The 72089-nt window shown below is 41.0% G+C and overlaps 2 protein-coding genes across 9 annotated transcripts; one reads left to right on the top strand and one right to left on the bottom strand.

The window, feature by feature from the left end:
- Positions 1-10673: 10673 nt before the first annotated feature.
- NPY1R (neuropeptide Y receptor Y1) lies at positions 10674-19476 on the bottom strand. Of its 7 annotated transcripts, none has more exons than XM_077846545.1 (3): positions 19361-19476; positions 12525-13365; positions 10674-12419 (listed from the first exon to the last, which is right to left on the bottom strand). In XM_077846545.1, exons 2-3 carry the CDS (start codon positions 13218-13220, stop codon positions 11967-11969), a joined length of 1149 nt encoding a protein of 382 aa, XP_077702671.1. In that variant the 5' UTR covers positions 13221-13365; positions 19361-19476; the 3' UTR covers positions 10674-11966. The 7 variants fall into 7 exon arrangements, with proteins under 7 accessions (XP_077702671.1, XP_077702677.1, XP_077702673.1 ...); XM_077846551.1 differs by lacking the exon at positions 19361-19476 and adding an exon at positions 18044-18066; XM_077846547.1 differs by lacking the exon at positions 19361-19476 and adding an exon at positions 17739-17985.
- A 10432-nt stretch (positions 19477-29908) lies between these two features.
- NPY5R (neuropeptide Y receptor Y5) lies at positions 29909-38383 on the top strand. Of its 2 annotated transcripts, none has more exons than XM_077844412.1 (2): positions 29909-30019; positions 36709-38383. In XM_077844412.1, the coding sequence occupies exon 2, from the start codon at positions 36718-36720 to the stop codon at positions 38056-38058; it is 1341 nt and encodes a 446-aa protein (XP_077700538.1). In that variant the 5' UTR covers positions 29909-30019; positions 36709-36717; the 3' UTR covers positions 38059-38383. The 2 variants fall into 2 exon arrangements, with proteins under 2 accessions (XP_077700538.1, XP_077700537.1); XM_077844411.1 differs by lacking the exon at positions 29909-30019 and adding an exon at positions 32625-32902.
- Positions 38384-72089: the final 33706 nt, after the last annotated feature.

Consider the following 72089-nt stretch of genomic DNA (forward strand, 5'->3'; position numbering starts at 1 on the left):
TTTACTGTTGGGGGAGAATATGTGATTTTATGTTATGCAATGGCTTGAGGGTGGCCTCTGGAATTAGGCTCCTGGGATTGACTTTTTTTTTTTTTTAAGATTTTACTTATTTATTCATGAGAGACACAGAGAGAGGCAGAGACTCAGGCAGAGGCAGAAGCAGGCTCCATGCAGGGAGCCCAATGCGGGACTCGAACCCGGGACCCCAGGATCACCCTCTGAGCCCAAGGCAGAAGCTCAACCACTGAGCCACCCAAGTGTCCCCCTGGGATTGACTTCTGACTCTTTTATGAGCCCTGGTTTGCTGTGTGCAAAATACTCCCATTTCCCTAAACCACAGTGTTTTCGCCTGTAGAATGGGGAGCTTGATACTAGTTATTTTATAAAATTTTGTGAGAATTAGCGGAGATAATATATGTAAGGCACTTGACAGATGTTAAGTGATAAATGGAACACCTCTATTTGTAATTTAGTTCCATTTCCCTGGATAGTGAAGGGTGAAGGATTCTATGAGTGTCAAATTAGATAAGGATTGGTTTCCATTTACATTGTTGTGATAGCTCTATTTTCTCTGTGCTTGTTCATAATGTTCTCATTTAGCGTGTAAATATGTTTTAGTCCTGACATAGTGTGCTCCTGGTTTTATGACCAAATCTGTTGCTACGCTGCCTATGGTTTTGTTTTTCATATTTTAATAAGAATCCATTGGTTTATCCTTTTCATCAGATTCTTGTGAGAATCAGCCAGAGCTAAATAGCAACGCTTCGCTAAATACCCAAGACAATAAAGAAGGAAAGGAGCAGGGCCTTGGCAGGAAGCTAGGTCACCCATAGAAATATGAATAATAGACTCTGGACACAGGAAGTGGTGGGAGTGTCATTCATACTAAAATAAACATGCTGATTAATTAAAATTTCACTCACCATGCTTTGCTTGCAGGCACTTCATTGTTACTCTCACCAGCAGCAAAGCTGTATTGTCATTCTATGATGTCCAGAGATTATGGTCTGAAATGTTGTATTGTAACTGCAAAAAGCAGCTCCAGAATCACCAGCCACTCCCTACCACACAACAATTAAAAAAAAAAAACCCCAAACCCCACATTTTGTGGGTTCTAACAGCCGTACGTAAACCAAACTCCTATGATCCGCCTGATTCGATTCCTAACCCCATATTCTCATCACACTCCGATTTGATGGTATTTATGCCAGGCTTTCTGCTCAAGCAAGCTTGTTAGAGCTTTTTCAAAATTGGGAAATATAACACACATGCAAAAAAATTGCATAAAGATTAATTGGCGAGCATAATGAATAATCATAAAGAGAACGCCCAGGATGAGAAATAAAACCTGCCGCCTCCTGAGTTCCCTACTTCACCGGGTCTCCTCCAGGTGCTGCTCCTCTCCTGTCCTGCTTGAGGTACCATTGCCCTGATTTTACAATAACACTTTCTCTATGGTCCCCCCAGATGTGTGTGCATCCCTAAAAATTTAGTTTTTTGGGGGGTGGGGTTTTGGGGAACTTCATATGAGGGGTATCATACAAAATTTTTGTCTAGTTTCATGTATTTAATATTGTCTGTGGGAAGATTTGGAATCGGGCCAGACTTTACTTAGTTTTGTGACTGTAAGATATTCCAGTATATGAAGATACCATGATCATCCGTTCTACTCTCTTTGGCTATTTGGCTTCTTTCCACTTTGGGATAATTAAGAGCAAGGATGCTATAGACATTCTTTTACACATATAGTATTCTGGTTTGCATGAGCAAGAGATTTTAGGAGTTCTCTCCTAGGGTTAAAATTGTAGGATGATGACGTAGGCATTTCTTCAACTTGACTGGCGAATTCCAAATTGTTTTCCAAATTGTTGCACCTGTTTACACCTCACCAGCAGTGTATGCAACTCACACTATTCTCATTTTGGCCGATTTTATGGATGTGTAATGGTATTTCATTGTGGTTTTAATTCACCTTTTCCTCATTACCAGTGACTCTGAACACCTCTTATATGTCAAGCAACAATTTGAATTTCCTTTCTTGTGAAGTTCAAATATTTTGCCCATTTTTTAATTGTGTTTTATCTCTATTTCTTAATAGTATTTTAAAAATAAAGTCTGGCTTCCAGTACTTTGGAGGTCCCCCACCCCCAGTTTTAGGATATAATTGAGAAATAAAATTGTAAGATCTTGAAAGTGTACAACGTGATGATTTGATACATGTATGCATTGTAAAAGACTCCCCCATTGAATTAACACATCCATCACCTCACATATGAAATCTTTTAAAAAAAATTTTCTTCATTTGAAAGAGAAAGAGGGGGGGGGCTGAGCAGGGGGAGGAGCAGAGGGACAGGGAGAAGCAGACTCCTCGCTGAGGGCAGAGCCAGAGGAGGGGCTGGATTCCAAGACCCAGAGATCATGACTTGAGCCAAAGTCAGTTCCTTCACTGACTGAACCACCCAGATGACCCTACCTCTCTTTTTTGGGGGGGAGTGTGTCAAAACATGTAATTTTTTCAGCAAATTTTAATTTTATGATACAGTATTATCAATTATAGTCACCGTGTTATACAGTAGATTCTGTGACTTAATTCAATTTATAACTGGAATTATGTGCCCTCGTCTTGAATTTCTCCCACCCCTCAGCTCCTGGCAATCACTTTTCTACTCTCTGTTTTTATGAATTCTACTCTCTCTTTTTTAGATTCCACATGTGAGTCATACTACTTAGTTTATAATGCCCTCCAGGTTTATCCACTTAGTTGCAAATGATAGGATTTCCCTTTTTGAAGGCTGAATAACATTCCTCTGTGTGTGTGTGTGTGTGTGTGATATTAAAAAAATTCATTTATCCATCTATAATGCTGAAGTTGTTTCCATACTTTGGCTGTTGTGAATAATGATGCAATGAGCGTGGCAGTGAAGATATCTCTTCAAGAGATACTACTTATTTCATTTCCTTTAGATGTGTATCCAGACGTGGGATTGCTGGAATAGATGGTAATTCTATTTTTAATTTTTGGGGGAATCCCATACAATTTTCCACAGTGACTGCACCAATTTACATTCCCACCAACAAGGGTTCCCTTTTCTCCACATCCTCACCAGCACTTATTATCTCTTGTGTTTTTTTTTTGTTTTGTTTTTTTTTTTTTTTTAGCAACCATTCTAACGGATGTGAGGTGATATCTCATTGAGGTTTTGACTTACGTTTCCCTGATGATTAGTGACACTGAGCACCTTTTCATGTATTGTTGGCCATTGGAATGCCTTCTTTGGAAAAATATTTAAGTCCTTTTCCCGGTTTTAAATTGGGTTATTTGGGTTTTCCTACTTTTTTATGGTATTGAGTTATATGAATTCCTTATGTATTTTGAACACTAGTCCCTCATCAGATATGTAGTGTGCAAATATTTCCTCCCATTCCATACGTTGCCTTTTCATTTTGTTGTATGCCAAAGCTACTCAGGAGCTTTTTAGTTTGATGCAGTCCCATTTCTTTATCTTTGCTTTTATTACCTTTGTTTTTGGTGTCAAATCCAAAAAAGTCATTGCCATGACCAATGTCAAAGAGCATACCTGTTATATTTTCTATTAGGAGTTTTACAATTTCAGGTCTTATATTCAAAACTTACAAACATTTCTCTTTCTGTTCTGTGACTTGTATTTTCACTCTATTATAATTATGTCTTTTAACGTACAAGAGTTCTTCCTTATTTTAATGTAGTCAAGTTTACTCATTTGTTTCTTGGATATGCCTTTTTTTTTTTTTTTTTTGGTCTCATTAAGAAGGAAATCCTTCCCTAACCCAAAGGTTATGAAGATAGTTCCCTATAGTATCTTTTAAAAGCTTTAGAACAAAAACTTTGTCTTTGACATATAAATCTATAATCTACCTGGAGCGTTGCTCTTTGTATGGTCTGAGGTAGGGGTATGATTTTTTGTGTGTGGGGAGGGATGCCATTTTTCAATCAGGTAACTAAACTGAGAGATCATGACTCATTCATTGCTATTTAAAATAACCTATGAATAACAACAACAATAGCAACAACAATAATGATAATGATAAAGAATTGGTCTACACTCATTTAATAAAAATGTGAATCTCTGTTCCCAGACTCTTTTGTACCATTGTTTATGTGTTTACCTACTTCTATACCAATATTATCTTAATTGTTATAACTTTGTATGTGCTTAAAATGTTTAAAGTAATAATAATATAAAAACATATTGAGGGTATTGCAGGGTAGTAAAAACTAGGTATCGCTTAGTCAAGTGTCATAATTACGAATGGTCAATTATTCATGGTCTGCATGGTTAGAATCCATGTAAGACACTTAAATTAGTTAAGTCAAGAAGTCATTTTTAAAATATGATGAATGATTCTGATGATCTGAGTCAGTTAGTTTAGGAAGGAAGATGATTTATAATAAAGAAGCAAAAGGGGAAGCAATGGACCTTACCCAGGAGTGCATGTCAGAATAAGTTATGGAAGCCTTCAAAGTTTACCTATGTTTGCTTAGTCCCCAGAAGTCTGAGATATAGGTTAGGCATGTATAGTTTGATGAAAAAAATATGTGTTTCCAATCATTGTTCATATTGATAATTACTCCAAAAAGTCAAAAGGTGATTTTGAGTGATGGATTGACCACTTACTAGCTGTATGACCTTGAATATGTTACCTAAACTTTTGGTTTCCTCAACTGCAGAATGAGGACACCTACCTAAAAGGGGTTTTTAAAGACTTGTACGCATCAATAAATTTTATTTCTCTTTCTCTTTTAATCTTGGTTTCCTGATCTGTAAAGTGGAGCTAATAATTGCCTAGAACAAGAGTTGTTGAAAGTATCTGAAAGAATCCAATTATGTAGAACTGGTTTATGACCTGTAAAACATTATTTAAATAGAAATATTTTCAGCTGAAGAGCCATGTCAAGGAAGGGCTAGGCAACAAGAAGTGATGAATTTATGTAATATAAGGTATGAATGCAAACTTTAAGAGATTTAGTGGCCTTTTATGCTCTTTCTAGGATACCATCTTGTGTGTGTGGTGATTTGTCAGGTAACATAAGTAGCAATACAGGGAAGTAGGCAATGATATTTGTATCAAGCCTTTGTATCAAGTCAATCATACCACTGGGGCTCCATGGTGCAACTCACATGTAGGTTATATCACTTGCTCTCTATTTCATTTATTTGGTTATTATTTAGTAGCCAAAGTGACTTGAACAGCAAACTGGAATGCGATAGACTTGCCAAATAAAAGTTAGGGGCAAGTCAGTATAGTTAGAAATAAAAACTAGCTGCATACCCACAGAGGTCCCCAAGAGAGCCTCTTCATCCTAATAAAATGGATAAACACAAATTTCTGCTTAAAGCAAATGAAAGTGCATTTGGGTGTCACCTATTGCTTTCAGATTTCTAATATACTGTAGATATCCACAATAAAACCATATCTTCTTCAAGAAACCTAAATATATTTAACAAACTTCTGAGTCTCCCGCACTGTCCTAAGGTGCTGCTTATGTGCCAACAGCTGTATTTAAGGAAGAAACATCCTATAACAATTGGACTTGGAACCAACAAGTTAAAAAGAATAATTCTTGAATATGTTCGTTTTCATGAACATTAGCTGAGATTTCATTAACAGTTATCTTTGATTAATGTTAGCTCCTTTCTCAGCTAAACTATTTGTTCTTACTAAATGTTTAAAAATAACTTTTGCTTTGAATGTATAATGTATAACGTAGGCAAAGAAAAAAAGCAAAAAATTCTAATAATTTTGTTGTATCCTGTATGACTTGGCCAGATTAAGATTCTCCATAATTCTTCCTGTCATGTGGTAGCAGGCCTTACTGCAACTAATGCTCTTGCTCACTTTCAAGGCTTGGTATAGATGTCTTCAAGAAGCTTCGTTCAGTCTGAAGAAGGTAAGTACTTCCCAGAAAAGTGTGAACATGCATTTGGGATTACATTCACTACCTGCTATGAGTTAAAATGATACATTTCTGTGCATATCATCCATGAATTTAATGTCTGTCAAGAGTAAGGTCAGTCTTGTTTGGTTGCCAGCATCTTCCAGAGAACTGGGCACTACTTAGGTTACTCATTAAATACTAGTTGAATGGAACTGAACTGATGCTACCGTTTGCTGAGAGCCACAGTTTCTAGTATATTAGCTTACTTTGTTTTCACCTTGTTTTTCTTCTTTTGGTGACTTCTTTGAAGAGAGTCTAATAATGCTGAAGCATTTAGATTATTATCTTGGCTACTTAATCATAAATTATAATTTCACTCAAGATGTGATTTTCATATTCTTCAAACACTATTTATTTATATGCAGATACAATCTTTCCCTCAAAAAGTACATAAGGGGGGCTGGTGACGCAGGCGGTGAAGCTCTTGGTTTCAGCTCAGGTCATGATCCCAGGATCGCAGGACTAAGCCTGCTCTCATTCTTGCACTCTCTCTCTCTAAAAAATTTTTTAAAAACACAAAGTACTTACATAGGAAAATAAGATGTCCTTGAAAAAAGAGTCTAGTTGTATGGATGTGCTCAAGCTGAAAGCTATATATACAACTTTTAAAACTTCCATTTGCCTGCTTGTGGGAAGTATAATAATCCAGTGTTTAACTAGACTTTTGTTGGAGTCACCCAGATGTGGGATTAAATTCGGCTTTTGCAAATGACTAACTGTGATTTGGGGGAATGCTATGTAATCTTTGTGAACTGCGACTTCCTTATCTAAAATAACAGCAGTGTCTAACTTATGGCTTGTTGCAGAGTTCTAAGCGCTCACTTGGAAACTTTAAGTACAGCCTCTATGAAATAATTTGTACTACTAGCCATTGATGACAAAGGATTTCTTTCCCCATAGCCCTTTTCCTTCATTGGGAATGAGGTTGTTTGATCGCTTTTGTTACTGTTGTTTGTTGTCATTTTGCATTAGTGCTTTCTCATTATATGTTTCCCAATTTCAAACCTTTTATTGGAAAGATAGACCACCGTCTTCCTTTCAACACTTACTGATTACTGATTTTCCCTATTTCCTTGGACCTCAGCACAATCTCCTGGCCTCTGTGGTCCTGTGCTCTTTATAGGCCATATTGCATCTGAAGTCCACTCTGTATAGAGTCCATTAGTTGGGGCAATTTGCTTTCCTCTCCCCAACTTCGTTCACACCCAAATATATTTCTAAATATCTTATTCTGTTCCCAGTCTTAAAATGTCTTTTATATGACCTTTAAAAAATTTTCCCATTTGGAAAATCAGGTGCCTTCCCCCAGTTGCTCCTCCATACCCCCGACTTCCCCAGTCTACCCCAATCTTACATTCTGTTCCAGTCAAACTTGTTTCCCTTTGGTCACATGTTTTAGCTTCTGCACCTTGCCCCAGTCTGTCCCTATGTGTGGCACAGGCCTCTTACTTTGCCATACCATGTCTTTCCTTATTTTTCAGGATAACCCCTCTGAGAGGACTTGTTACAAGTAGAACATTTTACCTGGAAACACTCCCTAAACAGGTATCCCCTTTCTATTAATTCATTCTTAGATTTACTTAAATAGAATCACATGATTTTGGAGCTTTTATCTATCTTAGATATAAAATAGAGATTAGATATAGATATACCATATATATAAGATGTAGATATATCTGCATATAATACAGATATTATTTAGCCTAATTTCCTTATTTCACAAATAAGAGTGCTGAGGCCAAGAGATATTGGTGCATTACAAGCGTTTTATTTATGTCTATGAAGATTACCTAGGGAACACCTGGGTGGCTCAGTGGTTGAGAGTTTGCTGTCGGCTCAGGGTGTGATTCTGGGGTCCTGGGATAGAGTCCCATTGGGTTCCCCACAGGGAGCCTACTTCTCCCTCTGCCTGTGTCTCTGCCTCTCTCTGTGTGTCTCTCACGAATAAATAAATAAAATCTTAAAAAAATATGTACTGGTGACCTGAGACCTTTGTTAAGTCCCAGCGATTTTTTTAATAAAAAAAAAAAAAAATGAAAAAGATTACCTAGAAGGAATGCATGAATAGTAGTGTTAAAAGGAAATAAGCAATAAAACGAGACTGATGGAATGAGAGAAAATGTTTGATATGGGTGCTTACTCATTTCACTAATTTGTTTTAGAAGCCTTAAAATACTAAGGCTAAAGATAAAAAAGAAAAAAGTAAGGGTCAAAACACTAGCAAAATTAAATTAAAAAAATAAGAAAAACAAGTCACACTTTTTTTTTTTTTTTTGGTCATTTGGGAAAAGCACAATATTTTGCTTGATTACTCTTCCTCACTTTTCAACTAGTAATATAGATTGCATGAAAAATAAACAAAACAAGTAAACTTTAAATGTTTGCTTGTGTAGAGGTGAATAAGAACAATCCATGGATTTTGCAATCACAGAAATCTAGGTTTGATTCCTGTGGGCATCAATTTACTCATTTGTAATATCACGAGCTAATGTAGAAATAAGAACATCTGGTATCAGACCTTGAGTCAGACACATATTTTAATGCAACATTCCCACGAGGCAATTTAATAAAAAAATCTTTCTCTCTCTCTCCCTTAAGTATGTAAGAGGTAAATGCAAAGCCTGACATCAATACAAGTCTGTAGATCAGTAACTTTGTCTCTGGGACTTATTTTGTGCATATCCAGTGAATCCGTATGAGCATTAATACGACAGCTTTCACTGGAAGAAGCCAGAACACTGCATAGATATAATGAGAATGACAAAGTATGAAATATTGTGAGAATTACCCAGATGCAACACAGAGACATGAAGTGAGCAAATGCTGTTGGAAAAATGGCACCAACAGACTTGCTCAACGGAAGGTTGCCACAAAACTTCAATTTGCAAAAAAACAAAACAAAACAAAAACCACCATGTTTGCGAAGCACAAGAAATTAAAGTGCATCAAACCGGGTATGCTTCCTTATGACATTCTGGAAAAGGTAACATTTTGTGGAATAGAAAAGGGGTGAGAATATGCAGCTAACAGTAAAGGAACAAAACTAATATGAGTAATCAGATTCAATTTTTAAGTAGAATTCTCTAATTCACAAGGGAATTAGAGACACATATAATCCTAATGGCCATTTTCTCTCAACTTTTCCTCACTTCATTCCTTTCTACAGCCAAAATCAGAAAGAAGGTGAATAGTAATATTATGCCCTAATAATTTAACTTGTAAAGAGAGAAAAACAAATTATTTCTAAAGCTCTATCATAGGTTCAGCTCATTGCTTGGTTTAATAGCCCCGGACAGACCTTGGTTGGATTCTTGCTCCACCTGTGATGCAGCGTGAGGCTCAAATTTTACAACTTTGAGCTTCACGTTCCTCTTAGGGGAAGTGGTCTCCTTAGTCATGCATCTTCACAGCTACTTAAATATTTGACATACTACTTGGCACATGCTAAGTGTTTAAAACTTCTAGCTACTATCATTTTACTCTAAATTCATATAAGCTACACTGTAATTATGCTCTAGTATTAAGACAGTTGATGGATTCATTTGTTCTTGGGTTTAAGAAAACCCAGTGGTTCTGTAGTTGCTATTGTCGTGCATGTTTATTTCTTCTTGAGTCACTCTGGATCTGTTGTTGATTCAGATTTTACTAGTAGTTCATCAACATTTATGGATAAAAAAAGGATTTTATATTCAGTTCATTATTTATGTAAAGATGAGGAATCAGCAGCCTACATAGCTGAACGAGAATCTTAGAAATGGCTATCTCAACGAATGTGCTGACAAAGAAGCACCTACGTGTTAAGGCTGTTCTCAAGTAGCAATTTGTTTCCATAGCACCTAAGTGGAGAAAGACAAGATTTCCCATTAGTCCCCTGAAGCAGAAAAGTGTTTAAAATTCCAGATTTTGGTAAGGAAAGATGATGAGATTTTCCAATGTACGTTAAAAGTTGGTCTTAGAATTTTTTTCTTTGTTCAGTTAACTTAAAGTCATTGTTAGGTGGAATCTGGATGCATACAAACACTCACAATGTAAAAAGTTTAATATTTGTTTGAGTTACAGGACTATACATGCAAGTCTCTGAAATCTAAAATATCATTTTTGCCTAGCTTAGAAAGGAAAATAACATAATAAGAGGGCAAACATCTCCTTGGTAAATATGAACTTAGAAGGAGGAGCCCCTCAAAATTTCAAGTTGTAAAGTCTGTATGATCATAAATGAGAAGGAAGGAAATTTATTGTTTATTCATTTGTTTGTTTAAGGAATATTTAAAAAAAAACTTCAAAGTATCTGGCACTGTGTTAAATTCACTGGGGATGGAGTCATGTAAAGTAGCCATTGCCTTCAAGAAGCTTCAAGAAGCGGAGGAGGAAGACCACAGGGTAGAAAATGTTTCATTAATAAGCAGAAATAGGATGCTGTGGGAACATCATGGGAGGGAGACTATGAGCCAAAAGAAAAAGAAAGAGGGATCCCTGGGTGGCGCAGTGGTTTGGCGCCTGCCTTTGGCCCAGGGCGCAATCCTGGAGACCCGGGATCGAATCCCACGTCGGGCTCCCGGTGCATGGAGCCTGCTTCTCCCTCTGCCTGTGTCTCTGCCTCTCTCTCTCTCTCTCTGTGACTATCATAAATAAATAAAAAGAAAAAGAAAAAAGAGAAACTGAAGAAAGACTAGAAGGACATAGAAGAGACTACTCAGAAAAAGCAAAAACCATTTTAATAAAGAAAATGTCTGCCCTTCTAAAATCAAACACATTTAATACTTCTATAATACACCAAAGTTATATGTTGTTTTTTAACATATCTTTGCTCCAAATGATTCTGAGGCTCAATCACAATTACAGAATGCAGGAAAGTAAGTATATTAACATGACACAACCACTGCATACTCTATTAAGTACATTATTCGTAAGACTCCACAAGGCACACGGTTTATACAAGTTAATATGGGCTATATGAAGTGTTCTCAGTTTTCAGGTATTTATTCCTGCTAGCCAGGGTGAACATTCTTTTAGCAGTATACTTTGGTGTCCTTCTCTGAGGAACGGACATTGAAAAAGTTAAGAATGAGTTACTATGTAGGCACTGATGTATGGAAAATACACTTTGTGTATTTGTATACTGTAAGCTGGAAACGCTTGTTGAGTCACATATATATTTACGCTAGAAAGCTCGACAAACACTGAATAGTCTGTGAAGAATGGAAAACCTCTTGCCGATTCAGACGAATATAATTCAACTATTTGCTGCGATACTAATTTGCTTGTTAAATTAATTACTCTGAAATCCTTTGGTTGTCAGGTACCAAAATAGTTTTGAAATTAGAGAACTGCTTTCCCACTTAATTCTTGTGGGTGGCCCAATTCCCCATGATATTCACAGCTGAGAAGTATTTTTTATGCATTTTTATCTTAAGTGATAATCAGGAGCAAATTAAGTCTGGTTTTAAATTTAAAAGAAAAAAATGCAAACCACTCCTCAATGACTTTGGACTGTGGGTATGCAAGACATGGGCTGAGCTGCACATCTTGCATGCTGCTTTTGCATGCTGTCACCTTTGTAACAGCCTGAAATGATGTGTGTCATCACATCAGGATTGCCCAATCTAGTGACCATCTAATGCAATCAAATCAGGATGCCCGATCTAATGAGTATCAGACGTAATGCCTCTAAAGTCAGTCAACAGTAATATTTTAAAGAAATGTCATTCCAACGAGTAGAATATAAAAGTGTAGTATATGCAGATGTTTACAAAAAAGCACTTCAAGGACCTCTGGTCGAAACTCCTGCCAGAAGATTCCAAAGCCCGTACATTTTTGTCCCAGCGTAATTACGACAGCTACAATAAAAGCAGCAGAAAGCATGACAAGCGAATCTTGGTCTCTTAAATGATTACAACCTCATTCCTTGGGGGAGCAGGTAATGAAAGTATGTTGTAAGTTGTGCTTGTTTTTAGACAGCTGTCCTCTGGGACCATATGCTACAGAAGTTTCAGATTTTTTCATTGTCATCATTGTTGATTTTCTTAAATGCGACTGGGCTTGCTTGTTTCAAAGAAGTCTTAGAAACATCTGTGTGCATGGTAGACATGGCTATCGTCTCATAGTCATCATCCCGAGACCGGAAATCACAAAAGTTAAAGAAGAACTGCAAGTCTCTCTGGAAATTTTTGTTCAGAAATCCGTAAAATATGGGGTTGACACAAGTGGATATCATGGCCGTAAGGTGGCACAGCAGGAATAACAGGTTATGGTTGCACGTGGCAATGATCTGATGATTCCAGTCAAACACAGTGTTGAAGATGGTGAGAGGCAACCAGCACACGGCGAACGCTACCACGATGGACAACAGCATGATGTTGATTCTTTTGGTTTCACTGGACCTGTACTTATTGTCTCTCATCTTGTCCATCATGTTGTTTCTCCTTTTCAAGCGTATATATATCTACAGAGAGGGGGGAAAAAAAGTTCAAACAGAACCACTAATTTAATACGGGATTCTGTGGAAAGAAGGTTAAAATGGAAACGGTAGGGGGAAACGTTTTCTTACCTTGAAGTAGCAAATAAATATAAAACAGAGTGGGCCAAAATACTGCAGCATCAAGAGGAGAGTTGTATAGGACAACCTATGGGAGTCCGATGGAAATTTATCAAAGCACACGTATTTGTCCTTGAACGCGTCAAGTGTTACATTCTGGAACGGCTCATCGGTCAATACTTGATAGATGAGGAAAGGTAGAGACGAAACCACAGCAAGGACCCAAATGACCGCAATACCTACGTAAGCATGTCTGTTATTTGGTCTCCACCCTCGTGGGTTGATGATCAGCTGATGGCGCTCCACAGCAATGAGAACCAGAGAGAAAATGGACACGGTGATTGAAACACATTGCACAAAAGGATTCAATTTGCACATCGCCTCACCAAAAACCCAGTGGTCCATTAAGGTGTAGACAAATGTGAAGGGAAGACACATGATGGCAACAAGCAAGTCTGAGAAGGAAAGGTTCACAATCAGGATATTGGTAACATTTCTCATCTCCTTTTGTTTCAAGATGATCATGATCAAGGCCAGGTTTCCAGTGACCCCAAGAATTATTACAGCTCCGTAAGCAAGAGCTAATGTAAATATCATGGCCAAGGGCAGGTGACAATCATCACTTTCAAAAGCCAAAAACTGGGAATTCTCTGAAAAATTACAGAAGATTGAATGGTTTTCAACCTGGGAAAATGATGTTGAATTCATTTTGATTGGTTTGGTTGTTACGGATTACTCTAGACAAAGGGGAAATACGATTCTTCAAAGCAGATCAAATGTTCAGCTTATTCTCCGTATTGCAATCCACTTATCAAAATTATTCCGAATTCTTCATTCCCTTGAACTGAACAATCTGAAAAGAGAAAATGACCAGTGGCATTACTAATTTTACCGAGGGCAGTCCAAATGAATTCTGACGCATAGTACTGTTTTAAGTGAAGACACCGAAATAAAGAAACAAAATGTAATCTGCATAAACATCTTTTTAGAAGAGCAGAGACAGTGTAAACATTTTGAAAAAAAAAACAAAAAAACAAAAAACCTCTCCTAATATTTTTAATTCGACTTGCAATTACTACATTTTGATTCAGCAAAATGTAGTAGCCTGTAAATCAGTCAGGTGTGCATAAATCTCATGTCCCAAGTCTTATATAAACCAAAATTAAGGAAACTAACTAAATGAAAAAAAAATCAAATAAACACATCAACAGATTCCTAAACATTGGAAAAAGATGAGTGGGTCACAAAAATTTTAGTGCACAGATTAACACATAAGATAGGAAACAAAGAAAAACAACAGAAGTTTCCCGAATTCTTCCTCTTACTATAGACATGAAATAATTCACTAAGTCGTACTAACAGCTCCACCATACACCCAACTGCTCTTTAAGGCAGGCGTTATTTAGCATGAGGTCACGCAAAAGGCGATGATCAGTAGAGTCAAACATCAAACCTCTGTCGTATGAAGGACTGTGGGAAGCACAGAAGACGTTTAATCCAGAAAAGACTAGGAAGGGTAGGGACCGTCTTCTCATGTCTGAATGGAGAGCATGTGCTGTAAGGACCTGGGCTTAGGATACGAAATCTAACTGTACAAGTTAGAAATACGACCAAGGCAAGTACACTACAGTGCATGCTCAAAACAAAACAAAACCAATTTCCAATTATGAGGAACACAAGTTTAATCAAATGAAATCAAGTGCCTGCAAAAAACTACGGAGGGCTCCAGACATCAAAGTTTGCAGCTACTACATAAAAAGACTTTTGGGGAGCTCTTGCATTGTGTAGGAGATTTAACAGGCTCTAACTCTGAGGTTCTTTCTAGTTTTAAGATTCTAGAATTTATTAATATGTCAGAAGCTTTCAAAGGCTTTCTAAGGCTTTATGCATATAAATAACCTGCCTCCCCACTCGACTTTAATACTGATTCAGTGCAGGGACCTACATTTTAGTGGTAATTTTGATCTTTCACAGCATTTTGCGTTACAAAGACTCTTTTCTTACCAGCAAGAGAAAGTGCAGACAGTGGGTTTTTTAGAGATTAAAAGCTCCTTTTTAAAAAATCTGATTTCCTTGAGATTGCTAAATAAACATATGAGATTTGGGATTTCTTATGTTAATTAACAGGCCACTGTGCCTGTGTTAAGAAAGGGAATTGCACTTACGTCTTTTTTTATGTGAGAATAAAGAAAATCATGCAGATTTACTTCCATTTCAAAGGAGAAAAGAAATTTAATGAACATTTGCCTTTTAAGCGACACCCTCCAATGAACCTTTCCTTGAGTGCTTTTGCTTTCTAGAATATGAGATGTTTCTTATTATAAAACCACAACTTGGCTTTATAAAGCTGAAGAATAAAAACAAAGGTTTCTAGCATTTAGTAAGAATGGAAGAGTTAACACTAAGGATGATTTCAAGTGTAAATGTTTTTAGAAGTATGGCTCTCTCCACCTCTGTGCAACCACCAGTAACACATAATGGCTCCTGAACTCATGCAGCCGTCACCCTTTTTTCTCTCAAGGATGCCAAAGGCAGAGAGAATAATCTCTGGCTCTTAGGGTCTGAGAACAAACCTTGAAGAAGTCAGCGATAATCGAACATTTCTTTGCAAATTCCTCACTGAAGAATTCAAGAAAATCTTTGCACCATACTTCCCACTCGCGTTGCTGTCAAGATATTCAACATGACTTACTGGTTAATTGTGAGTTTCTCTTCATTTTTTAAAGTAAAACTAGCATAATAGGCAAATGCATCCTCTCTGTCCTCTGACTTCTCACGGCTCCCTGTCACTACACACCACCAGATGAGGAAGTATTCTGGAATAAGACACAGGAGTGCAATCCTCAGCCTGACCCTTGAAGACCTCTACATTTTCCTGCCCTTTGCCTTTCGCTCCCTGCTCCAACAGCCCCATTGTGAGTGCTCTGTTCCCCAGCCCACCAAGCGCCTCCCAGCCTGTTGTAGCCTCTTGCACTCATCTTTGTCCCTGCCCTTGCCCTTGCTGGGTGTTTCTGTCTCACCACCAATCCAAATCCTACCCATTCTACCATTTGGTGCCCTTAAATCCTTACCTGGCTCCTCCCAATTAAACATAAGCTCTTTAAGATAAGTAGTGCATATACCTCATAGCACCTTGCAAATACTAGATTTAGAACCAAAATGTGTTGACTGACATAGCAGGCGCATGGCTGGAATAGCAGGTTCTTGTGTGAATTAATTCTGAACTCTGTCATAGTCCTTTTACGCGCAAGATGGATGCTAACTACAATAATCATTTTATGAGGTCGGGTAGATAGGGGAAAATGTTCCATTTTTATGTTTAAAAAAAGGAATTGTTTCTGTTTTTTTTTTTTAATTTCTTATTCATTTATGATAGTCACAGAGAGAGAGAGAGAGAGAGGCAGAGACATAGGCAGAGGGAGAAGCAGGCTCCATGCACCGGGAGCCTGATGTGGGATTCGATCCCGGGTCTCCAGGATCGCACCCTGGGCCAAAGGCAGGCGCCAAACCGCTGTGCCACCCAGGGATCCCAAAGGAATTGTTTCTGAAAGAAAGTTCATTCATCTGAGAAATACTTACTGAACACTTATTTTGTGTCGGGCATAGTTTTATTGGGGACAACAGTGACCTTCTCATTGATTTACTGGTCTTGTGGACCAAAAGCCAAGAAAATATAAACTGATAAAAGGGATCATATGCCAGATGATAAGTATCAGACAGAAAAAATAAGGCAAAGAGGGGTTCTGGGGTTGTTGGGAGCTGCCCTTTATTACTGGGTGGTAGGAAAGGCCCCTGCTTGCTGGAAGAGGTGGCGTATGAGCTGAGACCTGAAAGTGGTGAGTGAGGAAGCCGTGTAGATACGTCAGGGACCGCATCCCAAGTGGAAAGAACAAAGGTGAATCCCTGAGGCTTGAGTGTACCTGGCGTACTAAACAGCAACGATAAGTGGAATAAATAAGAGACAGCCTAGTAGAAAATTAATTACAAAGGGTAAGCAGAAGAGGAACAGATTATGTAAAGCCTTACTCCCTGGGACAGTTTGACTTTTTTCTAGGAAAGACGAGGAACCACCGGAGAGTCTTTGGTAGAGGCATGAAGTTGTATGGGTTGTTTTATTTATTTCAGAGACAGAGAGAGGAAGAAGCAGCCCGCATGCCGAGCAGACAGCCCAATGTGGGACTCGATCCTAGGACCCTGGGATTATGACCTGAGCCAAAGGCAGACTGACCTGCCCGTGCGCCTCCATATGGCTTGTTTTAAATTGTTACTCTAGCTGCTGTTTTCAACAGACTTAAGGTAGGAAAGAGAAGAAGTAGGGAGATTCATTAAAAGGCAAATACAATAATCCAGATTAGAGATAATGGAGACACAGACTGAGGTGTTTATAGTGGAAAGGAAGAAAAATAGAAAATTTACATCCATTGACTTATCTTGACAAAATTCATCTACAACGTGTGGGCTACAAAGGCAGCTCCTTGCAGATGGTTTTACTGAAAACCGAAATGAAACTCTGATACCTCTGAAAAAATATCTGATGGACAGGAATGTCTCTCTAAGCAGACATTGATTTAGCAGCTACACTGAAAATGTAAACTACTTTTTTTTTTCTTTAAATGCTTGCAAAGCTTCCTTTTCTAAGTGCATGTTTGGTAGTCATTCCAGTTGGGTAAAACAGTTCTGCATTGGAGAAAAAAAATGCGCATTTTCAGCCCACCTGAGGATTACTTGGAAAAAGAATCACTGTCCGAAAACATCACCGAGAAAGAATTCGCATATATCTTTGCAAAAAAAAAAGGTGATTTGACACCCACTATCCCAATATTTAAAACCAGATATGCAACCGCAGACATTGCAAAAATTAAAGGCCGTTAAATCTCAGTGAATCTCCATATAGCTGCCCTGGGCCATGAGAGACCGGTGGAGACGCTGCATACATCACCCGCGAGCGAGCCCGCCGGCCGCCTTCCGAGGGGATCTGTCTGTCCAGCGGGGTCGCCCGCCTTCCGCCGCCTGCTGCTCTGGGCGCGGGGGCTTCCAGCGGGGACGCGCTCCGCTCAGTCCGCGGCCGGTGCACCTGCTCGCGGGCCGGGCCGAGCGCCGCCACCTGCAGGCGGTCACCGCACGGCCCCCGCGCCTCCCCGAGCCCTCCCGGGCTTTCCGCTCCGTCCTGCTCGCCCCAAAGAACCCAGTGGGGCGGCTCCGTGAAAATCCCCTCTGCCCGCTTACCTGCCCGCCTGCTCGCTGCTGGGCGCCGGCGGAACCGCCCGACTCTCCCCCTCCCCGCCCCCCCCCCCTTCGCGCCCATCTGTCAAGGAACACCTGCGCCCGCGGGGACCGGGCTGCCCAAGAATCCTCCGAGCCCCGGGACGGCGAGCGGGGCCCAAGCTCCAGTCAGTCCCCCGGACCCGCCTGAGGCCCTAGAACCTTCTCCCCCCGGGGCGCCCTGGGGCCGCGGGGCACCGCCGCCCGCCCGAGCCCCGCCCGCCGGCTCCCATCGCCGCCCGGCTGCGAGCGCAGGACCCGGGACCCACCGAGGCTCGGGGCCCAGGGCGGGGGGAGCCTGCGCTCGGCCCAGGCGCCAGGCGCGGGGACCACGGGGCGGGGGGAGCCTGCGCTCGGCTCCGCGCCCCCCCCCCCCGGGGCAAGCCCGCCCCTCGCCTCCGTCGGCTCCCCGCGGGGCAGGTGCGGCGCGGGCGGCGGGCGCGGAGGATCCAGGGGGCCCGGGGGACGCCCCCCTGCACCGTCCGGACGACCGGTGCCTCCGCGCAACCCCGCGCACCCTCCGCGCACCCACAGCGCATTCTCCGGGCAGCCCTCCGCGCACCCTCCACGCACTCCGAGCGCACCCTCCGCGCACCCTCAGCGCATTCTCCCGGCAACCCCAGAGCAGCCCCAGCGCACCTTCGCGCACCTCCCTGAGCACCCTCCGCGCACTCTCCCGCGTGCCCCCAGCGCACCCTCCGGGCACCCCCCAACGCAGCCCCCGAGCACCCTCCAAGCACCCCCCAGCGCACCCTCCGCTCATCCTCCGAGCACCCCCCAGCGCAGTCCCCGAGCACCCTCCAAGCACCCCCCAGCGCACCCTCCGGGTACCCCCAGCGCACACCCCGCGCACCCTCCGAGCACCCCCCAGCGCACCCCAGCGCACCCTCTGAGCGCCCCCCAGCGCCCCCCAGCGCACCCTCCGGGCACCCCCAGCGCACACCCCGCGCACACCCCGCGCACCCTCCGAACACCCCCCAGCGCACCCCAGCGCACCCTCCGAGCGCCCCCCAGCGCACCCTCCGGGCACCCCCAGCGCACACCCCGCGCACCCTCCGAGCACCCCCCAGCGCACCCTCCGAGCGCACCCTCCGAGCGCCCCCCGAGCGCACCCTCCGGGCATCCCCAGCGCACACCCCAGCGCACCCTCCGGGCACCCTCCGCGCACACCCCGCGCACCCTCCGAGCACCCCCCAGCGCACCCCAGCGCACCCTCCGAGCGCCCCCCAGCGCACCCTCCGGGCACCCCCAGCGCACACCCCAGCGCACCCTCCGGGCACCCTCCGCGCACCCCCCTTGCACCCCGCTCCAGAGAAGCGCCGGGAGAAGCGCGGGCAGGGCCGGCCGGAGAGCCGACGAGGGGACGGGTCGCCTGCGGGCCGGGAGGACGCCGAGACCGCGGGGGCAGGTCGCCCGGAGCGCCCCGGAGCGCCCGCAGCACCCCGCCAGCCGCCTGCACCCCGAGCCCCGCTGCGGGGCGGACCCGGGCCACCGCGGGGCGCGCGCACGTTTCGGGGTCCCCGTCCCCGCTCTCGCCGGCCCTGGGCGCTTCCTCCCGCGTCCCCCCGAGGGTGCCCGGAACTCACCTCCGGGGGCTCCCGCCGGGCCCGCGCCCCGAGCCGCAGGACGGCGACCCCGCGAGCGCGCAGGCACCGCGGCTCCCGCTCCCGCTCCCGCTCCCGCCCCGCCCCGCAGAGCAGCCCGCGGGCAGGAGACGCCCCCGCGGCCCGACTCCGCCCCGCGCGGCCACGTGACGGCGCCCCGGCCCCGGCCCCCGCCCCCGGCCCCGGCCCCCGCCCCCGCCCCGGCCCCCGCCCCGGCCCCGCGCCCGCCGCCCCCGCGCCCCGCGGCCCAGCGCCCCCTCGCGGCCCACGCCCGCCCCGCGACCTTCCCGGTCCGTCCCTCGTTTTAAAAGCGATCGGGGGACGGCCTTACCCAAAACAGAAAAAAAAAGAAAAAAAGGAAAAAAAAAAAAAAAAGTAGCAGGTCCGGGGCCCCGAGCCCGGGGGCACCTGCCAGACCCGCGGCCTCCCCACTCGGGAACCCAGGTCGCGCCCCTGCCCCAGGCGGGGAGGCGGCGGGGAAGCCGCAAGCGCCCCCTCGGCACCGGGCCCGGGAGGAGCCGCAGGACCCCACGGAGAGCGCGGCGCCCGGCTCACGCCGTCCACGGTGCGCTTTCTCTGTTAGGCAAAATAGACACTGTTTAAAGTTCAGTATCAGTCATAGCCGGCTTATACCTGGTGATGTGAACATCTGGGGTTGTGCCCCCCCACCCAGGAAATCTTTCTAAAATATTTGTTATTAGACATATTTGTTTATACAATTGGAAAAGGGGTAGGATCCAGAATTAAAATATCCCTTGTCATGAGTGAACTCCCGGAATGGGGGCACACGCTGCTCAGAACCCCACTACTGGTGAAACAGAGTAAAATGGCATCTGTATTTTTTTTTTTAATTCTTCTCTTTCCTTCTTCTTTCTTTCTTTTTTTTTTTTTTTAACTGAAACTGAAAATATGATTTAGGGATTTCGAATCTTTTATGATTTAGGGATTTCGAATATTTTATTATTTTATTTTATTTTATTATTTTTGCGATTTTATTTTTTATTTGTTCACAAGAGGCACAGAGACAGGCAGAGGGAGAAGCAGGCTCCGTGCAGGGAGCCCGGTGGCAGGACTGGATCCCGGGACCCCGGGGTCACCACCTGAGCCAGAGGCAGTTGCTCCACCGCTGAGCAGCCCAGGTGCCCCAGCAATTTCAATTCTTGTAAAGAGTAATGACTCTTGAGGTTTCTGGTCGCCTTCTGTTTACTCCATTCCCTCAAGTCACATTCTGAAAAGTAAGCTTTTTCTTATTTTTTTTTCTTTTAAATATTTTATTTATTTATTCGGGAGAGACCCAGAGAGAGAGAGAGGCAGAGGGAGAAGCAGGCTCCACGCAGGGAGCCGGACGTGGGCCTCAATCCCAGGTCTCCAGGATCACACCCTGGGCCGAAGGCGGCCCCAAACCCCTAAACCACCGGGGCTGCCCTACCCACAAGGTTCTGACCTCAAATAGGCTATTTTCCATCTGCAGTGAGAATCACAAATGAAATAATCTGATTTTCTATGAAGAATACATTTTTAGGTAAGCTTTTTTCCTATGTCAGCAAATATTTTGGAGTCGAAAATAGAATCTGGACTCATTAGGCATTTTCCTTTCTGTCTTTCCCAAGAATGCTGAATTAAGGCTTGCCTATAATAATGCCTAACTACTGTGGCCAGTGTATTTCATCATTTTATTAACTGAATTGTTAGGAAGTTTCCACCATAAGGCAAGTTTATAAAGCTATATTCTTGAAATACTAACATCAAATACCAATCTTTGAAAGATCATTGGTCTTAAAGACTTTTCTGTCAAGTTTTGGGTCCTGAGACACCTGGGTGGCTCAGCGGTTGAGCGTCTGCCTTCGGCTCAGGTCCTGCCCCCCAGGGTCCCGGGATCGAGTCCCACATCGGACTCCCTGCTAGGAGCCTGCTTCTCCCTCTGCCTCTCTCTGTATCTCTCATGAATAAATAAATGAAATCTTTAAAAAAAAAATTATCGTACAAAAAGAAGTTTTGATATGCTCAACAACCGCAGCAAATTGTATAATTCTCTAGGCATATATCATCTATTAAGGACTCTCTCAAACTGTAAAATAAAATAAATTTTTATAAAGTGTGAAATTAAAAAAAATGCAGCATAGTACAATAACCAAATACAACATAAATTCCTCTAATAATGTAATTTTATGGAAGGCTTGACATAGAGTAATCTGAGTTTCTCAGAAAACATACGCTGAAGAGTAATTTGAATTCCTCAAAAGATGTACTAAAGAGAATATACGTGTGAAATAAAGAAAACTTCTTTTTCTAGTCTTAAGAGAGCAGCCAGTTGCATACTTTCTTTCTGGGGTTTCAAACTAGATAAATCTCACCTTTGCCAGGGACGGAGAGAGAACTTTTTCACTGGGTGTATTTTCTCCTGAAATTTCGGAGCCCTCTGACCTAGAAACCATGACCAGCAGAATTAAATCAATGATCTGTTCTCCCGTTCTCTTGGGCAAGTCTTTTGTTCTGTCATTTAAACAGAATAGGCCCTATTCATTAAATCCCTATAAACCTTAGTTTTATCATCTAAAAAAATGGGCTGAACCTTCAAATTGCATGATTCGATGACTATAGAGATGAAAGTGTGTCACTAAACTTGCTCACGGAGTTTATCCATTGTAACTACTGGTCACTTGATGCATTTCTGCTGCTAAAGTTAATGATTCTAAAATGCTAATAGGCCTTGATATAGGAGAGTTGTCATAAATTATGACTCAGAAAACCTTGACAGGTGTTAACCTGTCATGTGAAAACTAGCTAGTGGATGATACCGTAGGAGAAAACCGCATCGGGGTTGAAGTTCCTAGGAGCCACCTTGGTGAATCAGTTCCTATTCTATGCATTAATTAGGTGTCAGTTTTTCCTTCTTTCTGTAACTTATTATTGCATTTATTTGAACCCATGATGTCACAGAATATAGACTGCAATATTATTTCAGGGACCCCTGAGGAAGAAAGAAAGTGCTTCCAGTAAAGCAATGACGCACAATCCATTGTAACTGAATCTCAAAGTTAGAGTACCAAAATAGCTCCTTAAAATCCCCACTTTAGAACCAATGAAATACAGGAAGCAAAGAGTTTTGACTAAATCGGTTAGTACAATCAAATGGTCAACACAGTCACGTAATCCAGGTGTCCTTTTGAGAATTAACTCGCAGGAATAGCTTACAATTAATTTAGTTAAAAATGTCAGGATACAAGAATGTAGATAAACAATCTAATTAGCTTTTGTGTAGAGAAGCTAAGTCACATATATGGATTTGTTCTTGGTTTGACATGGGAATATGGGAATGCACTTCAGGGAAGTTCTCATTCCGTCACATAGACTACAAATCTAGAGCGTTTGTTTTAAAACTGTCAGAATCAGACTCTAGAGGACTAGGGCCCTAAAATTATTTAGTAAATACCCAAACATTTTCCTGCAGACCTCACCTGGTCAGACACCCTATAGACATTCAACAAAAATGTAACGTTATTTTACAAAGTGTCACATTATGTATTTGTTACCTGGGATAATGAGCAGAGCTTTGCCATTGTTCCTATTACTGCTTTTGATTATAACTAGTACCATTCCCTTCACATCTCCTTTCAAAGTTGTGGAGTAGGAACAGCTGGTGAGCAGGGCAAGTCTGAATGCCTCCTCCGACCTCCCATCATCCAATCATCCATGACAAAGATCTCTCACAGTTCTTGCCCCGCTTCCACCTTCACACCACCCTACTCCCAGATCTCAGGCTTAATAGGAGATCCTTTCACGACACAGCCAACATCAGGAGGCCACACTTGGCTCCAAAATGTAAAAGCCAGTTCACATCCCTGAGACAGCTCAGTTTTTCCCAAAGGAGAAGAAGAAGAAGAAGAAGAAGGAGAAGGAGAAGAAGGAGAAGGAGAAGAAGGAGAAGGAGAAGGAGAAGGAGAAGGAGAAGGAGAAGGAGAAGGAGAAGGAGAAGGAGAAGGAGAAGGAGAAGGAAAAGGAGGAGAAGGAGAAGGAGAAGAAGGAGAAGGAGAAGAAGAAGAAGAAGAAGAAGAAGAAGAAGAAGAAGAAGAAGAAGGAAGAAGAAGAAGAAAAAGAAGAAGAAGAAGAAGAAGAAGAAGAAGAAGAAGAAGAAGAAGAAGAAGAAGAAGAAGAAGAAGAAGAAGAAGAAGAAAATAGACTCCTTGGGTCCACGTGAACAGCAGCAGCAGCAGCTGGCACAAAGGTGGAATCAGGGACTCCAGGCCGCTGTCTGCTCAGGTAAGCAGCCTTGCTTTGTTCCTTTGTTTAAAGTCTAGCCATTGCTTTTCTTTCTCTGGATACATATAAATCCAGAAAGAGGGTAAGTATCCAAGGATGGGCCAGTAATCGGACTCTTCTGAACCCAGGACACTGCTTGGCTACCCCCTCTACTAACGCAGCATAAAGGTAAGGATAACTGCGCGGATCGTTGAAACTACAAATTCAAAACCTTAGCTGAAGTTCTTGAGCTTGAGTGGACTTCCGATCTCTCTCCTTTTAGAAGATATTTCCAGTTGTCCTCCTTCTCCCCTAGTCTCCTACCTCATATCCTCAATTTCCATAGGCTCCTCCTTGCTTCTGAAGTCAGCAGCAACCTCCCTCCCACAGGCCTCACTTCACCAGCAACTCCTCTGCCCCAGCTTTTGGGCCCCAGGCCTTGAGTCAGCCTAGCCCACTGGGGTTTCCCGGCCGACATCCCAAATGTCGTGTGACAGAGACAAGCCACCCCCGTTGTGCTCACCCCCTCAATCCAGGAGCAGAAAATCCATGTGTGAGTTGTCGTTTTATTCCACTAAATTTGTGGGGGCTGTTACACAATAACACAACTGCAACACCTGTTTAGTCAACTGTGCCGCTTTCTTGGTGCAACACTAAAATGAAAACACAAATAAAATTGCTCACTCCTTCATGGTAACCCCCTCGCCCATGCCCCAGCTTCTGTGCTGCCTTCTCCTTCCTGGGAACTCCTCCAGGAATTGCCTCCTCAGCATGGGCCGCCGGAAACCACCTCGGCCCATCCCACCAGTGACCAAAGCCCGTGGAAAGGCTTCAGACATTATTACACTTATTCTTTAGGGTGCAGGTGCCTCTCTTGACCACCCTACGCTCTTGGAATCTTCTTTCTCCTGATTGCATGAACGCCACACTTCAGGCTTTTCTCCTTGCTCACTGGACGGTCCCCTGTTCCCTCTCCCAGGTCTCCCCCTACTTCTCACACGTGTTCCTCCCCAGGATCCTGCTAGGTAGGGGGCCCGAGATGGCACCTGCCTATTAGCCCACGGGGGCCCCCATACTGTTTGCTTCTTCACGGCAGCTTAGGACTAGTAGCCCAAAGCCAGACAGCACCAAACCCAAATTCTCACCCATCTAATTGCTTCAAACGTTATCCAAAGAAATCTGTTTGTAACCAGTGAGAGCCCATCCGAGAAACTGCACCCATCGTCTACGAACCATGGATAGAACAAAATCTGTATCCATAAACGACATCAGGCCGCTGCTGCCCTTCGGAGCTCTGGGGACCACCTCCCCACCTTGCTACTGAGTGACGTCACCTGGGCAAGTGAGCCCCTCTCCATTTTCCTCTTCTTCCCAAGAGGCCTCCGTCCTATCGCCCTTCGGGATGGTTCTTTGGAAGACGACTCGCTCGGAGGACCTTCCCCTCCCCCCGTCCAAGACCACCCCCTGGAAAGCTTGTGTGTCACCACCTTTTGTGGTCCTGTCTTTTCCCTGATTGACTTGAAATACCCAAATTTACCAGAGATCTCATTCTTGATCTTTTCCTTTTTTTTTTTTTTAAACCCTTAATGCATAATCCTGCCATCTGTCATCAAATACATGCTTGTGTGCTGCCAACCCCACATCTCCACCTAAAGGACAGGTCTCTCTCGGCTTCCTGGACAAATGTGCTTCTCAGCTGGTGAACGGGAATCTCAGTCTGGTCATCATACCCATCCCTCAAACCGGAATCTAAGAGCTGTCCTGTGTTTCTGTCTCACACTCTCAAATTCAGTCGCTCACACATTCCCGTTGACTCTACCCCCTAAACATCCCTTACATGCGATCGAGCTCTACTTATTTCTCTGCTGAATGGGTTTCTGCCTCAGTGGGTTTCACGATGGTCCAGTTATATCCCCCCCAGCTTAAATAGTCTGGGTGCTCTCCAGACACTTCAAGTGCAGTGTCCTCTAACCGATATTTTCCGTATCATCCTCCACCACTTCCCACACACTCAGTCATACCAAACTCTTTGCACCTCTCTGATACACCCTCTCTCACCTTCATGCCGTGTCCCCTCTTCTTATTTACTCAGGCCCATCATTTGGGGATTTAACTCTCACCAGTTCCTCAAGCTTCAGTTCAAGTAGCCTCTCAACTAGGAAGCCCTCTTTCATACCTCTCCATCCCCCCCATAGGCTGAATGTACCTTACTCATATTTCTGCAGCCCTTTAAATTTATTTCTAACCCAGGATTGAGTACACTAGATGCAATTAATTGTGTATTTGCACAGAACCACACTGTGATCTCTGGAAGACAGTGACGACGTTTTTTCACCTCTTTAAACTTGCAGCCTGGATTCGATGTGGCAACAAGACGTTGAGCAAAGTTCTGTGGAAGGATTGAAGAACAAGGAATAAAGGAGGATTACATAAACTATGAACATCACAAATCAGGCCCACGTGTTCATCCGAAACATTTGAAACTGTCTTGGGCACCTTAGTTATGGTGGATAACTGCTGCTTCTATGCATGCACGGAATCCGTGGAAACATGTATCTTACATATATGTAAATGCTACACGTATTTTATGCATATGTGTGTTTATTACGTACTTCTCTTGATGAGTCTTCTTATTTTTTTATTTTCTTTATGTGTTAATTCTGCTTTCCTATTAAATATAAGCTTCAAAAATTCATCCTCCTGCCTTTAAAAATGCATATAATGTCCAGCAGAAAAATGCCTTAGAAGTTTTTCTACCTGCTGAATAATATACTTTTAAAAGCTGAATTACCTGTATGATAAGAGTAGGAATATGGTTACAGATACAGTTTCAAGAAACGTTCACTTCATCACTTAACCACATCAACTTTGGATTCTGGGCTTATGCTTTGAACAGTTCTCTAAACATTCTTTTTAAAGACTATTCAAAACAAACCAACATATCAAAAACAAATAAACCATTTCTCTTCCATTTCCACTTAAATATAGCAAAGCTATATTTAGACTTATAAGTAGATGTAAAATACTGACCATTAAAACTTAGCTAAGAAATGAAAATTTCGCTTTAAAAAGTAATGTTGGGCAGATACTTATCAACATCACCATTTTTTGGGTTGATTTACAAAAGGGAATAATATATGAACTATATATGGATTTACATGATAGAAACTGTATGTCCAAAAATAAATAAATAAATAAATAAATAAATAAATAAATAAATAAATAATAAGAAACTGTATGTCCCCAAAGGAGTCTACATTGTCTTCTTTTACATATTTTGTGCTGATATTTTTGAAATAATATAATGAAACAAAGAATCATTTGTTGATATGTAAAACATCCACAACTTTTTAGAGAATGAATCAAGTATCATTATGTAGTTATTATAGCTGCAGCAAAAAGAATGTGCCAGTAAAAATGGAAAGCTATCCATAGTATTTCTTTTTTCTTTTTTTTTCTAATATGGAGAGAAACAATTTCTATGATCATTTAAATTTTCTGAAGATCCAAACAGGTTCTCTTTTTACATATGTATCTATAACACATGCTTGTTAATGGCATAAAGTCCTAGAGAGTCAGACCTCGGGCAGCCCGGGGGCTCAGCGGTTTAGAGCTGCCTTCAGCCCAGGGCCTGATCCTGGAGTCCCAGGATCGAATCCCACCTCGGGCTCCCTGCATGGAGCCTGCTTCTCCCTCTGTGTGTGTCTCTGCCTCTCTCTCTCTTTCTCTGTGTCTCATGAATAAATAAATAAAATCTTAAAAAAAAAAAGAGAGAGAGAGAGAGAGAGTCAGACCTCAAAGGGAGTTCCATATCTACTAGTCACAACATTTCAGTTTACAAAGAAAGTGAAAACTAAAAAGGCCAAGTGTTTTGTCTAAAGCGATGCCACTAATTTGAAATAAAGCCTGAATGAAATCCAGGTGTTCTGACAAGAGTCCAATATACAAGGACATTTGTGATACAGGATTGCATACCTATACATATGCGTACCACACGTATGTGTGTGTGTATTTCTGGCACGGAGAATTTATTTAAAACAAAAGATTTGTACGTTCTGTCTGGAAATCAGTCACTGCTTTATACTTAATGATTTAATCATTAGGGAATCAAAAGGAAAGATAAAGTGTTGCCTAGTAGCAAAGTGCTTGTCAGAAGAAGACAATTATACCCCCTTAGGACCTCAAAATTCTCCTTGTATTCTCTGGAACAATGGCTCTCTACACTCAAAACTTTGGGTTAACTTTTTTTAATTGCTCCTGTTCCTTAAAAAACTGCATGTATTTCCCAATTGTGTTTAAGTCCTAAATACTGATTATATGACAAACTATTACAATTGCAAAGAAATCAAGGCAGCAATAAGCATCATAAAAATATTCTGATGGCCTCTTCCATATGTTTTAAGAATTAAGGATTTAAATTAGCCATGCTAAAAACTATGGATGAAGACATGTCTACTCTTAATGAGTGTAACAAAAATCCTCACAGAAAAAAATGCATCAAATAAAATAGTGCCATTTTTTTCTATTTTATTTGTCACCGCTATTCCTATATATCAAGATGACATATCATTTGAGGTTATTTCAATGCACATTAGTAAGTGTCCTTCACAAACAGTAGCTGTTATTAAAATGCAGCAATAACTGACAGAAACAACAGACACGTTCCTCAGAGAAATACTACCTCAGGCATTGTTTGGAGCGTGCTTTATTATTCAATAATTTGTCTTAGGAGTCCTGAGTAGTTTTAACTTTCACCTTTACAGAAAGGCTTTCTTTCATAACTGATGAAGGACCGTGAGAAATGGAAAATAGCCAGTTTAATTTTGTAGCACACATAAAATCCAACTTAATTTCCCAAATGAGTATTTTATAAATAGTGAGTAGGAAAAAATACCTAGAGCAGAGGTGGACATTACTATTTGTGTTCCCAGAGGTAGTAGTCCACCTGCTTGAATTTACTCCATCAAGTAGGAACAAAATCCCGTATTATGTTCTACAGAGAGTGATGATGATTAGCCTTGAATCCCTCCTGGGAAATTTGAAGGTAAGAGCGCACTGCTCTTCGTAGCTTCCCCTTGATGTAGCATATTGTTGGAATTTGCAAGTTGACCAAATCTTCGAAAGAAGGATTTGTCCACCTAATTTGTCTGCTCCACGTAGGTTGAACGTGCGTTGAAAGAAGGCTTCTTGAGGCTTGTATCCTTGTGTGCAGCGGGAAGGGAATGGTGGGTGAATCAAAATCTTTGTCTCACTGACATGTTGGCCTTTTATTTTTCATACTCTGATGGTAACAGTTACTTCAAACGAAGGGTCGAGATTAGCCAAAGAAAACAACGTTTTTGGAAAAGAAATAAAATCCATCTTGTATTTTTAACATACAAAAGCTTGTAGCAGAGACTAGTATTCCGGAGTTCACTTGGGAGCGGGGTTCACTTGGGAGCTGTTTCACAGACCACGCGTGTTTGAAGTAGGTGTGTACTGTGACTGCCAGGGACCGAGGGACAGAGATTCCCGCGGCGGCGTGTCCTGAACTGCCTGTGCCAACGCCGGAGTCAAGACAGTGTAAGAAGGAAACTGGTTTCTCCCCAGTCACCCTTCCTGACACTCGATCCCTCAGCTCCCGGCTACAGAGGCCGACCCTGCCTGCTATGTCAAGCATTTGGGGAGAAGGTGCTAGTATTCCAGAAATAAAATAGAGAAGGATGAAATGGGAACTAGGTTCCCTTGAGGTGTTTAAAAGCTCTTGGATGACTCTCTGGCCGACACAACGACAGTCTGTACCGATTCCCTGCGAATCAGACACTAAGATGCAGCACAGGGGCCCAGGAATTTTTGTTCACTTCTGCTAGATTTACAGGTTGCCTTGCCCCCGAGGGGGACAGTCCCCTCCAGATTGGAGCCCCGGCCCCACTGGATCACACTCATCACCAAACACTTGTGGCTGCGGCCGTCACATAATCGTTTTCAGGTTTGAAATGTACAATAAATACAATCTGTCGCCTGCAAGGTCGCGGCTACAGACACGTGGGCCTGTCTGCGACTCTCCAGTGTGTGTCTGTCTGTCTCTCCCCCCACCTCCTACACACACACACGCACACGCACACACACACACGCAGCACAGAGAAGCCTCCAACACCTGCCAACTAATGACTAACGAAAATAAGGCGAACCTGCAAAACAGATTTGGAAACACTGGGGATGGAAATCACGCTGAGAAACCAAGGGCCAAATGTTTGCAGGGTATTGGGGTGGTTGTGTCTTCTCTTTTTTTTTAACCTATGACAACCCTTCCCTCCCCCCCTACCCCCCGCAGTCTTTGTGTCTCTGAGCAGTGCCAGGGCGGGTTCGGTCCCGCCTGACCCCAGCCGTCGCCGTCAGGGGACCGCAGCCCCCGCCCCGCAGGTGCGCCTCCCCCAGCCCCGCTCCCCCCGCCCCCGCAGGTGCTCCCCCCATCCCCCCGCCCCGCTCCCCCCGGGCCTCCGCAGGTGCGCGCCCCCCCGCCCGCTCCCCCCCTCCCCGCAGGTGCCCCCCCCCCCCCCCCCCCCCGCACCAGCCTCCGCGCCAGGCTTGGCCCTTCCTCCTGCCGAAACAGGTGCAAAGGAGCAGCGTCCCCTTTGGGGGGTTATTTATTTGTTTCTTTATTTGTTCCGAACAAAGAGAGAACCCGGGCCTTGAAGCTTGTTCTGGGAGCCCCAGCCCTTGGCGCTGTCCCGGCGCCCCCACGTCCTCCCCTCGGCTCCCCCAGGCCCGGGGCCCCGCGGGCAGAGATCCTCCTGCTCAAGTTAACTTGGCCTCGGACGGGGCGGGCTGCGGGGGGCCCCGGGGAGCCGCGTCCCCGTCCCAGGGGGGGTGGGGAGGCTGGGGGCGCGGCTGGGAAGGGGAAGGGGCGACGGAGGGAGGGCGGGGGGCTGCAGGGGGGGCTGCGGGGGGCTGCAGGGGGGCTGCAGGGGGGCTGCGGGGGCCGGGCGGGAGGCTGCGGGGGGGGCTGCGGGGGGCTGCGGGGGCTGCGGGGGGCTGCGGGGGGGGCTGCGGGGGCCGGGCGGGGGGCTGCGGGGGGGGCTGCGGGGGGCTGCGGGGGCTGCGGGGGGCTGCGGGGGGGGCTGCGGGGGCCGGGCGGGGGGCTGGGGGGCTGCGGGGGCCGGGCGGGGGGCTGCGGGGGGCCGGGCGGAGGGCTGCGGGGGGCTGCAGGGGGTGCTGCGGGGGCCGGGCGGGGGCTGCGGGGGGCTGCAGGGGGGGCTGCGGGGGGCCGGGCGGGGGTCTGCAGGGGGGCTGCAGGGGGTGCCGCGGGGGGCCGGGCGGGGGGCTGCCGCTGCTCCGGGCCCCCGCCTTGGCCGGGCTGGCGCGCCCCGAGCCGGGCGGGGGGAGGCGGGCGCGGAGCAGGCGCCCTGGAGCGGGGTCCCCGGGGTCCCGGCGGCGTCACGTGGTCCCGAGGCGCCTCGCCGCGCCCCGCCGCCCCCCCGCGCCCCCCGGTCCTCCCCTGCAGCCGCCGCCGCCCGGCGCAGCCGCCACCGCGTCCCCGGGAGCCGAGGCGCGGGCACCGGCCCGGGCGCCCAGGTAGGGGCTGCAGCCTGCGGGGCCCCGGGAGGGCGCTGGGGCAGGGGGTCGGGGCGCGGGTCGGGATGCGGAGGGTGCGGGGTGTCGGGGCGCGGGGCCGGGGCGCGGGGCAGGTCCTCCCGGGGTGCGGCGGGCGCGGGGTCCCGAGCGGGGGCGCAGGCCGGGCCGGGCCGGGCCGGGGTCGGGGGCGGGGGGGGGGGGTGGGGACCTCGCGGCGCAGCCGCACCCCTGGCCTCCGGGAGCGGGGATTTCCCTTGAGCCCCAAGTCCCGAGACCTTTAGCGGAGGTTGGGGAAGCGCCGGCGGCCGCGGGAGGCCCCGCACCCCCCCCCCCCCTCCGGCCGGGTCAGTCTTGAATTTCGGATTTTCTCAGGGGGAAAGAAACTCTGCGGTTGGATTTCAGAGGGTGGCGCGTGCCCGCTGCCCGTCTGCTGAGCAAAGCGGTGCTGCGCTCTCCGACTCCGATGTGGCCAGATCCTGGCTTTTTACAAGGGGTCCTGGGAGAATTTGAGAACCTGGAGACCTCCCGCTGCCGGGGTCGGGGCAGCAGGGCGAGGGCCGGGATCCTGTCATTGCTGCGGGGACCAAGATCACCGAGATTTTTACGGTGCTCGCATCCTCTGTGAAAAGAGGTGCATTTCCCTAAGACAGGAGGTTATCCTAACAAAGGAAGCTTATTTAAATATAGGAGCTGCCTCTCGCTATCCCTTGAATTCCTTGCAGTTCCTCCCATTATTCCTTTTAGGAACCAGCTACTTAAGGTACCTAAAGTCTCTCCGAAACCTTTCATTTGTCTTGGTGTCAGCTACAGATCGATTTTTATAAGGGAATTACAATATCAGAAAATTCCAGTGAGCTTGCAGAGACATTGCTTTTTAACAGTCACAATGTGACAAAGAACTTTTTTTTTTTTTCCACTTTTTACCCTGAGGATAAACATTTGAGGCTGCAGCCTGGGAGTTCTGATGGTGGGACGGGAGGTAAAACTAGATACAAAAGAAGAAAATGTCACCAGTAAGCGCAGCAAAGGTTTCACACTCGGTATCAAATTTCTTCTGGTGCAATAATATTTCATCTTTAAATGTTTATTTCTGGTTACAGTTCATGATTTCTCTAGCACTCTAAGATGAAGAAAAGTATACATATTACATTACTTGTATTACGTATAAAGTATTTGTGTTGCATAAAATTGTACAGTGTCCCTTATAACACTTGTTATAAAAGCAGATCGCAATTAAACAGATCTACATTTCCATTACAGGTTTGCTTATTGTGCTTTTCAGGGAAGTGAAGGGGCAAATTTAAGAAAAGAAATCCTTTGTGCTTTTTTTTCCCCTTTCATTTTAAAGTAGTTTCAATTAAAACTGATTTTCAATTAAAAAAAGCAACAACAACAACAACACAAATCTCATTGGACAAACATTTCCTACTGTTTGAAATATCCCCCTGGCTACTGTCAGGGAGGAAGAAGTTTTTCTTTGCCCAAAGTTCTAGTTGGACTAAAAATTAAATTTCCGTGAGACACATTAACAGAAGAAAATCAAATTTAGCTTCCTACCTACAGGGAATCTACACAGACATGGAAATCCCAAAGAGAGGCAAAATGAGGCATATATGTCATCCTGAGCTAAGGAGAGGAGGAAGAGAGGAGAGCCATTAGCGGGAAGATGAGAGGAAATGTTTGGAAAATGAAGGTTGCTCTGATGGGTTTCTTAGGCAAAAAGGAATCTCTGTAAGTAGCTCTTTTCCTGGTTCAGGTCCTCAAGCTAAATCTTTCTTAGGCATTTGGTGGGGAGGTCAGAGTTTCTACCTGAGTCTTTTGGGTCTTGATTATTTTCAGCTCCAAATACTCTACATGCCATTGTGTTGCCCATTCCCTTCCTTCTCCCGGCCCCAGTGTAAGAAGTCAGAGCAAAGAGTCACAAAATGCCCATTTAGTGTGGAGCATGATATTAAGTGTTATGTGTATTTTTGCGTGTGGATGGGATGGGTTGGACTGGGGCTAGAGGGAGAGCAGCACAAGGTTGGCTACAGTCACACCAAAATCAAATGAATAAATGAATGTTAAGTGAGGGAGTGAATGTTTGGAGAGGGAAAAAAAACATAAGAAAAAATGCTAATTTGTCAATCTATCAATAGATGCAAAGAAGCATCCATGATATTGAGCAACAGTGTTAAGTGTTCATGCTGTTGTGAAAAAAAAAAAAAATCCAACACTGGCAGTCGGGAGAATGTCATTCATTCATTCATTCATTCATTCATTCATCATCCATTTAGGCCCTTTTATATCTCAGGCACTTGTAGTCTGTAATTACTCATCATATAACCTTGAAATAACTCCTCAGAATTCCTCCCACAGTACCTTGTACCGTGTATTTGTTATGTTTATGGCAGAGCCTTGCAGACCACATCACACAACAATTGTTCAATAAACGCTAGTTGAATGAATAAAGGAAGGAACAACTAATCTCTCTTAGCTATTCCTTAATAAAAGGAGCCTCCCCTTGCAAATTATATATAAAGTAGTGTTTTTTAGGGAGGGAAAGAAGTGTTGCCCTCAGTTTGTCCTGTGTCCAGTGAATACTCAGAATGGCATTTCCTTCATCTGCTTACTAACAAGGCAATGGTTTTTATGATTTAATGAGTTCAGTGTTTTCTGCGCTCGTTTTATAGAAAATTTTTAGTGACACACCGAAATCTGATGTACTTCTTTTACATTTAAATAAAAACATATGTTGTAAACTAAATATTTTTTTGCTATTTTAGCTTTATGTTGCTTTGTCACTGAAGAGACCTCATTCAAAAATTTAAAGTGCTAAACTATCCCCATTGTCAGTGGATCTATCTCCTTATTTCATTGTAGGGCCATTTGGAAACCTGTCTAATTTTGGTGGTTCCAGTATATCTGTGTATGTAACCAGACATATACGTATGTTTACATACATATGGTCATACACTATCCTGAATTTTCTTATATTCCCTGGATGATTCATCCCTCTTCATTTAAAGCTGGGAAAAATTAAAGTGCTTTTTAAAATGATGAGTAAGAGTGTTTACTTAGTATCCATTATGTACACCATCACTCCATTAAGCATCATTTCTATCATGAAAAGAATTAAAACATTTTCCTTTGTCTCCATTAGGGTCTAATTGAGAAGACTGACCACTACACTGGAGTCGATCCGAATGCTAGACTCAAAACTACATTGTTTCTATTAGCGTAAATTGTACTGCATTTCCTCTTCCCTTGAAAAATTTTAGACAGTAACATTTTACTTTAAGGAAGTGTCATCCTCTAGTTACATGTCCCAAGAAAGCACAAAGCCGTTCTAGAACCAACTAGATTTGGTTCAATTTCTCTTTTGTCCTTCCTAACAAGCAGTAGTGTCCTTCCTTCTACAAGCTAGTAGAAAAAGCGACCAGTAGCCACTGATCTACAGCGAAAAAGAGTTGTCTCAAGAAAGTGAGTCAACAGAAGAACTAAGTGGGATCACAGTAACAAATGACCTACACGCATTATAAATGTAAAAAGGATTACGAACAAGGTTGATAACCAGAGGAATTATCAGAACCCAGGAAATTAGGCAGAAAGGCCAGTCAAAGCTACTTTGATTAGAAGCTCGCTAATCTATACAGAATAGTTCCTGCGAGGTTAGTATGATGACTATCTGACTCAGTAGGCCATGAGAGTGACCCTGCACCAGCTTACCCCTTCTAACTTGGGGCAGTATCAATGTAAATTGTTGGCTAGTGCCTAAGAATGAATGAATAAGATCCTGAGCTTTTGAATTAATTTATCTTTAAAGGGATGTGATTAGTTACCAGAAAGTAATTTAATCAACATAGAATCAGTTGTCAAAGTTCTGAAAAACTTAAACTTTCAAGTTTTCTCATAGAACAATGATGCCTATATCATCCTATTTGAAACCTGCTGTCTATAAACCTGAAGTTAAAATTATTTATAATGAATGTATGTACACAATAGGATTTTCTATTTGGAAATATTTTGGATCAGGACCTAAAAGTCCCTTATGAGGTAAAGATAATAGTATTCACCGTTAATTAAATATATATGTATTTTATAGTTTTAACTATAGTTATCCAACCGTAGACCTAGAAATACATACGTAAATATAAGTTGAAATGTAGTATAAATGCTTTTTAAATTTGCATTATATGAGGATCTCTATAACAACATGAATATCCATCAGAACTAATTAACTATTGCTGTCCTGAGTATTCAATGGGAAACTCTTGTTAAAAAAAATAATAGTGCCTACTTTTTTATAATACTGTCAAATCTCTAATGTGTAGCAGGAAATAAGAATACCATTGTGCCATCGATAATATTACACTGTTAATTTTGTTTGAAATGGAAAAGAACTTATACTGGGGTGTGATATTAGCATTACTTCTGTATTTAATTTTAAGATACAGATTTTCCTTAGACGATATGAATTTATTCCATCTTTTTAAAGTGGAAAATTAGTTTCAGTTTTTAGGCCAAAAAAGTAAATAGGTAAATTTTGTTTTTCAAAACACTAGTGGACTGCTGGTCAGTAGCTATCCTAACTCATGATAATCTGGCACATCTCAAAGGACGAAGAATTGATCATGGAACGACAGCCATCCGGTATTGTACACACATAGTCAACAGTACAGCTTGATAAACACTTAGTTAAGTGCCTACTATATACACCGAAGTCCTAGGATAGTGTTTCTACACCTGAGAAGCTTACATTTGAACACTGCACGAACTAGATAATATTTAGGATACAAGACATTTGCTTGAATTTTTCCTCTTCCCATAAATATTTATTTTGTTTGAATTTTTCATTTTTCCATAAATATTTATTTAGCACCTACAATTGTGAAGTCACTGGGCCATGGATTGTGGTAGATACCACGATGAATAAATAACAATTTTCTGTTTTCCATTGCTTATAAGTGGATAAGGTGGGCTGCTATGTATTTTAATTGCATTGCAAGGCAAATTGTGACATATGGCATGGGACAGCTATACACAGAGCAGTACGGGGGTTCCGAAGAGGAGATTGCATCCAATTGAGTAGACCCAGGAATACTTCAGGATAGGTGACTTTTAAGTTTGACCTTGATTGAAGTTGGAAACCAGCAAACGTTTTAAGATAAGATTATGTGACCACACCAGGAATAAGCACCTTGACTGGATGAATAATAGTAACGAGCTATTGTAAATTAGGTCTCTTGAAGTTCTTATATACTTCCCCTTTCATTATATCTATATAAATTTAAAAAACAAGATCTGTGACTTTAATGAAAGTTAATACATCATAGGAATGATGATAGACTCAGACTTACTGTCATTGTTATTAGGTGATATTTGTTTTGCACTTGGAACCAATGAAAGACCTCATGAAACCTTTTTCTTTCTTTTTTAAAGGAGATTAATAAGGGATGCGAACAAATTTTAAAATGTAGTCTCCCTCTCAGAATTGATTTATCGTAGTCATGTAATTTTTTAAAAGTTGGTAACTAATGTCTTTTTATTCCAAGCAGAACTCTAAGATGGATTTAGAACTCCAGGATTTTTATAACAAGACACTTGCCACAGAGAACAATACGGCTGCCACTCGGAATTCTGATTTCCCAGTCTGGGATGACTATAAAAGCAGTGTAGATGATTTACAGTATTTTCTGATTGGACTTTATACATTTGTAAGTCTTCTCGGTTTTATGGGGAATCTACTTATTTTAATGGCTCTCATGAGAAAGCGTAATCAGAAGACGATGGTAAACTTCCTCATAGGAAATTTGGCCTTCTCTGATATTTTGGTTGTGCTGTTTTGCTCACCTTTTACACTGACCTCTGTCCTGCTGGATCAGTGGATGTTTGGCAGAGTCATGTGTCACATTATGCCTTTTCTTCAATGTGTGTCAGTTCTGGTTTCAACTTTAATTCTAATATCAATTGCCATTGTCAGGTATCATATGATCAAGCATCCTATATCTAATAATTTAACAGCAAACCATGGCTACTTCCTGATTGCTACTGTCTGGACACTAGGTTTTGCGATTTGTTCTCCCCTTCCAGTGTTTCACAGTCTGGTGGAACTTCAGGAAACATTTGACTCCGCGTTGCTGAGCAGCAGGTATTTATGTGTTGAGTCGTGGCCATCTGATTCGTACAGAATCGCTTTTACTATCTCTTTATTGCTAGTCCAGTATATTCTTCCCTTGGTGTGTCTAACTGTGAGCCATACCAGTGTCTGCAGGAGTATAAGCTGCGGGTTGTCCAACAAAGAAAACAAACTGGAAGAAAATGAGATGATCAACTTAACTCTTCAACCATTCAAAAAGAGTGGGCCTCAGGTGAAACTTTCCAGCAGCCATAAATGGAGCTATTCATTCATCAGAAAACACAGGAGAAGGTACAGCAAGAAGACAGCGTGTGTCTTACCTGCTCCAGCAAGACCTCCTCAAGAGAACCACTCAAGAATGCTTCCAGAAAACTTTGGTTCTGTAAGAAGTCAGCATTCTTCATCCAGTAAGTTCATACCGGGGGTCCCCACCTGCTTTGAGGTGAAACCTGAAGAAAACTCGGATGTTCATGACATGAGAGTAAACCGTTCTATCATGAGAATCAAAAAGAGATCCCGAAGTGTTTTCTATAGACTAACCATACTGATACTAGTGTTTGCCGTTAGCTGGATGCCACTACACCTTTTCCATGTGGTAACTGATTTTAATGACAACCTCATTTCAAACAGGCATTTCAAATTGGTGTATTGCATTTGTCATTTGTTAGGCATGATGTCCTGTTGTCTTAATCCTATTCTGTATGGTTTTCTCAATAATGGGATCAAAGCTGATTTAATTTCCCTTATACAGTGTCTTCATATGTCATAATTCTTCATGTTTACCAAGGAGACAACAAATGTTGGGATCGTCTAAAACATATTCACAATGATTCTGTATGTACAACAAAGACATTTTAGTAACATGAAATTTAATTTATGTCTAAGAGTTCTGGATTTGAACGTCAGTTCGTAAATATGTGGAATATTGTTTCAATGTGTTATATATATAATATGATGAATTCACTTAGTTGTATAAAGTCAGTCTCAAGGCAATCTATAATTTCACTTTAAAAAGTCGTTATATTAACTTTCATCTTGTCTTGTGAACAAATGAATTGTAATTTTTGTTTAAAATAAAAGTCTTATCTAACCAACTCAGTGTTTTTTTTTGTTCAAAATTATAATAAATAAAAATATTTTTCCTGCGGATCATTTAATTTCAAACGTGGGGAATATACCTGAACTATTTTTCTTCCTTTCTAATTCAAAGGCGTCTTAATATTTAGTTTGTGAAAATGCAGAAAACGTTTAGTATGATCAGCAAGTCATAAGAAATGACAGATGTATGCCCAAGTCATGATCATAATTGTAAGCATTGGGTACAGTTTTGGCAGGAAAACACTTATTTCCTATCATTGATAATCGATCAAATTGTTCATTTGCCCCCACAAATGTCTAGTAATACACAATTAATTTACCAAATAAAAATAGATCTCAAATCTTTTCTAATCCTATACCACATTAACACTACCCAAGAAGGATTGTTTTCATATACATCTTTTATAATCTGAAATGTGAAGTATAAATGGAATCTGTATTTCCAAATATTACATAATTTAAAAATACTTGAAGGGTCCACAAGGGGAAAAAAGGTTAATTTTTTTGGTCAAGATATAGAATGATTGATAGACTTTGTGCTATTTCAGTACTGAGGTCTCATATGCTATGTTACTAAACTTTTAAACACAAAACTTTTTATTTATTTCAGCCAGTTTTTTGAAAAACTGAGTCCTTGAAAACCATTGAATATTTTCACAAATGGCTCATGCATGCAAAATAACATTGCTGTCTTCAGTTCCTAGAACTGATTTAGCCCTCCCCTATGTTGACTCCTCTGTTTCCAAAGGAAAGCGACAAAACAAAACAAGAAACATTTTAGGTTTGCAGATAGGTAATTCTGGTAGTTATTTAATCTACTGAAAATCTAAAATCTCTATATGGGGACTTTCTTTCACACACCCTCCCCCTCCTTCCCTAGATGCTCTCTACACAAATGGGGGAAGCTGAAAATGGTGCTGGTCCACAGGGTGCCCTATGCCGGCTCCTATTGACCGCCAGCTGAGGAATAATTCTCTTGCCTGGTCCCCATGTTACGTCCACCTGTATAGTGTATGGGCTGTTCTCAGCAAGGTCAGGAGCTGAGCATCCAGCCCCCAAATCCTCCATTGCTGCTGGCATTTCATTGATGGTGTGGTTGCATGGAGACTCAGCCATGCCTTCCATTTTGTTCTGAGCCTACACTTGTCTGCTCTATGGGTCTTGTACCTGCCAAGTCTAGCAACTGTTGGGACTCTTTAAATTCATGACCAAGAACTCCTCAGGAGCTAATGAAATTCGACTCCTCACATAGATCCCTAAGAACTGAGGCAGGCAGCATAGATGGGCCGAGGCCTTCTGTGCCCAAACACTAAAGGTGTCATGTCTGTGCTGTTGTGCTCACCCTATGTTGCTATGAAAGCACTCTGTTTTTCAGTCTCTTTCTAGATTTTCCAATATGAAACTGTGTACAGTCCCCTCTACTTTTAGCTTCTCTGGTCTGCCTGGTGCTATATGAGTGTCCTCCCCAAGTTTTTATATGACAACAGGTAGAAAAAGTGAAAGAACGTTGGTTCACTTTTGTTTTTCTCTTTCTCTTTCTCTCCTTTTTATTCTAAGGGTCTCTACTTCTTTCTGCCTACCAAGAATGTCCCCTACATCTTTGTTTTTCTCTTCAGGGTGGCTTACCATAACACTATGTTCAGAATATCAAGATTTTCTTTTGGAAAAGGAAGCTTTTATGATTGAAAACCTTTGCCCCTCACAAGGTTTAGATTCAAGACTGTTGTCTTACCCTAGACCAAAAACAAGAAAGTTTAAGCCGAAGAATGACCTCTCATTTTTAAAAACAATAGGCATTTTCACTTTCCCTGGGGCAATTTTAAGGTTTAATTTTAGTGGCTAATGGCTGGGGGCGGGGTACGGGGGAGGGCGTCAGGTGGGGGAGGAAGAGTGGGGACTACTGATAAGTGCAAATATAAACATATAGGGAGGTATTTTATCCTGGTACAGTAACCTACCTTAGTAAATGTGTAATACCCGTCAAACTTCACAGATTTTATGCTTGCTGAGAGATGAATTTAGTTAAACTACATAAACTAATTTTGGAGCTTTTAAACTATTGAACTCAAAGGAAGAAATTCATCTACCCTAACCAGAAGTAATTGAATGTTCTTAATAATTGAAAGTTGAGAAGTATAAACAGATTGGTGGATAGAAGTCATAAAGGGGGGGCCAGGAGGATAATGGTTTTGGAAGTTTATTATGAATAATCACTTCTTCTATGTAGACTTGGTTAGTGAGTTAAGGAATTTATGTTCAGTCAACTCTCCCTTGCTTGAGAGCTGATTATCTTAACTCTCCTATTCTCTTCTGGTATCTGACTTGATAACCTGTTTCACAGCATCTCCACAAAGCATGGCTGGGGGAAATAAAGAGAGATGAAATTATAAGCAGTCAACCTCATTAGTTTTAACAATGATTTTAAAATATTTATTTCAGAAGAGACGTGAAATTGAGTTTTAGCGGTTATTTAGATCATTCCTGCTGGCTATGTTGCCTGTGACTGTGGGTAATAAAACCCCAAATGGAAACAAAACAAAACAAACAGCTGGGAAATACACAAAGAACAACTAAAATGGTTAAATGATGAAATGTGTGTGAAGATTACTTGGCTCGGATAGCATTGAGTACCTGCTACAGACCAGGAACTCTGGTAGGTGCTTTAGGATATAGCAATGAAGAAAGATCCCTGCTATTTTGTGTTTGCCTTCTGGGAGAAGGGGAGTCGGGGACAGAAGGGGGGCAAGCAATAAGCAATACGAACAATAAGAGGTGAATTGGATACTAAAGCTATAGTGTACAGATGGAGGAATTCATTTCCTAAGGCTGCCTCAACAAAGGGCCGTAAGCTGGGTGGTGAAAAACAACAGAAAATTATTGTCTGACAGTTCTGAAGGCTAAAGATCTGAAATCAATGTGTCCACAGGGCAGCGCTCCAATGCACGTTCACAGAGGGATCCTTCCTTGCCTCTTCCTAGCTTCAGGCTTAGCCAGTGATATTTGGGGGTTATTGCAGGTACATAACTAATCTCGGCCTTCATCATCACAGGATTTTCTCCCTGCGTCTCCATGTTCAAATTTCCCTCTTCCTACAAGAACATCAGCCATTTACAGTATCCTCCACTACTGCCCCCACTCCAGTAAGAAGACTTCACTCTAATTTACCTAATTACATCTGCAAGGACCCTATTTCCAAATAAGATCACATTCTGAAGTGTGTGTGGGGGGGCAGTTCAACTCTTAACAATATAGTAGTGGATATTAGTAATGGTAAGAGCCATGGGACAATAAAGAGGAGAGTCAGAAAGGATGTGCATTTGGCAGGAGAAGCAGGAGAGTTGGTGGTAATTTCTAATGAGATGCACCCACAATCCTCATTGAGAAGATAACTTTCATGCAAAGATTTGAAAAAGACAACAGTTGGCTGTGTGACAGTGAGGGAAAAGAGCACTCCAGGCAGAAAATAGAGCCAATGCAAAGGCCTTGAAGTTGCAACACACTTCAAGTGTTAAAGAACAGGAAGGAAATCCCTGTAGCAGGAGTATAGTCAAGAGGAGAAATTAGGTAAGGAGCTAATTCAAGGACAGCTCTTACAGGTTCTTACAGGCATTTGGAAGGACGTTGGTTTTCACTTTTCAGAAAATTGAGAGCTATTGTGGATTTTTGACCAAATATAAGATATAATATGACTTACATTATAAAAGGATCACTCTAGCTATGAGAAGAGGCTCTGTTTTTCTGGGGCTTTTTTTTAAATGACATCAGCAAATATGAATGCTTAATGTCTATCTATATAGGTAGGCAGTAAGCGTCTGTGCGTGTGCGTATAAAAAGAGACATTAAGCATTCCTTTTTCCTAAAATCATATATATGTGTGTGTACATGCATGTATGTCTTAACTCCATAACCTTTTATATTTTTATATTAAATACATTAATGAATATGTACTCTCCTTATCCATTATTTGGCTACCCAATGGTCTGGTTCTTTCAGGAAAAAGAAGATGAATGCTTAATACCGTGTATTTCCTGGATGTCAGAAAGTGATCAAATCATGCATTTGAACACATTTGATGAGTCTGGATGGCCTTTATTGTCATTATTGAGGAAGCTCAAATAGTTTCATCTTTGGCCAGGGGAAGCCTCCATAAGTTGGCCCTGGGTCATTATTTATATTTTTTTTAGCCTAGTTTTTATGATTGCTACCTATGGGATGGTCAGGTAGGTCCAATAGAAGCTACTCATCCAATGTGGAACTCCGTTATGCACGTTCCAAACCATAAATGATAAAGAGATTTGGAAGATTGAGAGTTTCTCAACTATGGGATTTCAAATCTCTCTTCTTTTGTCTCAGAAGGTACACTAAGGCATTGGATTGCAAGAGCTAGGCAGTATAACATAGAACCTAGATAATTTAGAAAGTGATTATTTCACATAGTCTGGTGGCCAGAGTGCTGCACTACTCTCAATTTACCACAGAAGTGCTCTTGAGGATGGTGATCTAAGGAAAACTGTTTCCTCTACCCACCGGAATATTTTGACACCAAATGTGTGGGATTTTCCTTCACACCAGCCACCAATTCTCCAACTCCTGGGGTATTAGTTGGGTATTCTACAACTCAATTCAATTCTGACGCTAACTACCTGGAGTTAGCACAGATCTCACAGGCAAGGGCCCGGTCCCACAAAGCTGCCCTCACTTCAGACACTAGTCATACATCTCAGGTTGTCAACCAATTGACTATAAGTCTGGGATTCCCGCAGTCCCTCCTCAGGCTTGATAATTTGCTATAATGGCTCACAGAACTCAGGGAAATTCTTTATTTACATTTATTGGTTTGTTATAAAGGATATTATATAATATACAGATAAACAGCCAGATAAAGATGGAGATTGGAAGGTTCTCAAGCACAGGAGCTTCTGTCCCTGTGGAGCTGGGATGCTCCACTCACCCGACATGTGGATGTGTTCACCAATGCAGAAACTCCTAATAAATACATTTATTTATTTATTTATTTGTTTATGTGTTTGTTTGTTTCCTAATTCTCTCCTAGTTCTGAACTTCACAACCTTTTCTTGGATGCTAGGTCAGGTAATCTACTGCCAATTAAACTCCCTAATCCTCGAGATAAGACCTCTAGAATGGCCATTGTTTTTGTCGGATGTGGCCAAAATTGGTCTCGGATGCTTGGACACCATGTAAGAGGGGATGTAAAAGCTCCTCCGGTCTCTGGAGGGAAGAGTGAAATGACTGGTGGTCAGTGTCTTCCCTCGAGGAGAAGAAGCCAGAACTGAGAGCAGCGTTACTGTTGACCTGCTCCAGTTGATTCTCTAAACCAGACACAACCTCTAGAACATCTTAAAACATATCGAATGGAAACAACCCTTAGACAGCACAATGCTAGTATTTAGCATGATTACAAAATAGAGTAGTCATTTATCATCACCTTCATCTTCATCATTAACAACAATAGATGCTTATCATTTGCCAGACACACTGACAACACCTCACACAAATGGCCTCATTTGCATCTTCACCTTCAAGGACAGAGCTATCTGGTGCTGCCTTGAGCTGGTGTATCCTTATTGTGGTCTGTAGACCTTCGTGGAACTCATGGAAGTGTTTTGGGCCATTGAAATCTCTACAGATACAAATAGGTGCTGTTCAAGTGACTATTAAAATAATATTTATGGGATCCCTGGGTGGCTCAGCGGTCAATCGTCAGCCTTTGACTCTGGGCCCGGGATTGAGTCCCGCATCAGGTTCCCTGCATGGAGCCTGCTTCTCCCTCTGCCTGTGTCTCTGCCTTTCTCTGTGTCTCTCATGAATAAATAAATGAATAAAATCTTTTAAAAAAATAATGTTTATTATGTAAACCCCTTTCTCTTAACAGAACAGTTTTGAGAAATCCCACATGCATACTGAGCCAAAGTTCACGGTAGGCCCTATAAGCCAGAGGAGCGTGCTGATGACACAGTAAGTCAGCGGACAAAGCACTCCGCTGAACACTCTACACCACAGTGGTACTTTTCACCATTATAAAGTTTGTAACTGTTTTTAGTCTTGAATCAAGAGTCCATAGTTTTCCATGGACTATTGCTTCATAGAAGCATAAGGAACACTGTGTTAAACTACGATGAGAAGTCGATGAGAAGGATGAACATGGTAAGTTTTGCAAATTTATCTCAAGATGCCAATCAATAACTTTAAAAGTTGCATTATCTAATAAAAAATCCTATAAGGCAAATTAAAATGTCTCTAAAACTAATAAAACCATTGTTAAAATAGAAAATAGTTGGGTCTATTTGTGGTTTGGTTTATTGGAAATAAAGGTTATCTGAAATCAGGATATTTTTGGAGTGAAGTGCTCTAAATAGAGTATCTAGAATCAAAATACAAAAATATTTGTTAAAAAGTTGGATTTATAAGTGCAAATTGAAATACGTTGAAGCATCAGGGTATGAAAGCAGGGCCTTTTTTCTCTGGTACATGATTGACTTCACATTTAGTTGCATCTAAACCGATAGGTTAATTTTTCCTGCCACTAAAAGTATAATTTTCATTTGTGAATTTGTAAAGTTATTCTAACTTATTTTAAAGTAAGTTAGAATATGTGTTAGAGGGCAGCCGGGGTGGCTCAGTGGTTTAGCATCTGCCTTCAGCCCAGGGCGTGATCCTGGAGACCCGGGATCGAGTCCCACGTCAGGCTCCCTGCATGGAGCCTGCTTCTCCCTCTGCCTATGTCTCTGTCTCTCTCTCTCTCTCTCTCATTAATAAATGAAATCTTCAAAAACAAAACAAAACAAGAATATGTGTTAGATGTAAAAAAAAAATCTAAATCTCTCTAGAGATACAGTGGATATTGTTAAAGCTCATTGAAAAATAATACTCCCCTTTCCCATATAATAAAATAAAAAAATAAAATAAAAGGTTGTATTGAGCAGTAGCTTTGGCAGTATCTATAAATAATTTTGTTGTGTATATGTACAAGGTGCTGAGCTAAGAGTTTCGGTGGCAATTCAGGAGATAGGAAAGAAAGGGGCAAAGCATCTCACTATAATCTTGTTCTTTTTGATTATTTGCTTCTTCTCCATTCAAGTCCCCTGACTCCGGCTTCCCACACTCAATAACAACTGATTTGAAGTACTCGTCTTCCAACTGATCTGTCTCACCTCTCTTTTCTCCTGGAGTTAACCGAGCGTCTTTTGTTTTATTGTTTTCTGTTACACTTTTCCTACATCTTTTCCTCGTATTCTATTATGTACCCTGATTAAAGCTGTGACAGATTGCTCCCTGCCCTCATTTTGATGATTTTCCTTAAAGAATAGGATTCTTACCAGAAAGAGTCTCCTTGTTTGGTTTATTAGAACATGATAATGAAAAGATTTGGTTTAAGTGGAATCTAATTCTGTTTTCATAGGAGATTTTGGTCGGAAAGAGTAACACTTTGGGGATGGCCAAAGTACGGCTGATCGCAGGGTATAGACAGCTAAAACTTACATTTAGACTCTCCTTTTCATTCCTAAATGCTTAAAGGAATACATGTCTACTCTTTGTCTCTATACTTTACCAAAACCCAAGTGTCTTTGCTTCTTTTCCTCCAACACCACAGATCACTTCAGGCATGTACCAATCGCTAGAATTTTCACATTCTATTTGCAAATATTTTAAAAGCTGCAGTAATCTGATGTGATAAAAAGTAATAGAGATGGGGGAAGGATGACATGGAGACACAGGTAACCCAAAGTTAATGTCCACCTGACTTTGCTATGCCTTTTTCACTTTTAGAAAACAATGTTTTTAGAAACATACTCAGACTCTTGATAAAAAAGATATGTTTATTAGCTTGTTTATTAACTTGACAACACTATGGCAGGTAATAGTAAGAAGTGGTGGACAGAAGCCCTCCGACTACTGAAGTGGCTCATCAGCCACTTCATCAAGGTTTGCGGCGGTTAATACCAGACCCTGATATCTGCACCACGTCATTTTCAGGTAGCCACGGGAAGCTTTAACTACCTGCGAGAAAAGGCAACTCCTCTGTAGTACACTCATTTTACTCCTGTTCCAGCAACCAGATTAAGCTTTTTTTTTTTTTAATTAAAGATTTTATTTGTTTAAGAGAGAGAGAGAGTGCAAGCACAAGCAGGGGGAAGGGCAGAGGGAGAAGTGGACTCCACGCAGAACAGGAATCCCAACTCAGAACACATCCCAGGGCCCCCTGATCATGACCTGAGCTGGGGGCAGATGATTCACCAACTGAGCCCCCAAGATAAGTTTGTTGATGATAGCAGTTTTGAGATAGCATTAACATGCTATAAAGCTCCCCCTTTTAAAGTGCACAGTCGGGGCACCTGAGTGGCTCAGTGGGTGAGTGTCTCTACCTTTGGCTCAGAGTGTGATCCCTGGGGTCCTGGGATCCAGTCCCACATCAGGTTCCCCGCAGGGAGCCTGCTTCTCCCTCTGCCTATGTCTCTGCCTCTCTCTTTGTGTCTCTCATGAATAAATAAATCAAATATTTTTTAAAAATAAAGTGCACAGTCCAGTGGGTTTTATTGTGTTCACAGAGTTAGCAACCATCACCACTAATTTTAGAACATTTTCATTATCCTAAAAGTCTCTGTCCCCATTAGGAGTCACTTCCTATTTTCCCCTCCTCCCTTCCTCTGGCAATTACTAATCTACCTTCTGTTTCTATGGATCCGTCTTTTCTGGACACCTCATATAAGTGGAATCATACAACACGTGGTCTTGAACGATTGGCTTCGTTCATTAGTGTATGTTTTCAAGGTTCATCTGCGTGGCAACATCTATCAGTACTTCATTCACTTTTATTGCCAATTAATATTCTTTCATACGGCTCTCCCGTACGTGGTTCATAGCAGTTCACCTGCTAATGGACACTGAGGTTGCTGGCATGAGGTGGTATCTCCCGTCGTTTTGATTTGCATTTCCCTCATGACCAACGGTGTTGAGCATCTTTTCATGTGCTCACGGGAAATCAGTCTTAGGAGAACTGACTATTCATCATTTGTCTTTCTGTTGTTAAGTTGTGAGAGTTCTTTATATATTCTGAGTAAAAGTCCCTCACAAATATAAGATTTGCAAATGTTTTTCTCATTCTGTAGGTTATCTTTTCACATTCTTCATGGTGTTCTTTGTAGCACAGAAGTTTCTAATTTTGATGAAGTACAATTTATCTAGGTCTTTTCACTTGTGCTTTTGATGTCATGTCTCAAAAAGCTATTGCATAATCAAAGATCATGGATATTTATTCCTAAATTTTCTCTTAAGGGTTTGACGGGTTTAGATGGTACAGTTTGTTCTATGATACATTTTAAGTTAGTTTTGTATATGGCTGTGAGGCAGAGGTCCATCTTCATCACTTTGCATGTGCGTATCCTGTTGCGCCAGCAACTGTTGTTGAAAGATTATTCTTAAAAAAAAAAAAGAAAGAAAGATTATTCTTTTTCCATTGAATTGTTTCTGAACCCTTGTTAAAATCAATTGACCATAAGTATAAGGACTTATTGCTGAACCCTGAACTTTATTCCAAAGATGGCTATTTCTAGACTTAGATCAGTACCACACTGTCTTGATTACTGTAGCTTTGTAGTAAGTCTTGAAATCAGAAAGTGAGTCATCCAGCTTTGTTCTTTTTTGAACTTGTTTTTGGGCTCTTGCATTTACATATGAATATTTTGCTCTCTCTTCTCTTTTTGGAACTCCCATCATGCCTACTTTGGCCTAATGGTACATTAAATTTGTTTTTAAAAATTCTCTATATTTTAATACATTTGCCATTTTGTCCAGGCAATTTTTTTTCTTTTTCTTTTTTTAAGATTTTATTTTTATTTAGTTGAGAGGAAGTGAGAGAGAGCGAGAGAGAGCACAAGCAGAGGGAGGGACAGAGGGAGAACCAGACTGCCCATGAGCAGGGAGCCAGTCATGGGCTCAATCCCAGGACCCTGGGATCATGAGCTGAGCCGAAGGCAGACACCTAACCAACTGAGCCACCCAGGTGCCTCTGGGCAATTTTTGTTATTTAATTTTATTATGAAACAATATTATTGCTTAATTCTCTATGCTTTTAAACATTGTTACTTTCTAAATCTTTTGTGTATTTTCTTTGATTTATGCTTTCAATAAATTTGGTATTAGAGAAGCATACCATTTTCTCCTTTCTGATTATTACAAATACTTTTCACAATAACTTCCTTCTCAGGGTAAGCCCGCCTTTCTGGTGTGATGACAAGGGCAGGAAGAGCAAGCTAAATAATAGACTTCCTACCCTAGATATTTGGCAAGAATAACACAAGAATAAGCCCTTGCCTTTTTCCATTCCAAAGTTCCCTCCAAGCATCAGTGTCAGCTACATCATGAATATGTATAGTTGTCATAACTGCCTTGAACCAACCAGAGGGCCCAAGAGAAGGGGAATTCTCCTGGAAAAAAACATGCCTGGATTTACTTTTAACAGTGTTGCCTAATTAAGTGCTCACATTTGGACTTATAAAATCACAGCTTATAATCAATGCCATTAAATAAAGGGAGCAGTAGAATGTCTCATGCCAGTTGACTTTCTTAAGTGTGAGCAAACCATACACCTGAAGAACCAGATGTTTGTTTGCATTAATATATAGAAGCCACTGGAATATTACGCCACTCTGATTTTTCACTGTCCTTGTAATTTTTTTGATCCAAACCTTTCCCCCTAAGATCAAAATTACATTTTAAAATGTTATCTGAACATATGTTATAGTATCAATTCTGATTCACATCATCTTATTTTTCAATGCTAGAAGTACTCTTTTTTTCATAATTATTTTATCTTGGATAATTTTGACTTTCATTCAAGTATTTTGACTACTTAGCCAGCAGCACAAAATTATATTGAAAATCAACTTTAATGTTAACAAAACTTTAAAGAGGAAATTTCTTCTTATAGTAATTTCAGATATAAAGAAAAATATATTGTTCAACCATATGAAATTGCCAGCAATTATTTTGACCTACAAAAAAAAGATACCATAAGCTTCAATCTATAAATAAAAATAAAGAAGCCATCCAACATCAACAATGTATAGAGGTTCAAGACCAAATCTCCAAGACTTATTTTCTTCAATTTGTTTCTTTGTCTGATGTTTTAGTTTTATCAGCTATAAAAAAGCTAAGTTTATACACACAAAAAACAATGTTTTAGAAATCCCTTATCACCCTTGGACTAGAAATGGGAGGTCCAAAGTGTTAAGTCCAGAGATGAGAGAAAAAATTGGCCCGTGGGAAAGTCCCTGTGGCAAAGGTAACGAGATCCTGTAGGCTGGTGATCACCATGCTCACTCTTTAATTGCCAGCCATGCTGTGATTCCTCATTATCACCTCCTGAGGAAAATCTACAAAACACTAGACTTGCTTAAGAGCTGGAAGAGGAGGTAAATGAAGTGAAATGATACTGTGTGTCGGGGGAGTCCCAGCTATAGAAAGAAAGCAGAAGCTACATGACCAAGGAACATTGGTAAGAAGGCAAATAATAATGAGAAGCAATCTTCAGCATATATCAACTTGGGAGCAGATATGAGTGGAGGGAAAGAAAACATTTTCCCCCAAAATCCCAGATGAAGTTGGCTCCTGAAAAGGTTATGCTTACGGCCATATGTTTCTTGTGTTTCTCTCTGATAGCTGACACAATTTTAGTTACTCTTTTGTCCTAGTTTGCTTCAGATTTCTCTGTTCCGCTTCAGTCCTGATGTTGTTTTTATTGGGCAAAATAAAAATAAAATCTCCTGCCAACCCAGTCCTCTTTCTACAAAGGCAGAAAAGAATTTAGAGGATTTATTGCTCAATAAGTATTAAACTAGACTTGATGCACATCATGGGCAATTTGCTACAAAGATGGTAAAGATGAAAAGAAATCTCACTTTTATAAAAATAGGCAGGCAGCTGCCATCCATTACCTACACATCCTCAAGATAAATGATAACTTGCCCATAGGTGAGAGGACTCAACACAACCTTTGGCTCTACATAGTTCATCTTAAATTCAGTTGGTATTGGCATGACCTCTGGGTTGGCTAATTGTCTTGAACCAACAGAAAATAGAATGCCATCTATCTCTAGAGCAGGCAGGCATGATTACATGCACCGAGGGTAAACTCCCGCAGAGACGGGGGCTAGGGTGCCCCTATTTAATTACACATTAAAGCAACAGAGAAAGAATTTACAATGACATTCTTAAGGGGAATGACCTAAGAAAAGAGAAGGGGATCTCTTTCTCTTTTGGTATCAGAGGAAATTCAGGGTTTTTAAAAAGAACTGTTTTAACCCTTACAATGCATGACAGCAGTTCTCAGAAGGTGGCAAACTCCCCCTCTGCCGGATTATTTAAATATACATGGAAGTATTTTTGGTTGTCATAACTAGGATAGAGAGGTACAGGCCTCTAGTGCGTAGAGGCCAGAGATGCTGCTAAACATCCTTTAGAACACAGGGAAGTCCCCACAACAAAAAGTTATCCAGCTCAGCATGTCAGTAGTGCTGAGGTTGGACAAGCCTGCCTTCCTATGAGAAGAGCAACCACATAATTTATCCTCTACTCTGGGATGCTCTGTAGAAGGGGAAGATGGCATCACCACTAGTAAGGGCGGCCCAGCAGAGCCATCCATACCCCGCGTGTGCATGTATACATGCGTGTGACGTCTGAGTCACTTTGTCTGTATACCAGTCGCCAATGATTGGACTTTTCAAGAATTATGCTCAGAACACTTTCATCACTGACAGAGTCAGTGATTTTAAATGCTAATTATAAAATTGTAAACATTTCTCTTTTGAAGTGTTCATTGCTACTCTATAAAGATTTTCTTATTACATTGACTTTCTTACTAGTAAACATACAAATTTTGTGCATAAATTCTAGTGAGTTACATGTCAATTATTTTGGATTTTCTATAGATAGCATTATGTGATCTGCAAATACTGATATTTTATTTCTTTCTCATCCTCCTACAGTTTGTTTATTGTCCTTGATTCATTACACTAGCTAAGTCTTCCTCTATAATATTAGTAGATTTAGTGATTGCAAGCACCCTCATCTCACTGCCAATCTCAGGGGACAAGAATTCATTTTTATTTTCTATGCACATGGCAATCTCTATGCTGGGTGTACAAAACCTAAAATTGGATGAAAAAATGAAGTCTTGCCACGTTGCTTCTGTTACATCCTAGTGTTCAAGGTTATCATTCTGACAAAATACAGCTTATGTCCTATTCACTTTACTTGAATTATAAGATGAAATTTGAGGAGTATTTCAAACATCAGACCAGTGGCCAGATGAACTAGTGTTAGTGTCAGCAATTTAGTGTTTTTTTTGTTGTTGTTGTTTTTGTTTTTTTTTTTTCATCTTTGTATGTCAGTGCGGCTTACTGATCTCAACCAGTCTTGGAGGTTTATCTCATACTTATTTTACCTATGGTACTAGGTATCTGTACGTTTAAAAATGATGCAGTCACTATTATTTTAGTTTCTTTTTCCCTGGGTTGATTTTCAGTGGTCAAGGTTAGTTGAAACCACAGACTTTGGACCAATTCAAGCCTGGATCAGTATCTCACCAGACTCATTCATGTGTAGCCTCAGCCTGAGGGACCCACTTCTCTGAACCTCAGTATATTCATCTATTAAATAGGGATAAGAGCAATCATATTGATAAATGTGAGTATTAATCAAGATAAGAAAATATCTAGGGCCGCCTGGGTGGCTCAGCGGTTTAGCGCTGCCTTCGGCCCAGGGCGTGATCCTGGAGACCCGGGATCGAGTCCCACATCAGGCTCCCTGCGTGGGGCCTGCTTCTCCCTCTGCCTGTGTCTCTGCCTCTCTCTGTGTGTGTGTCTCTCGTGAATAAATAAATAAGATCTTTAAAAAATAAATATTAAAATATTAGAAAATACCTAGTATAATGCCTGAGACAATGAGTAGGTCCCAAATAAAAATTATTTATTACTAATGGCAAAGGCAATAATAAAATATGTCTGAGTTAGTGCAATATAATATAATGATTAAAACCAGCTGCACCAATTATGAACATGTAAATACACAAAATACATTCATACCCCTGGTAAGTTACTGAAGTTAACACCTCTAAAAATAAGTTCCCATATTTGTAAAGGAAAAAAAAATAACACTAACCTTATAGAATGAAAATGGAAAATTAAAGGACATTGTGTATATGAGAAACAGCACCAGAGTGCCCGGGTGGCTCAGTCGGTTAAACCTCCGACTCTGAGTTCAGCTCAGGTCATGATCTGAGATTGAGCTCTGCCTTAGGCTCAGGGCCGGGGTGGAGCTTACCTGAGCTTCTCCCTCTCTCTTTCCCCCTCCCCCAACTTCTCTCCCTCTCTAAAAACCAAGGAAAAGAAACAGCGCGGCTTCTATACATGAGAAGCCTGCAGTCAAAGCACTGTTGGATTACCAGTGCTATAAACCCTGTGAAGATCAAGCCCGCCTATGGAAAGCCCCTAACAAGGTGCCTGAGCTAGGAAGAGTTAAAATTATTCCTATTGCAATTACCACCATTACTACCCCCACCACCACTACTGCTGAAGATTGATTCCGCAGTTCCAAACTTCTAAAGGTCAGGATTGAACAAATAAGTCCGATCGGTGGAGGATGTGAGTGGGACAGAAGAATTCCTAAAGTTTTCCAGAGTTTCTGCACACTCATCTTCAGCCTGTGGATTAAGCTTTTATTGGTAAATTTATCTTCTCAAAATGCATTTCTTTTGCTTTTGTTTATAAGCCCCCGTATAGAAACAAGATCTTATGTGTTTGTCATCTCAAAAATACTACTTGGGCTTTCTACCAAAAGCTGTTCAGAACCGACTACGTAGGGGGTGCCTGGGCAGCCCAGTCCCTTAAGCATCAACCTTTGGCTCAGGTCCTGATCCCGGGGTCCTGGGATTGAACCCCCCTCCCCCACCTGGGGCTCCATGTTCAGTGGGGATTCTTCTCTCTGTCCCTCCCTCTGCTCATGCTTGTGCTCTCTCTTGCTCTCTCTTCTCTGAAATAAATAAATAAAATATTTTAAAAATAACTTTCTAAAAAAAAAAAAAAATACTGGCCACCTAGGTGTACTCAACAAAACTCAGCAAGACTCCGACTGTCACTAGTTGGAAATTTGAAAGCCCCTGCATTTTCCTCTCTTCAGCATTTTTAACCTGCTGGTAATCATGTTGTCTGGACTCCAGTAAGCTTCCCTGCCTCTTACTTAATGATCTAGGACCTTCATTTCCTGAACAAGAGTAGACACACATGAATGAACTCTACCCATTAGAACACATTGAATTATTGTCCTAAGAAACAGCCAGGTTCAGTATTGGAGAGAACCCCAAAAGACTTCTTCCCCTTTCATGCTGTGAAACTAAATGCAGATTGTTTTTTGTTTTTTGTTTTTTTTTTTTTTGTTTTTTTTTACACCAGTAAATTGGAAGGGCTTACTCTTAAAGAGTGACTAAAGGAGAATCACTGGTCCTTAAAGGAAATGTGTCCCCAAGGACCCAGAAATGGACCAGAGATACAATGTGGGGCCTGCTTCTTGCTCTGCCTGTGTCTCTGCCTGTCTCTATGTGTCTCTCATGAATAAATAAATAAAATCTTTAAAAAATAAATATTAAAATATTAGAAAATACCTAGTATAATGCCTGAGACAATGAGTAGGTCCCAAATAAAAATTATTTATTACTAATGGCAAAGGCAATAATAAAATATGTCCGAGTTTATTTTTCTGGATCCTATCTGATCATCTGGGTAATCTGATTAAGTTTCTCACTGGGGATGTGTCATATTATTTTCTCACTAGTATAACAGGTTTGATTGGCAATCTGAAGAAAGGGACAGAGATTAAGAAACAGATGAAGATGAACTAGGAATTTTGACAGTTGTTAAACATGTTTAACGTTGTTTAACATTTATAAAAGTTTTAACAGCCGTTACTCTAGTTAACTTGTTACTACAGCTTTATGTGCTGTTATCTTCATGTTAGAGATAAAGAAACTGAGGTTAAAACACTTATTTACATGGGTCAATAGCTGGCTAGTACTAGAACCAGGGTTTGAGACTTCGTTGTCGGAGTTCAAGGTCTCCGTCTCCACCCTATATTGCCTTTCTTTTTTTACATCTGGCATCTCCTTGTTTAAATAAACAGACTTTATCCACCTCTGCCTCTACAGGGGGTACTTAATTCTGTAAGGAATAATCTCTGACCACCCCATCCCACTCAAACCCACTCTCCATGCCAGGAAGAATAATGCTGGAATAGGTGGCCAGAAAACCATACAGGTGTGTTTAGATGAACATTTGGGGAGTTTACCACCCAGGCCAAAGATGCCCATCTCAAGTTCTGCTTGGTAAGGGCTGTAGTTTAGCTGATTTGCTGATTCCTGGGAATGAGAATCTTGATTTCCAGTAGCAGTTGAGGCCTGTTACAAGTAGGAGTACTTTGGGGGCACCTGGGTGGCTCAGTCAAGTATACGTCTGCTTTTGGCTTGGGTCGTGATCTCAGGGTCCCCGCATCGTTGTCAGGCTCCCCACTCAGCGGAGAGTCTGCTTCCCCGCCTCCCTCCGCCTCTCCCCCACCCCACACCTGCCGATGCTCTCACTCAAATAAATAAATAAAATCTTTTTTTTCTTTTTAATGTAAGTACTTTTAGAAGAAGTACTTTTCAGAAGGCATTAAACCTGGAAGGACTCCTTATTTTGAAGTTTTATACTAACAGCATAAAAGATTTATTGACCTGGGCAGCAAGCTGCAAATGTAGATCTTATTGTCTGGTTTTATATGATGCTCACATAGCATAGAATGACCCTTCTAGAATGATAGTCTGTGGCCGAGGTTTATCACTTTGTGGGCTAGGTAAGACTCACCAGGATATGTCTAGTTCAGATAACTCTTTTTTATATATGAGAATGCTCCTTAAAAAAAATCCTTATTTGAAATACAAAGCCATATATATTTGATAGAACTATGGAAGGGTCAATGTTCATGCCAGTTGTATTTAGGTGGTAAGATTTGGTGTGAAGTTTTTACTTTCTTCTTTGCCTTTCTGTACTACTTGAATTCTTTATAACAAGCATGTATTATTTACATACCCAATATAAAAGGTGACTCCTATGGTAATGATATAAAAGTGTTCCACAAAATTCAGTTTCTTAAAATGTATGTCATGTTACTGAAATGGGTAGTAAAAAATGCTATTTTTCATTTAGACTGCATTCTACAAACGTGCAAAAGAAAAGATGGTAAAACCTCCCGTGTACACAGATGACCTTACACTGAACTGAGAAAGTTTCATCCCAAATGATCACAAGGTAACTACTTCCAAACAACCCGTGCACATTAGCCCGTCTCCACTCGAGCATGAGTGCTGGGTAAGTGATGGGAGCCAAATCATAGGACACCCCGACTTGCATTACAGCAAATGTGCCACTGAGGTGCTGTCCTGCATCTAATATACTAAAATAATAATTTTTATATGACTGAGGATAAATGATGCATGTTATTTAATTTAGAGACTCCCCACCCTAGAGACGGTATCTTTGGTAACTCAGTGTATGCTCTACTCTCCATCTAAAGTAATTTTATGGATTTGCCCATTTGTTGTGTGTAGAATAGAAGCCATAGAATAAATAAAGCTAAGAGATAGTGAAGATGCAAGTCAAATAGGCTAAATTGACCTACACAGCAAAGAGGGAGGAGAATGACAGACACAACCATGTAGGCGGGGGGCGATGGTGCACCTGGACGGTTCAGTAGGTGAAGGGTCCAACTCTTCATTTTGGCTCAGGTCGTGATCTCAGGGTCATGAGGTTAAGCCCCACATCGGGCTCTGCCTTCAGCATGGAGTCTGCCTGAGATCCCTCTCTTCCTCTGCCCCTCTCCCACCAATCAATCCATCAATCAATCCATCAATCCATCAATCAGTCAATCAATCAAATCTTTTTTAAAAAACCATGTAGTGGTTTTAGATGAACATTCAGAGAGTTTAACATCAGAGGAGTTCCAAAGTACCACGTATGTGTGTGTATACAATATATAATATACTATATATATGATATGTGATATATAATTAATAATAGGTATAATATACAATCCATATACACCCGCACACGGGGTAGAAACAAACAATCTGAAAGGTGTTGGTGGTATTGACTAACTGCCTTTAGTGTTCTTTAAAGAACTTCAGTAAATGCTAACATTTCCTTCTTATTGCCTCTGGATTTCTAGACTGAGTGTCTTTGAAGCTCACTTGGTGCCGAATCTGAGTCAGTGGACTCCATGTTCCTAGTCGATTTGAGATTCAATAACAACAGAAGTAACTTTCTGGCATTAGCAATAACCCTTATTTAAAGAGAAATGGTGACATGGTTAAGAGTGAATAATTGGGAAATATCTCTATTTTCGTTTCCTTTGGATCTTCTTATTTATTCATCTGTTTTGCTAAAATGTGATGATGACTACTGTTCTTCATCAAGAGAGTCATTTCCTTTATTAGACATTTCGACTAATTCCAGAGGCTCTGAAATTCTTCTGTTCATCTCATAGTAGAGAGTATTTATCAGCTGTCCTTCCATGACTCTAATTATTGCTCACAGTTTGCTGCTGCAGTGATCAATTCAAGACCAAAAGGCCTTTCAGCTTTAAAGAGGACAGCAACCTGGAGGTGATTAGTCCCACATGATCACAGAGATACCACAACAGGGCTTCCCTGATGTTCACTGAAAATGGAAATGAATAAACAGATATAAAATATTTACTTCCTGGTCTTTTTAGAAGTAAGTACTCTGAATGCTGTGTTTTTTTTTAGAGTCATGAACTTTTCTTTCCAAACGATTTCTAAATACAGATGGTCATGTGGAAATTTTTGACTGAAAGTCAAATTTTCAAGTTCACTTGGACTGTGTTGTGTTTGTTTATTTTTAATACAGTAAATATATTCATCTTAATAGATGGTTCTTTCTGTAAGAAACATAGAAGATACAGATATATTGAATTCTATTGCTTTTACAAAAACTTGACTTGGAGAATTTGCAGTTTTCACAAAAAAATAAGTAAATTTCTTATTAACAGATGACTTTCCCAGAAATGGACTTCATTCATAAGATAAATATTTTATCACTCTTGGTACATTATTTTCAATATTTTTCTTTTGAGGAAATTGGTAGGGTTTGAGATATGTATACCCACAAATGGTTAATATGTCTAACATTTCAATTAAATACATAATGGCTGAATATTAACTATGTAGTTCAAAAGCTCAGGACATAAATCAGTTTTTTGCCACAAGGCCTCTTGTTCATTGTGAATGCTTTCTGTCTATTTGGAAAAAGAAAGCATCACCTATTACTCTATTAGAGTTTTCTTGTTGTTCTTTCACATTTCATTTCAAATTTTTCTTGTGTGTTCACTCCTCTAAATACAGTCCTGCTGGCTTTCTTTCTTTCTTTCTTTCTTTCTTTCTTTCTTTTTTTTCCTGCTGGCTTTCATTCACTTCTTTGGCTTCCCAGCTTAAGAGAAGTTTTTAAAGAAAGAGGTCGCATATTCCCTAGCAACCCGGTTTGAGGGAGTTGATGTATCCTGCAATGTAATAAAGCAAAACCAACATCTGGAAGATTTATTATTACTAGCCACTTCTTCACTGATCATGTTTTTCTGGTGAAAAGTAAACAATACTAGGTCTTAAATAAAGGACCTGGAGGTCCCTCCTAAAAGCACTCTGTGCAATGGCAAGAATAGCTAATTATTCTCAGAAGAGTAGATTGGCAAGAAACTCCCAGGTTAGCATGAGCTATCTTTTTATAAAAAAATTAACTGTCAAAATATGTAGGCTGAATATGATTAGAATAATAGCCTGAGGACTTATGAAACTGCAGATGCTACCCAGTAAGGAGTTATAAATTAAGCGATAGTGTCACAATCTCAGTACACACATTGCCTCTTTTTGTTCATTATTATTAAAGAAAGCAAGAGCTCACATACGTTGCTACACACAGGTACTCACAAATAGTACAAAGACATCATGTTCTCCTCGCTCCTATGCTCCATTTGTGCTACTACATCCCAGACATGTACGAGTTTTTCCAATAGCAAAGGGCTTCCAATCATGGATTAGAACTTTTCCCCTTTATTTTATTCTCTACAATTTCCAGATTAAGTCTGGAGCCAAAAATATATACACACTTCTGCACCAAACATGTATCAAAAAATTAGAAAAACTAAAAAGAGCTATTTATGAAAAGGCGGAAACATTTCTCAGCATTGTATATCATTCCTATTAGTACTTTCTTTTTCTCTTTATCATAGGATTTCAGCTTGGTCCAAGAGAAGGAAAAAGATAAACAAACAAAGAAAATTCCAGCTAGATGAAAGAGACATTTTGGGCCTTGTGACAGCTGTATTATTGCAAAGCTAGCAGGCACCAGCTCTCTGGTAGCTTTCTATATAAATCATCCCAAAGTGATAATTGTCCAATTTTCCCTACACTAAGGAAAGGATTATGTTATAGCAAAATCTCCACCAAATTCCAACAGCAAATTACTTTTGGCCAAAAGCTAAATGGACTCTTAACCATCATCTTATCTAAATAGCTTCAGTACTGATGGAATAGATTAGAAAGAGAGGACTAAAAGAGGTTCTGAGTTTGATTTATTAAGAGGAAAAATTAAGAGTGAGTGCTCATGTCCTTGCTTCCAGGATAATTACATTTTGATTATTATGATGTTACAAGGTAGGAATGTTAAGAGAAAAAGATTTGCACAGGAATTCAAGGGGATAATAAATTCATAAATAGTGTGCATGGCCTGTGTTCTCTACAAAGAAGACTAATTATGTGTCTTATTAATGTACGGCTTAGTACTGTCTACCTTCCTTCTACTCTTTTTTTTTTTTCTCCCTTATGTTAACATCTTTTCCATGTCTAACTCTACTAATCCCAAAAAGATAGTCATGATTTCAACATTGTCTGGTAACTCTCATGTACTTCTCAAAGGTCTATAAATCCATGCATCCTTTCAGGAGTATAATTTAAAAATACATTTCAAAACCCTTAAAAATGTACTTTTTGATCTAGGAATTGTATTCCAAGAAATTTTCTAGTAAGAAAATAATCAGGAATTTACACAAAATTAGTTATAGGATACTCATGAAAAGTTGTGTACAATAAAAAATATAAATAATCAAAATGTCCATTAAGAAGGCATTGTTAAAATTAATTTTGAGCAAGATGGCAGGATAGAAAACCCTAGACTTTCCTTCCCCTCCACAGACACACCAGTTCAACAATACTTGCACCAATTCCCTTTGTAGGAAATCTAGAAACTGGGCAGCCCGGGTGGCTCAGCAGTTTAGCGCTGCCTTCAGCCCGGGGCCTTGATCCTGGAGACCCGGGATCGAGTCCCACGTCCGGCCCCCTGCATGGAGCCTGCTTCTCCCTCTGCCTGGGTCTCTGCCTCTCTCTCTCTCTCTCTCTCTCTCTCTCTGTGTGTGTGTGTCATGAAAATAAATAAAACCTTAAAAAAAAATCTAGAAACTAGTTCAGAGGCTCCTGAACCCCAGGTGAGTCTGAAACAAGCCACATCAAAGCTGGTAAAAACAAACAAACAAACAAAACCCTGAGACATCCTCTTACCCTAATTTCACTCTGGCACAGAGCCATAGATTGGGAGGAAACCCCAAGTTCCTAGCTTCTTCCTAGGGAGAGAAGAAAAGGACTACACATTACATCCAGCATTTGGCTTTTAGGGCAGCTTCCAAAGGAACTGATTTCCGTCTTGCCTGAATCGAAGTCTCAGGAGCTCTAAGGTTGGGAGCTGCTGACTCTGGACTAGTGCAAGCACTCACCCTAGGTCCTTCCCACAGCTCAGTGTAGAGCAGATGATAAACTTCGAATCCCAGCTTTACCCTGGAGAGGAAAAATGTTAGACTAGGCATCAAATATTCCTCTTTTATGATCTGCCCAAGAGACTGGCTCTGTCTTGCCAGGTTCAGATCATTGCCAGGACCCAGATGCCTGAGAGTCATTGAAAACAAAGATGGCAGTTTGGACCATCAGGCAAGCATTTGCCTTACCCCTCTCCCTGGCTCGGCACAGAGCAAGTTTCTTAAAACAAACAAACAAACAAACAACAACAAAACAAAACAAAACAAAACACAAAACCCAGATCCCAGCTTCTCCTTGGGAAAGGAGAGTTGGCCTATATATTCAACATTCCATCTTTTCCAGGGGCTGCCCAAGGGACCGTGTTCTATCTTGCCTGTCTCAGAGCACTGATGGAACAAGGCCCCCTCTAGATGCCTGGGGGCCACTGAGAACGACGGTGGGTTGGGCTCGCATGCAGTCATCTACTGGAGCCGCTCCACCAGCAAGATTCTAAGCCCCTGACTTATCTATGGGGAAGAAAAGAGGAGACTGAAGCATATGCCCAATGTTCAGAGCTTTTGGGTAAAAACCTAAGGCAATAAATAGTTTCAGCCTTTGCAGTCTCAAAATATGGACAGGACCCAGCATACTTGACATGTCTGGGGGCCCCTGAGAACAGAAAAAGGACTTAGAGGGTCCTGCTGACCTGGAAGAATTGGAGTATAGCAGATGGACACGAAAGGAAGCAAGAGATTGTGAATGCTTGAGGAACCAGCAAATCCCACTAATTGGGAATTTATACACACAAGTCCAGAGAAGACATACACACAGAGAAGGCTTGAGAGACATCTTAAATCCCTTGCCAAACTGATCAGAAATGGTTGTGTCCTGTATAAGGCCAGTCTGTGAAGACCAAGAGATGTGTCTGGTTTTTTCTGCCACACAGATACCAACACAGAGTCAAAGAAAACAGGGGAGCATGGCTTGAAGAATAAAGCTCCAGTAACTAACCCTAATGGAACCGTGATATATTAAGTGCTTGACAAAGAATTCATAATAACTACTATAATGGTGCAGCCACTCTGGAAGACTGTGTGGAGGTTCCTCAAAGAGTTAAAAATAGATCTGCCCTACGACCCAGCAATTGCACTGCTGGGGATTTACCCCAAAGATACAGATGCAATGAAATGCCGGGACACCTGCACCCCGGTGTTTCTAGCAGCAATGGCCACAATAGCCACACTGTGGAAGGAGCCTCGGTGTCCATCGAAAGATGATGGATAAAGAAGATGTGAAAAAAAAAAAAAAGGTGAAGATGTGGTCTATGTATACAATGGAATATTCCTCAGCCATTAGAAATGACAAATACCCACCATTTGCTTCAACGTGGATGGAACTGGAGGGTATTATGCTGAGTGAAGTAAGTCAATCGGAGAAGGACAAACATTATATGGTCTCATTCATTTGGGGAATGTAAATAATAGTGAAAGGGAATAGAAGGGAAGGGAGAAGAAATGGGTAGGAAATATCAGAAAGGGAGAGAGAACATAAAGACTCCTAACTCTGGGAAATGAACAAGGGTGGTGGAAGGGGAGGAGGGCGGGGGGTGGGGGTGACGGGCACTGAGGGGGGCACTTGACAGGATGAGCACTGGGTGTTATTCTGTATGTTGGCAAATTGAACATCAATAAAAAATAAATTTATTATTAAAAAAATAAATAACCGCTATAAAGATGCTCAACATCCAGGAGAAAAACAGGTGAACAAGGTAAGAATTTCAACAGATAGGAAAGCAAGGAGACATATTGAAACTGAATAATACAATAACTGAACTGAAAAGCTCACTAAGAAAAAAAGCGAGAAGATTCAAATTAATAGAAATGAAAGAGGAGACATTATGACGTGATATCACAAAAATGGTAAAAATCATAAAAACCACCAGGAGCGATTATACACCAACAAACTAGATAACTTAGAAGAAAGGGGAAAATTCCTAGAAACATACAACCTACCAAGACTGAACCACGAAGAAATAGAAAATCTGAACATTGATTCAGTAATTAAAAACATCTCAACAAAGAAAAGCCCAGGACCAGATGGTTTCACTGGTGAATTCTGCTAAACATTCAAGGAATTAACGCCAAAGGTTCCAAACTTTTCAAAAAAGTTGAAGAGGAAAGAACACTTTTAAACTCATTTTATGAGTCTAGCTTTACTCTGATCGCAAAGCCAGACAAGAAAATTACAGGCAATATCCCTGATGAACAGAGATGCAACATTCTCAACAAAACACTAGCAAACTGAATTGCACAGCATATTAAAAGGCACATCCACCATGATCAGATAGAATTTATCACCTGCAAAAATGATTCATCATTTGCAAATCAATAAATGTGATATCCAACAGTAACAAAATGAAGGATTAAAATCTTACGATCATCTTAATGGATACAGATCAAGCTTTTTACAAAATTCTGATAAAATAGAGAATAGAAAAAAATGTAAAGATCAAGAAAACTAAGTTGACTTCCTGAAAGAATCAACAAAATTTAAAAACCTTTAACTAGGGGATCCTCGGGTGGCTCAGCAGTTTAGCGCCTGCCTTCAGCCCAGGGTGTGATTCTGGAGACCCGAGATCGAGTCCCACGTCGGGCTCCCTGCATAGAGCCTGCTTCTCCCTCTGCCTGTGTCTCTGCCTCTCTCTGTGTCTCTCATAAATAAATAAATAAAATCTTTAAAAAAATAAAAAATAAAAAAATAAAAACCTTTAACTAGACTTAGAAAAAAGAGAGTAGACTCAAATAAATAAAATAAAAAATGAAAGATGAGTCATTACAACTCATGCCACATATATAAAAAGGATCCTAAGAGACTATTATAAGCAGTTATATATCAACAACTTGGACAACGTTAGAAATGATGCATAAATTCCCAGAAACATATGACCTAAATAGACTAAATCATGCAGAAATAGAAAATTTGAGTTAACTAGTAAGGAGATCGAATCAGTAATCAAAAACATCCCAGCAAAGAAAAACCCAAGATTAGATGGCTTCACTGGTGAATTCTATCAAACATTTAAAGAATTATCACCTATCCTTCTCAAACTTTTCAAAAAATTCAGAATTTCTTTCACTTTCATTTTATGAGGCCAGCATCACCCTGATACCAAGGCCAGACAAGGATATTACAAGGAAAGAAAACTATAGGTTAATATCGTTGATGTATAAACATGTAAAAATCCTCAACAGAATACTAGAAAACTGAATGTAACAACACATTAAAAGGATCATACACCATGACCATCAGAGATTTATCGTCAGGATGCAAAACTGTTATAAAATGTTGAGAATAAAATGTTAGGTCATCAAATTGAAAGAAAACAACAACGTAATCAGAGAGAGGGAAAGCCTTCAGCTGCAGAGAGATAGGGAAGAGAGAAAGGAACAGGGATTTTCCCCTAAAAGGAAGATGCTTTCATAACTGATTGTTATCAAAATACTTAACTGCCCTCTGAGGTCATGCGCTTATTTGTCCCCAGTGGATTTTATGTTGCTGAATCACTTCTTGCTCATCTCCTCATCTCTTTCATGCTCTCTTGTAGTTTTCCATGTATTCACTTTGCTTTTAGCTTGACTTGTCTGACTTCTTTGTACTTTTGTTGTCTCTATGCTCCAGTATAAAAGAAATGGTAAGTACTAATTCTGAGACAGGAAGATTTGGGGACCTGTGGCTCTCCAGAATAAATGCCTTATTGTAAAACACTCATTAATAAACCTTCAGTCTAAAATCAATTACAGCTTTAGGTCACGAAGCACACAGAGGGGGAAAAAAAGAAAGAAAGGAAAACCATATTATCTTTAGAGACAAAAGTACAAATATTAGTTTTTCTGGTAGGAGACTATTTGCTACTGCTCCCTGTATTTGCCTCAATGGAAAGATAAATTCATCTAACAGGCTATTCTTTTTAGAAAGCGCCAAAATACCAGCTGAACAGAGACTCTGATAGGTTGCTATTCACTACAAATATAGAAATAACAGACTTATTTCTCCTTTGCCTCAGGACATAAAGAAAATGAAGATTTGACTTTTTTTAAATTTTTTTTTTAAGATTTGACATTCTTGACTACTTCAGAAAAGTTGCCAAATCCTTTTATAAGGCATGTAGATTAAAAAAAAAAAAAAGACATGTAGATAATGTATGCTGCAAGCTTGGCTAGGGATTGTATTTGTTACCTCCTTGTCAGTGTGCACCCTATACAGTTGGTATTTATAGAAATAGTGTAATGATATGCCCTCTCTTTTTACTTGCTGCCCCTGACTTGCCTCTAGCAGGTGCAGAGTCAGCAGGCATATTAAAGAGATTATCACCAGCCCTGGGTGGAGTAGGAGTTGATATAGGACCCTTTGAACACTTCAGAGACCAGCAGAATAGCTAAATAAACCCCTATGCCAGGCAGTTAATTCTAGACAAAGGGGAGAACTGGAGACAGCCGATATAAACTATTCTATGGAGATGCTTTGATCTAAAGAACACTGGAGAAGTCAGATGTCACTCTCCATGGAAAATGGCTGGTTTATGCTTCTACAACTACACCAAGTTCATTTAAAGTAGAGTCATGACCTACTGTCCGCGAGGCTTTCATGTTCTTGGCTGTGCTCCGTAGAATGCCTGCGGCCAGTTTTGCACGTGAGCTCTCTACTTGCACGCTGCTATGACATCAGGGCTTTCTTACTTACTGAGTGCTCTCTGTTCTTTGGTCAGATGCCGCCGTGTTCTGTGCTCTTTCTGTGCTTCTGCTATGAGAAGTCACCTTCTCCTCCTTAACGTTACTTCGAAGTTTGGCATAAAGAATAATTTTCTGCTTGGGTATGAATTGAAAAGGGATCCCTATTGGGTACAAATATGAATGCTGCAATAGTTGCGGTGTGATATAGTTTATACCCTAAATTATACTTTCTCATGGATTTTTCTGGCTAACCATTTAACGGCCAGCGTATCGCAGAAAGTAAAAGAATAACACGAATCAGAATGTGTAGACTCCAGTTCTATTGCTGATATTTATTAGCAAGCCACTAAACACTGTTGATCCTTATTTCTTCTTTGTCAACAGGCAGTAATGATCTGAGTGTGGCCTATAGGCTCTTCTGAACAGCAAAGAGAGAATGTATATAAAAATGGTTCGTACATCCGAAAAACACTTCATAGACCTAAGGCATTATTATACAGAAAGTTTTAATGGTTGGTTCTTTGCAGAACATTTAAGATTATAGTAAGATAGGTCAGAAAAGGGTACAAGTGAAATGAAATCTCTGCATGAAGATAGTATTACAGAACATGTAGATGCCACAGAGTCACACATTAGCAAAAAGCTTTGGCCCTGGAAAAGTTCGTGTCTAGGAGGCAGGGTTAAAGACATTCACAGGAATTGATCTTTTTAAAAAGATTTTTATTTATTTATTCATGAGAGACACACACAGATTGAGAGGCAGAGACACAGGCAGAGGGAGAAGCAGACTCGATGCAGGGAGCCCTACGCAGGACTCAATCCCAGTTCTCCAGGATCAGGCCCTGGGCTGAAGGCAGGACTGAACCGCTGGGCAACCCGGGCTGCCCTTGATCTTTTTTGTAAATGTGAGTTACAAGAAATTGAACTGCCCAAATATACTAATGGCTTAAGAACTTACGGATTGACCAAAATACACACTTGCACATGGGAAAGAACATTTCAGTGTATGTAACCTACGGAAGCCATAGCTATCTTGAGAAACCATCAGACTGGAAGAAAGTCCTATTGTCGTTTTCCCCATTTATTGGAGGGTTCTTTAGCTTCTAAACTTCTAAAATTACTTCTCAGATTTAAAAACTAAGATGAAAAATTGATAGGAAGAAAGAAATTTAGAAGGGTCATGGACATGACAAGAGTTCAAGAAAATAAATGAAGAGTTGATCCTAGAAGTGAAATGACCCCTTTAAATAGCATGAAAATCAGAACTTCTGACTGAACAACCAGCAGAGAGAAAAGGGTAGTTGAACCAAGTAGCACCAATTCTGTCCCCTTGATCTTTGCCTTCTTTCTTGGGTTCTTTGTGATTCCATTACCCTGAATAAGCCAGTTCCCAGAGGTTTTCCTTGGGCATGCAGACAGCCTTGCCTTGATTCTTCCAGCCTGAATCTAAGTCTGTGGGTCTTTGGTCGAAACTAACATTTGAGTTAAATATGGACTCTCCTAGTAGCTACTTCCACCGTATTTCACATTCTTGACATCTGTAGTCACAATCTAAGAGCAAGCTCCCAATAACTTCCCTGACCTATCTATCATTTCTACTCTGCCTGACAGATTATTCAGTTGCATCCTAAACCTCTACACAGAATACTTCTTTCACTATCTAGAAAATGTCCCTTCCCAAGAAAATTCTTTTTTTTCTGTAACCATGTCAGGGAGAGCATGTTCATCCTTTTAGAGTTAATATGCCCAAATATACCCCAAAAACCAAAAAGTGGGGGAATTTTTAGTCTGAGTAAGATTGGAAGCCAGAGATTTTGGACAGAGAAGTGATATGATCTGTTAAACATTTGGGAAAGAACATGCTGGATGTCGTACGGGAACAAGAATACACTGCAATAATCCAATTGATTGACAAGAGCATCTTAGACCAGAATGTTAATGATAGAGGTGATGAAAGTGGCGAGACACTGAATATTTTTCAAAAGCAGAGCCGTCAGCATTGATGTTGACTTGGATGAGGATTTAATCAGAGGAGTCAAATATTTCCCCAGTGTGTGTGTGTATGTCTACAATTAGCTGGGTGAAAGACAGTGCTATTTATTGAGTTGGGAGAGGCTGAGGAAGGGGAAGATTGTTTGGTAGGAGTGTTGTATAGAAATTCAGAAGTTTTGATTTGGACATTTAGGTTTGATGAAATGCCAATTAGCCATTCATGTAAAGATCTTTAAAAAGCAGCTGAATTTTCAAATCTGAAATTAAGGGGAGGGGCTGAAACTGGATACATACTTTTCTGCTCATAGGTGCTACAAAGCCATGAGATCAAAGATTATTAAAGATCATCCAGAGAGAGAATAAATATATCTAGAGAAGATTAGTGACGTAAGACCATAGATACACATGTAAAAGGAATGGGGATAAAATAATAAGAGACTGAGAAGAAGCAGTTAGCAAAGTAGGAAGACCAAGAGAGAACAGGGTTTTTAGCAGGAAAGGGGGAAAAAAAAAACATTTCAAGCAGGAGGAAATGATCAATTAATGCTGATAGACAATATGAAGATGTAGTAAAAGACATTTCCAGGAAATATGCATTTGGATTTGAGGAGTTCTAGAGGGGACAACTCATTTCTTGCATTTAATTGAGGCTCTTTAGAGAGCCCTGTTGTTGAAGAAAGCCCTGTGTTTCCAGTTACCAAGAAATCCATCTTAAATGAGAATCCAATTATAAACGATAATCATGATCAACAACAACAACAAGAGATAATATAATTAGGAATAAACAGAACAAGAAAAGTGCAGGACCTGAATGAAAACAGCTTGAAAGCTTTACTGAGAGATACTATTACGGGCCCTCCAAAGATGTCTCTGTCCTATTCTGGAAGCCTGTGGACAAATTATTTTACATGTCAAGAGGGGCTTTGCAGAAATGATTTTGTTAAGGATCTTGAGATGAGGAGATTACCCTGGATAATCAAGTGCACCCAATGTATTCATAGGATCCTTATGAGAGAGGGGCAGAGGGGTCAGAGACAGAGAAAGAGATGTGCTGACAGAAGCAGGGATCAGAGTGATCTGGGACCATGGAGCGAGGAATGCGGGCAGCCTCTAGAAGCTGGAAAGGGCAAGGAAATGGTTTCTCTTCTAAACTTTTAGGAGGAACACAGCCTTATCAATCCATGTTGGATTTTTTGACCTCAAGATATATAGGACAATAAATTTGTATGGCTTTAATCCTCTATGTCTTTGGTAATTCATTGCAACAAGAAGAGGAAACCAATACTGATTTTACGAGACTTGAAACAACAGGAAGAAATCTCTTATCACACATACAGAGGTCATTCTGTTTATGCCTGAAATAATTTCTGGAAGGACTGCCCATCTGTTGGTAAGACTTGGAATAACCCTAGGACAGAACATTTTGCTTCATCTTTTATCCTCTCGTGCTATTGAAATCTTTTTTAAAGAAATTAGCCAGATGCATGTGCTACTTTTTGTAATATTTTTGCAGGATGTTACTTTTTATAATTTTTTTTGAAAATGCCACACGATAGATGAATTTGAACCAATTCATTTCCAGTCACTGCAGAAGGGCAGCTCTCTCACCATTAGTCAGTCAGATGGTCTCTTCCACTGGGTTGGACAAGAAAGAAACAGGTGGACAGTTGGCTTGTATTGATGCTCTTAAAGGTAAGCAGTCATGCATTGCACCTTGGCATAGAAATCTACAGAATATAGAATCACAGAGAAAAAAATACAGCTGAGATTTTCATGCTTTTGCAATCCGAGTGATAAGGAATCATCAAATAATAGTGCTTCCTTATACTTAGAAATGATAATAGCTTTGAGGCAAATTTCATATGTCTACCTGTTAGTATTCACCTTATGCTTAGAAAAAAAAATTGAAATGGTGGGGAAATAAAGAATGATATAAAGGTTCATGAAAAATAGCTCAATAGCTTTGATAGAATTGGCATTTGGATAGAGACCTGCTGTTGTTTGGTTTACTGTATTTTGCCTGAATGATAAGTGGGTGATGTGTGAAAGAGCATAAATGCGATTGTTTAGCAAGTGGCATGTTTTGCTTAATGAAATCACTACGACGTAAATCATTTTTGCAAACCTTCAGCATTTCCATTTTATTATAAAATGACGCTACCGACAATGATCAAAGCAATAACTGAGTGTACAACTAAAAAGAATAAGGCACAATCAACTGGGCTTTTCTATTTGGAGACAATAAAATAATTTACAAAAGTGATATTTGCTTATTCTGATAGACAGTTGTCTTTTGCTTTTTTCAACCATAAGCTATTCTGATTGCCCTTCAATCACTGGGAGTCTAAATAAATAATCGCTGTCCTTTCTCGGAAGGCCCCACATACCTGCCAAACTTAGCTGTTCTCCCCATGTCTTCCTCTGGTTACCTACCTTTGGTTCAATAGAGCAAATTCCATAGGATAGTACAAGATTTCAGTTTTGCTGGAGGATATTTGAAATTTATAACAATTAGGACACATGGATGGCTCAGTCGGTCAAGTGGCCAACACTTGGCTGTGGCTCGGGTCATGATCTCAGGGTTTGGACATGGAGCCCCATGTCATGCCCTGCGCTCAGCGGGGAGTCTGCTGGAGGATTCGCTCTCCCTTTCCCTCTGCCCCTTTCCCCACTTGCTTTCTCTTTCTGTCTCTTAAATAAATAAATAAATAAATAAATAAATAAATAAATAAATAAATAAATAATAAATAATCTTTAAAAAAATAAATTTATAACAATTCATCGACTTGCATTCCCTAATCACTGTTTTTATATGAACTAACATAATTTTAGTATTGTATGCTTACACACTACAGTTAATCTTTTTTTTTTCTCGACAAAGGAATCTCATGATATTTTACAAAAATGGCCTACAGGACTAGACAGACTTATTTTTAAATAGGGAAAGTTCACTTGAATTAAAAGTGCTGTGCATTTCACTACTCTTTCACAGAATTTAAATATGAAAAGTATGCTTTTCGGAAATGTATAGTGTTTATCACGACCAAAGAACATCTCAGTTTTTTTGTTCTCCTATTGGCATGAATCTTTTTCCAAAAGTCTTCATTAAGGCTAGGAATTTTAAAAGTGATGAAATAGTATTTAAGTGTAATTAAATGTTAAATGAAGAATGCGAATTTGAAAGATAAATACACTGCTTGAGTCCTCAAAAGAAAGTATTTTTTTCTCTCTTTCTACCTTGTGGTTCCAGAAAGAAAACAAAGAAATGAAACTATGCTCATTTGACAGGGGTTTTTGACCCTCATTTGACCATGATTTTTCTTTCACTTGATGAATTAGGGTTTGAAAAAACAAGCACTTAGAGCTTTGCCTGTAATGAAGATGTGCTGCCGCCAGGAGGACTCAGGCGGTGCCTTCATTGTAATAGGCTGATGGCACTTCCCGTAAAAATTTTACATGCTTTCCACTCAACAAGACTGATAAACAAAAACATAGAACATTTAAAAATAGCCATGTATATCGTTTTTCATACATTAATACTAAGATAGTTTCTAAACAAAAATGATTTCCAATGTAATATTTTTCTCAGTATTACCAATCTTTACTGAGGTGGAATTTCATTTTTCCAGGCAGAAATAAATGTCATTGATGCAGCAGCCTGCAAACAGTGATGTTTGCTTGCTCTGCCCAGTTGAGGCAATACGGTATGGACGACAGCAGCCGTCTGGACTCCTCCCCTTCTCTGCACTTGTGGAATGAGGATCCTGTGCTATGTAGACAATAACTCACTAAGCACAATCGGGTATCAAACAACACACAGTGAGGTTGACCCTGGTTTAGAGCTCTCCACACTGAGGAGAAGGTGAAGATTCTTAGATAGCATGGCTTCCATTCCGGCCCAGCTTCATTTTCTACGTTTCATCCTCAATTTTGCCTGCCTCCTACTTTCTGAGTATGCTCTTTGGACAGTTCTGAAGGGGGATTGGGAAACTCCCAATTTAAAGACCGAGAGATGTTACCGTGGCCTAGGCACACGCAATCAGCTTTCTAGAACTGAGAGTTCCTTCCTTTATTGTGAGAAGGAAAGAGAAACAAGTCTTGCAATAAAGTCTAAATATGTCATCTTGAAAGAAGCATATCATTTCCGCTCTTAAATCAGAGGGACCCTCTGAAGCTACTTGACCATTTACAGTAACTGTAGGATCTTTGTCTTGAAGCTTTCTTAAAAATGTTGTTTTCCATCTATGATGTATCATTTTACAATCCATGATTTATCATTTTATTAAATGCAAAATCTTGTGATGCTTCAGGCTTTTTATAAAAGATTTGGCCATATTGATATTTATTAATGAATTTATTCGTGCATTCTATCAACAAACATTTATTTAATGTTTACTACATAGAAAACTGGGCTAGGCATTAGGGATACAAAGTATATGATACAGCAGGACCTGATGCCCGCTTCTCTGGAGCTTTTTGTCCTAATGTGAGTTATATACAGGAAACTATTCTGCTTTGCTGGCCGTAGTGGTTCTCTCTACTGGAAATTGCCCTGAGCACTTGAGATGCTAAATCCTAGCAACTAGACATAAAGAACAATTCTCCATTCTATTCTTTGCATTTCTCTTTGCTGCAAGTGATCCCACGTTGTGGCACTTGGGCCCCCTAGGACTATACAAGTTAAGCAAATATTTCAGTACAGATAATCTTCCCCTGCAGTTGGCATGGTTTAGTTAAGTAATACTAGTTCCCCAACAACACAGTTCAAATTTTCATTACCACAGAGTATTAGCTTTGAGCTGTTGTATAAACCCAGACTTCACTGCTAGCTCTCCACTCTGCAACTCCCTGTGTAAACAGCAGAGGTGCCAGGTTAGTGATCACATCACATCGTGCAAAGTCTGTTGGTGATTGGTCACTGTATACGTGTTTTTCACTTAGGGCCCAGACATCAGAGCATGCAGCTGCATTGCCTCTCTGTCTCCCAGTGATAACCCCACCTGGTATTTTACAAAAAATGGATAACTGAAAGAGGAAATTGGCCAATAAAAGTGCAAGTACAGCAAAGAAATGAAAAAG

The sequence above is a fragment of the Canis aureus genome, chromosome 13 (genome assembly GCF_053574225.1).
Source record: "Canis aureus isolate CA01 chromosome 13, VMU_Caureus_v.1.0, whole genome shotgun sequence".
NCBI classification, from domain to species: domain Eukaryota; kingdom Metazoa; phylum Chordata; class Mammalia; order Carnivora; family Canidae; genus Canis; species Canis aureus.

Coding starts and splice junctions, on each gene's coding strand:
- NPY1R (XM_077846545.1), bottom strand. CDS start 13,220: ATGAATTCAACATCATTTTCCCAGGTTGAAAACCATTCAATCTTCTGT. Junction 12,420..12,524: donor TATTTATTTGCTACTTCAAG/GTAAGAAAACGT, acceptor CCCTCTCTGTAG/ATATATATACGCTTGAAAAG.
- NPY5R (XM_077844412.1), top strand. CDS start 36,718: ATGGATTTAGAACTCCAGGATTTTTATAACAAGACACTTGCCACAGAG.